The 72089-nt window shown below is 40.2% G+C and overlaps 3 protein-coding genes across 14 annotated transcripts in view; 1 reads left to right on the forward strand and 2 right to left on the reverse strand.

Annotated features, from left to right (window-relative positions):
* Nucleotides 1-11474: 11474 nt before the first annotated feature.
* On the reverse strand, nt 11475-24612 carry MTFR2 (mitochondrial fission regulator 2). Its single transcript, XM_083350189.1, has 10 exons — nt 24363-24612; nt 23300-23518; nt 20888-20967; nt 19943-20065; nt 18678-18782; nt 17296-17414; nt 16369-16565; nt 15370-15673; nt 14014-14197; nt 11475-11725 (listed from the first exon to the last, which is right to left on the reverse strand). Exons 3-10 carry the CDS (start codon nt 20948-20950, stop codon nt 11627-11629), a joined length of 1194 nt encoding a protein of 397 aa, XP_083206315.1. The 5' UTR covers nt 20951-20967; nt 23300-23518; nt 24363-24612; the 3' UTR covers nt 11475-11626.
* A 3286-nt stretch (nt 24613-27898) lies between these two features.
* Nucleotides 27899-49992, reverse strand: BCLAF1 (BCL2 associated transcription factor 1). 9 transcript variants are annotated; one of them, XR_014494439.1, is made up of 13 exons: nt 49921-49992; nt 47103-47227; nt 44903-45817; nt 42844-43512; nt 42572-42741; nt 38323-38428; nt 37700-37784; nt 36689-36864; nt 35430-35607; nt 33821-33967; nt 29062-29268; nt 28865-28949; nt 27899-28252 (listed from the first exon to the last, which is right to left on the reverse strand). XR_014494439.1 is itself a non-coding variant. In XM_083379537.1 (12 exons), exons 2-12 carry the CDS (start codon nt 47204-47206, stop codon nt 28944-28946), a joined length of 2697 nt encoding a protein of 898 aa, XP_083235663.1. In that variant the 5' UTR covers nt 47207-47227; nt 49921-49992; the 3' UTR covers nt 27899-28943. The 9 variants fall into 9 exon arrangements, 4 of the variants coding, with proteins under 4 accessions (XP_083235663.1, XP_083235662.1, XP_083235665.1 ...); XM_083379537.1 differs by having other exon boundaries at nt 27899-28949; nt 35430-35541; XM_083379536.1 differs by having other exon boundaries at nt 27899-28949.
* A 5986-nt stretch (nt 49993-55978) lies between these two features.
* LOC310643814 (uncharacterized protein) overlaps nt 55979-72089 on the forward strand; it is a 26131-nt gene continuing 10020 nt past the window's right edge. For 2 of the 4 annotated variants that reach the window (XM_083368401.1, XM_083368402.1), the window contains exons 1-8: nt 55979-56512; nt 60736-60855; nt 62282-62401; nt 63075-63194; nt 65085-65207; nt 66065-66147; nt 68267-68392; nt 70625-70670. In XM_083368401.1, coding sequence (XP_083224527.1) covers nt 56287-56512; nt 60736-60855; nt 62282-62401; nt 63075-63194; nt 65085-65207; nt 66065-66147; nt 68267-68392; nt 70625-70670 — 964 coding nt within the window. In that variant the 5' untranslated portion in view covers nt 55979-56286. The remainder of the gene's footprint in view (nt 56513-60735; nt 60856-62281; nt 62402-63074; nt 63195-65084; nt 65208-66064; nt 66148-68266; nt 68393-70624; nt 70671-72089) is intronic. The other 2 variants (XM_083368404.1, XM_083368403.1) reach the window with 2 other exon arrangements.

Below are 72089 nucleotides of genomic sequence, written 5' to 3' on the forward strand. Positions count from 1 at the left end.
ACCTGGTGCCCAGCTGTGTGGTAGCAGCCCTGCCCGGGCTGCTCGACACCCTCTCAGGGTTGGCGGTGGAGTTCCCCAGGCTTATAGTCCTGGGTGACTTCAACCTGCCTTCCCTGGGAGGGTCATTGGAGTTAGCGCGGGAGTTCATGGCTTCCATGATGGCCATGGACCTGACCCAAGTAATTCATGTGGGGGGTCACACTCTCGACCTGGTGTTTTTATCTGGACGGTGGTTGGATGATCTGGGAGGGGGTTCGCCAGCTATTGTCCCCGTCATGGTCCGATCATTCTCTCCTGCAGCTGGTCTTCTGTTATGCCAACCCCTGCCGCTGGGCTGAGGAACTGACCAGATGGTTTCGCCCCAGGAGCCTAATGGACCCAGAACAGTTCCAGATGGCGCTTGGGTCTATACCCATCGCCCTCACTCACAGCCCGGCCAATGCCTTGGTGGATGCCTGGGAAAGGACAGCCAATGAGGCACTCGACCGTGTTGTACCCTTGCGACCCCTGACCCGGCACAGATCCCGTTGGGCTCCATGGTTTTCTGTGGAGCTCCGGGAGATGAAGCGTCGGAGACGAGGTCTAGAGAGCAGTTGGAGGTCCAGCCGATCCGAATCTGACCGATTGCAGTTAAGAACCTTCATAAGGTCTTACCTTGCGGCAATGAGGACGGCGAAGGCTAATTACTTCGCTGCCCTCATCGCGTCCGCAGATAATTGCCCAGCCACCCTGTTTACGGTGACTCACTCCCTTCTTAACCAGGAGGTGAGGGAGGATCCCTTGCAGGGTCGGGCCGAGGAGTTTAGTCACCATCTGATGGACAAAATCGCTCAGATCCGGGCCGGTCTGGCCTCTGAATGGGCAGAGTCTGACGTGGAGGAATCAGACGGTCTTGAGCATGTTATCTGGACTGAGTTTGATCCTGTTTCTCCTGATGATGTGGACAGGATTATGGGGAGGCTGAGCTCCACCACCTGTTTATTTGACCCGTGTCCCTCCTGGCTGATTTATGCGGCTTGGGAGGAGACACGAAGCTGGTTCCAGGCAATAATAACTGCCTCTTTGAGAGGGTGTTTTCCCTGCCACCTTGAAAGAGGCGGTGGTGCGGCTCCTTCTCAAGAAGCCTGCCCTGGACCCAGCAATTTTGAATAACTATCGTCCGGTCTCCAACCTTCGTTTTTTGGGTTGTTGAGAGTGTGGTGGCACATCAGCTTCCTCTGTTCCTGGAGGAAGCGGATTATCTTGACCTGTACCAATCGGGCTTCAGACCCGGGCACAGCACGGAGATGGCATTGGTCGCGCTGGTGAATGATCTCTGGCGGGCTCAGGACAGGGGTTGTTCCTCTGTCCTAGTCCTATTAGATCTCTCAGTGGCTTTTAATACCATCGACCATGGTATCCTACTGTGGCATCTCAGGGGGTTGGGAGTGGGAGGCAGTTTTACAGTGGTTCTATCTCCTGGGCCGCTCGCAGTTGGTGTTGACAGGAGGGCAGAGATCCGCCCCGAGGCCTCTCATTTGTGGAGTTCCTCAGGGGTTGGTTCTCTCGCCCCTCCTGTTCAACATCTACATGAAGCCGCTGGGTGAGATCATTCGTGGTTTTGGGGTGGGGTATCATCAGTACGCTGATGATACCCAACTTTTTTTCTGCACCCCGAACCAACCCAGTGATGCCCTCGCCATGATGTCCCGTTGCCTGGAGGAGGTCCAGGTCTGGATGGGGAGAAACAGGCTTCATCTCAATCCCGCCAAGACTGAGTGGCTGTGCATACTGGCATCTCAGGTTAACCAATTTATTCCATCGTTAACGATGGGGGGGTGAGGTGTTACCCCCATTGATAGGGCTCGCAACTTGGGCATCCTCCTGGATTCACGGCTCAATTTTGAAGATCACATAGGAGCCATGACGAGGCTTTTGCCCAGGTTCGCCTGGTGCGCCAGTTGCGACCCTATCTGGACCAAGATGCCCTACTCAGTCACCCATGCACTTGTGACCTCCCAGTTAGACTACTGCAACACTCTCTACATGGGGCTGCCCTTGAGGACCACTCGGAGGCATCAGCTGGTGCAGAATGCGGCCGCGCGAGTTGTGATGGGGGTTTCCCAATACTCCCATGTAACACCTCTACTCCGCGAGCTGCATTGGCTTCCGGTTGCCCTCTGGGTGAGATTCAAGGTGCTGGTGATGACCTATAAAGCCCTAAATGGCTTGGGTCCGGGATATTTGAGGTAACACCTGCTGCCGGCATCAAGTTCCCTTCGTCCTGTGCGCTCCCACAGGGAGGGCCTTCTCAGGGTGCCGCCGGTAAAAGACTGCCGGCGGATAAAACCCAGGGGGAGGGCCTTCTCAGTGGGTGCGCCTGCCCTTTGGAACCAGCTGCCCGTGGAGCTTAGGACTGTCCCCGACCTTCGTTCATTCCGCCAGGACCTGAAGACCTGGCTCTTTGAGCTTTCCAGCCCAGGCTGAGAGTTTTTAATTGGAGTTTTATATTTTTCAGGGATCAAATTTAATTATTTTTAATTGTTTTTAACTTTTGTATTGTATTGATATTTTTAAATACCTTGGAAACCGCCCTGAGTCCTACAGGAAAAGGGCGGTATATAAATTCAATAAACTTAAACTTAAACAATAGGTAACATTTAGTTCTTGGGATTCACAGCCACTGCTGCCTAATGCTTCTGGAACCAGATCAGACAAAGCTGATTTAGCTATTTGTGGAGATGTGTGAACTAATTTTAAATGACTCCCCTATGTTTAGCATCTGGACATTACAAGACAAGGGATGTTCTGTCCCCCACCCCCCGCCCAGGGTACAAACAGACAGACAAGCAGGCATGACTAGCAAGGGTTAATTCCTCAGGCTTTAGTAATTGCCTTCTGATAAGGCCTTGGCAGCAAAATACAAACAGCCAGCCAAAATAGGCTCCTTACCTCAAGCGTCTGCTGGAATGAGATAACTTCCAAACAATTACTCAAAATGAGTCCAAGCAAACAAGCAAATAATCCAGAAACAAAAGTAGATTTAGATTAGATTTAGATTTAGATTTTATTTAATTTGTATACCGCCCTTCTCCCAAGGGACTCAGGGCGGTTCACAGGGCATATATAAATTACGATACAAACGTTAAAATAAGATTAAACCAATGCCCAGTTAAAAAAACAATAATACAATGCTAAAAACAACAATTTTAAAAGCCCATGTTCCCCCATCAGGCCAGACCAGCTAATTCAAATAAGTGGGTCTTCAGGCCGCGACGGAAGGTTCGGAGGTCTGATGTCATCCGGAGCTCCACCGGCAGTTGATTCCATAGTGCCGGAGCGCCCACAGAGAAGGCCCTCCCCCTGGGGGCCGCCAGTCGGCATTCCCTTACCGGAGGCACCCTGAGGAGGCCCTCTCTGTGGGAACGCACAGGGCGGAGGGGAGTTGACGCCGGCAGCAAGTGGTCCCTGAGGTAACCCGGACCCATGCCATGTAAGGACTTAAAGATCATAACCAAGACCTTGAACCTCACCCGGAAGACAACTGGTAACCAATGCAGCTCGCGGAGCAAAGGTGTAACATGGGAGTACCGGGAAACTCCCAAGACAACTCTCGCGGCCGCATTCTGTACCAGTTGGAGCCTCCGAGTGGTCTTCAAGGGAAGCCCCATGTAGAGAGCATTACAGTAGTCAAGGCGAGAGGTCACGAGCGCATGAGTGACCGTGCACAGGGCATCCCGGTCCAGATAGGGCCGCAACTGGCGCACCAGGCGAACCCGGGCGAAAGCCCCCCTAGTCACGGCCACTATATGATCTTCCAGGGTAAGCTGTGAATCTAGGAGGACCCCCAAGTTGCGAGCCCTATCCACGGGGGGTAAGAGCTCACCCCCCCATAAAAAGAAATGGAACATTTTGTATGTCCCGGGATGCCGGAATGCACAGCCACTCAGTCTTGTCAGGGTTGAGTTGAAGTCTGTTCCTCCCCATCCAGACCCGAACCGCCTCCAGGCAACGGGACATCACAGCGAGGGCATCACTGGGGTGGTTTGGGGTCGAAAAGTTGGGTATCATCGGCATATTGATGATACCCAACTCCAAAACCATGAATGATCTCACCCAGCGGTTTCATGTAGATGTTGAACAGGAGAGGCGAGAGAACCGACCCCTGAGGAACTCCACAAACGAGAGACCTAGGGGCCGATCTCTGCCCCCCTGCCAACACCGACTGCGAGCGTCCCAGGAGATAGGAGGAGAACCACTGAAGAACTGTGCCTCCCACTCCCAATCCCCTGAGACGCCGCAGCAAGATACCATGGTCGATGGTATCGAAAGCCGCCGAGAGGTCTAATAGGACTAGGACAGAGGAATATCCCCTGTCCCGCGCCCTCCAGAGATCATTCACCAGAGCAACCAATGCCGTCTCCGTGCTGTACCCGGGCCTGAAACCCGATTGGTAGGGGTCCAGATAATCCGCTTCATCCAGGACCAGAGGGAGCTGATGCGCCACCACACTCTCAACAACCTTCGCAAGAAAGCGAAGGTTGGAGACTGGACGAAAGTTGTTCAATACAGCTGGGTCCAAGGCAGGCTTCTTGAGGAGAGGTCTCACCACCGCCTCCTTCAAGACGGTGGGGAAATAACCCTCACTCAAGGAAGCAGATATAACCGCCTGGAGCCAGCCTCGTGTCCTCTCCCTAGCTGCATAAACCAGCCAGGAAGGGCACGGGTCCAACAAACATGTGGAGGAGCTCAGCCTCCCCATAATCCTGTCCACTTCATCAGGGGTCACAGAATCAAACTCTTCCCAGGTAACATTGACAAGACCGCCCGTGTCCTGATCGCCTGACTCTGCCCAGTTGGAGTCCAAACCGGTCCGAATCCGAGCGATTTTATCCGACAGATGTTGACTAAATTCCTCGGCACGACCCTGCAAGGGATCCTCCCTCACCTCCTGATTAAGAAGTGAGCGAGTCACCCTAAACAGGGCGGCCGGGCAATTATCTGCGGACGCGATGAGGGTGGAGAAGTAATTACACCTCACCACCCTCATTGCTGCGAGATAAGACCTAATGTAGGTTCTTAACCGCAACCGGTCGAGTTCGGATCGGCTAGACCTCCAACGGCTCTCTAGGCCCCGTTTCCGACGCTTCATCTCCCGGAGCTCCGCGGAGAACCATGGAGCTCGCTGGGATCTGCGCCGGGTCAGGGGCCGCAAGGGTACAACCCGGTCAAGTGCCTCAGTGGCTGCCCTTTCCCAGGCTTCCACTAAGGCATCCGCCGAGCTGTGAGCAATGGAGGCAGGTGGGGACCCCAGCGCCGCTTGGAATCTATCAGGATCCATTAGGCGTCTGGGGCGGTACCATCTAATTGGCTCCGTACCCCCACGGCAGGGGGTGGCAAAACGGAAGACCAGCCGCAGGAGATGATGATCGGTCCATGACAGGGGCATAATAAATGGAGAGCCCCCACCAAGATCATCCAACCACCGTCTAGATAAAAAAATCAGGTCAAGGGTGTGGCCTCCCTCATGAGTTGGTTCAGAAATTACTTGCGTCAGGTCCATGGCCGTCATGGAAGCCATGAACTCCCGAGCTAGCTCAGATGAACCTCCCAGGGATGGTAGATTGAAGTCTCCCAAAACTATACGTTTGGGAAACTCAACCACCAACCCCGAGAGGATATCGAGCAGCTCGGGCAGGGCTGCCGCTGCGCGACTAGGCGAAATGTACACCAGCAGCAAGCCCAACTGCGCCCCAGAACCAAATCTCACAAAGAGAGACTCACACCCGACTATCTGAGAAACGGTGGTCTCCCGCGGACATAAGGTCTCCCTAATAGTGACCGCCACTCCCCCACCCCTGCCATGAGCTCGTGGCCGGTGTAGCACCTGGAAGCCTGGTGGGCAGAGGTCAACCAAAGGGACCCCACCCTCTGGGCCCAACCAAGTCTCCGTGATGCAAGCCAGGTCCGCATGCTCACCCTCAACTAAATCCCTGACGAGGGGAGCTTTGTTAACCACGGACCTGGCATTCAGGTACACCAGCCGGAGCTCAGGAGGCTGCACATCCTCGCTCCCGGGACCTCGGGGAAGAAGCAGAGGGTCGGAGCGCCTCACCGCTTGCAAGTAGCGGAGACGGCCCTCCCTGTAGCGATACGGCCCCCTGTCTATCCACCTGCTGCCATTCCCCGTCGTGGGAATTGGTAGTCCCACGACCCGCTCATGAGCCCCGGAGTCAACGACACCCCGTTCTCCCCCCTCGCGGTCAGACCCAGGTCTGGCCTGAACTATGGTTGATTGGCCACCCCCCATAGCCAAACAACCCCCCTCTCCCACCCCTCTCCCCAACCCCATAAAAAATTTTGATAAAAAATTAATCAGGGGCCTCTTATTAAATTTGTGTTGACGGCCCCTGCCCCTGCCCAGCCATCTCTCAGGGTCCCAACACTCGGGCCCTTCATCGAGGTTAGGAGGATCTAAAAAGGCGGGTCGCACCCAGGCGAGGGGGGCACCCCTGAGGGCGAGCAAGTCCGTGCTAGTATATTGTCGCATGTTGGTCCAGCAAGTCCAGGATAGGCAGTCCCAAAGATGATCATGTCCATAGGAGGGTCGAAGGCCGGAAAAGAAAATATCTGGATCCACACCCAACTGCACTGCCACTCAGTTGGGTGCCCCGGTAAACAGGCCACCCCTGCCCTCTCACGGCAGGTTGCAACTCTGTTCCTGGGGGTGGTCAAAGATATACTCTGGGTAGGCCTGCCCCATAGAGCTCCCACCTCTATGGGGCTGCAGATGTAAAAGTCAGCCACTCTCCCACCGTGGCTGGTACCCAGGACCGACCAAATCCAAAGGGGAGAGGGGGAGGTAGGCAAAGAGTTAATAAATGTATATATTGAAGGCAGAAGGGTAGGCAGGCCAAGATAGAAAAGGTAGTCTGGAAGCGTCATCACCGCCGCTAAAACGGTCCAAAAGCGGTGTAAGGACCACCTATCGCCATTGCTCCATTGAAGCGGTCCGAAGACGCCGTTGCCAACACAAGCGGTCCGAGGCAGCACAGAAAACATCATCGCCGTTGGAATAACTCGCAGTCGCCCTCTCCGCCGCCAAAACGGCCCGAGGACGACAACGTCACTAGAAGCAGCCTGATGCGGTCTGGGGCAAGATGGAAACACCACCGCCGGCGAGAGGGGCCGAGAGCCCGAAAAACGCCGTAGCCAACCACCGGCCTCCACAAACGGCCCGAATAGGCCAGAAAACACTAGTGCCGCCGAAGTGGCCCAAAAACAAGTCAGATGTTGCCACTCGGGCCAGAAGGCCCCGGAAATGCCACCGCTTAGTGCTGGTCGCTGAGAAAGGCCAAAGCCCACTGCTACCGTCGCCGTCGTCGCCGGATGCAGGCCGTCTCCGCCGCCGAATGCGGCCCAAAGGACCGACGCCATCAGCGTCGACGCCCACGCCGTCGCTGCCATCGCCGCCGCCAAGCCGGACCCACAGGTGTCTCTCTCGCCGACCAAAGGGAGCCTGAGAATATCGAAGGCGGCCCAAAACGGCCCGGGGAAGCAGGAAGCGCCGCCGCCGAGCGCGGCCTGAGAAACTGCCGCCGCCGCCGCCAGCGCCCAGGCCGCCGCCCACGCCGCCGCCGCCATTCCCGCCGCCAGAACGAACCCGCAGGCGTCCTCCTCGTCGACCGGGAATAGCCCGAGAACGCCGAGGCAGCCCAAAACGGTCCGGAGCAGCAACAGGAAACGCCGGAGGCGGCCACAAACAGGTGAGGCCAGCCCGAAGAAAAGCGGCAAGCGGCAGAGGCAAACCGAAGGCAGACAGCAAAGGCGAACGGATGGAAAAGGCGACGGATGGAGAGGAGCAAGGCCAGCAAACAAACAAGTAGGACTTCAAGTGGTTCACTGCCAGCTTAGTCGACCACTAGCTGCCCCTGTGCCTATAAACCCCCAATCCCCATCCCAGAGAGCCTAAAGGCTCCTGAGGGGCTTCAAGGGGACGCCTAATAACTGGAATTCGTGGAGCTCAATCAAGCACGTCCGCCATCTTGGGCAGGTTAACTCATGAAAAAGTACAGAAGCGTTGTCAAGAATTCAGGCCAGGGTTTCAAACAGGTAGTAAATCCGACAGAATTCCGAAGATGTGACCAGAAATTGATTAAATTATTGTTTGTCACAAAGTCCTGAGAGCAGCCACACCCCCTTTTGTACCTTGTGGGTTGTGGCTGTGACTCAGCTAATCCCTGACCCTCCTACTCTTCCTACACTGCTGTAAATGCTTGGCTCTGCGCTGTTCTCAGGGATCTAGCCATGATTCATCTCCGCTACTCTCCATCTGCTACAGCTGCTCTGGCTCACTCCAGCCTGGCCAATCACAGGCTGCTCCTGTCGGCCTTCAGATGGAGATGGAGGCCTTGCCAGAGGGGAGGGTCCCAGAGAGGGAGGCCTTGCCAGTTCCTCCCCATCATCCTCAGTCCTCTTCCTCGGGTAGGACAGGCTCAGGGGTCGGGGCCACAACACGGGACTTTTTTTTTTAATCCCATTTATATCCCGCCCTTCTCCGAAGACTCAGGGCGGCTTACAATCTAAAGCACAAATCAATGTGCTTAGCAATAGCCTTCATTCTATGTATATGCCTGCTTATTAGGGATTTTGCCCCCCCCCCAAGCGGCATTATTACAAAGTCAGCTTATTGCCCCCAACAATCTGGGTCCTCATTTTACCTACCTCGGAAGGATGGAAGGCTGAGTCAACCTTCAGCCTGGTGGGACTCAAACCTGCACTAATTATTAATAAGAGCCCTCCACAAACATTGACAAACACACAAGAACTGTAAAACTTGATACAATTAAGCTATGAAAAAGTATAACAGTCTGCACATACATTAAAAAAGCTATTTTAGAAGATAAATTTACAGAGATGCTAAGAAGTCACATTAGTAACACATTTGTATCATAAATGTCAAATATCAATATAGATCCCATTGTTTCTTCATAATCGTCCACTACATTCAGAACAGCAGAAAGTTCACTTGTACACAAGAGGAAGCAAATGCTATAAGCATCAGTTAAAGGTAAAGGTTCCCCCGCACATCCGTGCTAGTCGTTTCCAACTCTAGAGGCCGGTGCTCATCTCCGTTTCAAAGCCGAAGAGCCAGCGTTTGTCCGAGGACGTCTCCGTGGTCATGTGGCTGGCATGACTAGATGCCAAAGGCACATGGAACACTGTTACCTTCCCACCGTAGTGGTCCCTATTTTTCTACTTGCATTTTTACATGCTTTCGAACTGCTAGGTTGGCAGAAGCTGGGACGAGTAACAGGCGCTCACTCTGCTATGCGGCACTCAGGATTCAACCCGCCAAACTGCCGACCTTCTGATCAACAAGCTCAGCATCCTGACCCACTGATCCACCGTGTCCCTATAAGCATCAGTTAGGGCAGGGGTCGGCAACCGGAAAAAGGAAAAGAGCCACTCAGAACCGGTTCCATCACACAAAAAAGTGGGAGCCGCAAAAAGTGCGCGCGCGTGCGTCCACTCACGCGCATGCGCAAAATGGGAGGCACCTGCATGGCAACGGGTCTCCCCTTTGGAGAGGTGTGCGCCGTCCTGTTCTGAGACCTGCCGCATTCGTCAAACATGGACGAACGCGGCAGCTGTGCAAACGGTATGGTGGCGGTTTGGAGAGTGCACGCGCACCTCTCCAAGCCGCCGCCGTCCCATTCGGAGACCTGCCGCGTTCGTCAAACATGGTCGAATGCGGCAGCTGTGCAAACGGGACGGCGGCAGTTTGGAGAGTGCGCACGCACCTCTCCGAAGCCGCCGCCGTCCCGTTCGGAGACCTGCCGCGTTCGTCAAACATGGACGAACGCGGCAGCCTTGCAAACGAGCCGGCGGCGGTTTGGAGAGTGTGCGCGCACCTCTCCCAAGCCACCGCCATCCCGTTCGGAGACCTGCCGCATTCGTCCATGTTTGACGAACACGGCAGGTCTCCGAATCACCATAAAAAAGCAATGCAATTTCTCCTCAAGAGAGAATGGTGCAGACACCTAAAGCCTGAAAGGTCAGTCTCACTGCATCACCAGAGTTCGAAAATACCCAGAGGGAGGTGATTTTGTTTGCCTGTTTGCCCCACACAGGCAGCCAGTTCTGCAGCCATCGAATCAATCAATCAAAGTCTATATGTAGGGTGGAAAGAAAAAACCCCTTTGGCCACACACTCCCCTCTCCTTCCACATCAGGGGACAGTGTTGTAGTCCAAACTCATTTCAGCCCAGATTCTTGTTAGAGGAAGACACACCTGCTCGTTGCGGGATGCAGCCCAGGCCAAGTGCAATGCCAGGAGGAATGGGATAACATTAGCAGCACTATTACTTAACAACAACGCTGCGACGATCGGAAGAAAGAAGGGGACAAGCACTTATGAAGCACACGTTCCCCACTAGTGCCAGCTACAGGACCCCCGACTGTCTCTCAGACGCGCCTTTATTCCTTACACGACGTCCAGACTGTGGCTCCCTCCTTTCCAGCCTCGATCCACCGGGAGCGGGGGACAGTCAGGGGGGGAGGAACGAGAGGGAAGATGCGGAAGGTCCGCCCGAGGCACGTCCTTGCTGCATTTCTTTTTTTTTACCAGGGAGGGAGGAGGGCTTACCTGCGTGGCTCTGCCCGGCTGGTCCTTAGAGTGGGAGGCACAGCGAGATCGTCCCCCGCCTCGAGAGAGAGCCCGAGAAGCCGGACCAGAGGTGGTGTCGGGTTTCTTCACCCCACCTCCCCGCACTCAAAGCTCGCCAAGCGCTTTAGCGGGCCCGTCGGTTTCTTCCGGCGAAGCTGCGGCTAAAGCTGCTACTTCGCAAAGACTGCAGGCAAATCGCTCCCCTCTCCCACCCCTCCTCCTTCTCCGACCGGCCAGGCCGCCAACCTCTTTTTTGCTGGTTTCTAGGGCAACTGGGTAATGCTCAGCGCAGCCTGCCTGCGGGGACCGTCGCCCCCGCGTGCGCGCGCACGGACATCCGAGCCCCATCTAGGCCTGGGGAGGGGGGGGAGCGCGCCAGGCAAACGCGGCAGGTCTCCGAACGGGACAGCGATGGTTTGGAGAGGTGCGCGCGCACCTCTGCCCTTCGGAAAGGTTCGTGCGCACCTCTCGGAACAGGCGGTGCCACTCTCCATTTGGAGAGGTGCGCGCGCACCACTGCCCATTCGAAGAGGTGCGAGCGCACCGGGCAACTGGCAGCCGCAGGAGACGGCTCAAAGAGCCGCATGCTGCTCCGGAGCCGCAGGTTGCCGACCTGTGAGTTAGGAAAACTTAAAATGACTCTTTCCATATATCAAGGAAGTAACATATCTTTTTAGGAAGGTGTCATTTTTTTAACAATATAGTATTTTTGTTTAAACTAGGTTAAAATGTAACTTTTCCCTCTATATTTTGTTTCCATAGTACTATCTTTTTACACATTTACTCACCTTTGCAACCAATATCATAAAACTGATAAAAAACCTGTAGATTTATAGCTGATAAAAAAATGCAATAAAAATTCATGTAAACACTCTGTTAGCACAATTCATAACAATTAGATTTATAAGTCTTTGTACAATGCAATCAAAGAAAAGAGTCCTAATAGTCATAGCTGGCTCCACAAGATCAACATCATGGCTACACATGAAGTTTTGATTTTGAAGATGATGAATTTATTAGTTCCTCGGTTTTGTTAAGTCTCCGCTCCATGCTTGGTTTCAAAATGCGATAGTCAACCTGTAATCAAAAACATTTTATTCTTAATTGTATTGCTTTTTCATTCAAGGTGACATACAAATTAAAATATATAAAATATAATAAATCTAAAGAATAAATAATTCATTTTTAAAAGTGGACAATATAATTAAAGTAAAAGAAAAACCTGTGCTAGCATTTTCAGCATGTATTGAAAAGAGAGTGGAAGCCAATGGAATTGGTGTGTGATTTATGTACTATTGTCAGCAATTGAGCTGTTATCTTATATTATTTACAGCTTCATTAGCAGAACCATGTAGGATCCACAATAGTGGTTTAAATGGGAGATGATTAAGGCAAAGATCATAGTAGAAAGATTTCCCTGAGTCTAGGAACAGTGCTACATGGGTACCAGCTAAAAGAGAGCAAAGGGTCACTTAACAGAGCATCAAATCTATAGCCTAAAAAGAACCATTGATGCAGAAGTTGTAAAACCATTTTTTTTTCAGAAGAGCTCAGTTCCTTTCAGAACAGGCAATATCTCTGGCCTATTAGTCTGTCTTCTGAGGAACACCTTCAATTGGCCTGACTGAATCTCAGCTTATTAAAGGTAAAGGTTCCCCTGCACATGTGTGCTAGTCGTTTCCAACTCTAGGGGCTGGTGCTCATCTCCGTTTCAAAGCCAAAGAGCCAGCGCTTGTCCGAGGACGTCTCCGTGGTCATGTGGCCGGCATGACTAGACGCCAGAGGCACACAGAACGCTGTTACCTTCCCACCGTAGTGGTCCCTATTTTTCTACTTGCATTTTTACGTGCTTTCGAACTGCTAGGTTGGCAGAAGCTGGGACGAGTAACAGGCACTCACTCTGCTATGCAGCACTCGGGATTATTACTTTACTTCAATTAATCACAGCTTTCATACAATGAGTGATAGCTGGTTATCACAAGCACTGTGATAGTGTCTAACCCTAGAAGTGTATATAATCTGAATGCCAAAAGGACAAAAGAAAGCTCTGAGGAACCACATGCCAACCACAATTATCAACAAAGAAATGGACTCAGCAGTGCCATCTTCTAAAAGTGCTCAGACAAATAGGATGAGAATCAATGCATAATATTGCTCTTAGATCCTGTATTGACCAAATGCCTTCCCATTCCAGCTCTCGTTTATCCACCAAAGCCAGTCATAAATTGAGTTGATGCAACTTATCACAGTAACAGTTGTCTATATTAAACAACCTGTGATAAAAAGCCTTTTAGAAAGGCATTTGTAATATGTATACAGGTAGTCCTCATTCAGCAACTATGGTGCTGTCACTCAATCATGTGATCACTATCAGTCAGCACTGGTGTCTACGCCTGACCTTCATTTTTCTTCCTTCCACCTCTTGCAGAACAGTGATTGGAGAGAAGAGATTACAAGAGACTAAGCAGGTACACAATGAGGATATACACTGAAAGCCAGGTGCTGATGCTGGCAGCCACTAACATGCTATGTAAATACCTCAGTGTATTCCGCTTTGTGTGTTTTATTCTCTTATAATCTCTTCCTTTCCAGTCTCTCCACTCTGCAAGGTATGGAAGGAAAGCAAGTGACTTCTATAGGCAACCTCTCCTGTGGCTGACCCATCCACTTACTCCCAACAGAGCAGAAAACACGGGGGACAGGATAAAAAGGCACGCAATTGGAAATACACCAAGCTGTTTGCACAGCACCCTTGGAGCTGCCAGCACAAGCGCATTGCTTTCAATATGTATTCTCCATTGTGTGCCTGCTTACTCAGTGCCAGGGTGAGCATTCCAAAGACCAGGGGAGTGGTTAGGAGCGAATAAAAGCTGAAGATGTGAAATGGAACAGTATTGTTACTTTGAGCTGGAAAGCACAGTTGAAGTTATGTGATTTTCCACATAGCAGCCACTTTGCTTAGCGAAAAAATTGGCGGTCCCAACTGTGGTCTCTAAATGAGGACTACCTGTATTAAACTTTAAAGAACATATGAAAAGCATCCATCATCAAGCATCACAGAAAAGACTAGAGACAGGGGAAAATACAAGTCTCCTATTCAGAGCACTGTGAGAAAGTAATACAATATTTACAATAATTCTAGATTCTGAACTACCATTCCAACTCATCTCTCAAGAGCTGTGAACCCTCCCATATATTCAATGTTTCATGGAATACAATAAGAATACAGTTCTAGCATTAAATCCTGTCTCTGGATATAATATTTATCTTGATTTTTTTCATCCCCGGAATATTTTTTCCTCTGTATGATTATGAATCTTATTCAAATGAAAAAAACTACTTTAAGAAAAGAATCATATCAATACCATTGGAGTATCTGGACTAGAAAATGGTGAAGCACCATAAGAACTGTTCTCTTTGTCAAATGAATCATCGTGACTGCTTTGTGATGCAAATTTCTCTTTAAGAGCTTCTGCTATTAAAGCTGCTGGATCCCACTGAGATTGCTTTATTTTATTTCTTTTGGGTAGAGGTGTACCTCCAGGAGATCTGGAGAAAGAAAAGCAGGACATTTGCAATTTCTAATGCAAGACATTGCTATTGAAAAAATCAAAACATGTATTCTATTTTCTAATCTGCTTTTGTTCTAATTTATTCAGCATCCTCCTTTCCAAAAGACCTTTGGTTGCCCTATGAACTGTAGCGATATTGTACATGTGGTTTTGCAGGCAGCTATACAGTAGTCACATTCTGATGTTTCAACTGTCCTCTGCTACTTTTTTTAACTCTATAGGTACTCCTAGTTTTACAACCCACAGCTGACCCCAGAATTTTGTTAATGAGTCATTGCAGTCGTGAGTTACTATGTGACTGGAGTTGATTTTACAATGGTTGTTAAGTGAATCACTTGTTTGTTCAACGAATCATGTGGCTGTTTATCCAAAACTAGCTTATCCAATAGGTGTTTTATGCTAGAAAATGGCAAAAGAAGTTACAAAAAGTGATTGTGTGATTGCAAGACACTGCCAGCAGTCATAAATGTAAGCTGGTTACCAAGTGCCCAATCCCGTGACCTCAAGGATGGTGCAGCAGTTGTAACTTCAAGGCCAGATTTTAAGTAACTTTTTTCAAGTCTGTAGTAACTTCAAACAACCATTAAGCAACCGGTCATAAATTAAGGACTATCTGTGCAGTTTAAAGGAAGAACTAAATTCCTAGCTCTTCCAAGTAAACCTATTCCGGAAAGGAATATTCTTTGCAAGACTGAAATTTATTGATTACTTTTATAAACTACGAAATCCCTAAGTAAGGGCTCTTGTCAATGTACAAGGACAATAGACAAGAACAAATTACAAAAATCAAAGGCATAAAAATGAAAGGCCCACAAACTAATGAAAGCATAGAACAGAATCAAGTTAAGCAAACCAAGCTGCAATGAAACCAGGGCAGAACTGTGGCCTAAACATCCTGGGGAAGCAGTCAGGGTGAGCACCAACTGCCATTCCTAAGGACCAGGACAGCTACTGAGAAGACAGTGGTGACACTGAGTTTCGGGCTCCATCACCCCTTTAAAGTGAAGCATTGTTTTTGTCTTGGTTAGACTGAAATATCTGGGCTGGTTCTCGTGGCAGAGTGCAGATAACTAAGAACCAAGCCATGTACAGTTTCATAAAGTGCAACAGCACTTTAAAAAAAAAGTACTTACATTTTCTTCAACTTACTTCTCAATAGCTCTGAGTTTAACATTATTTATATCCTTGAGAACATCCATCATATCAGGAATAACTTTAACCGTCTGATGTTCAACCTTGTCTTTAATCTTTTCAGTCTTTAACGCCCGACGTTGTTTAATAAGCTGAACTACCGAATTATGGGAATCAAGATCAGATTTTAACACAAACGAAGCTGGCAGCGGTGGAGGTGGAGGTATGACTAGGTTACAAAGAGAAGTAGGAGTTGGCGTAGAAAACATTCCCGGCTGCAGAAAACTATTAGGAGTGTTTGATAAAGTCCCAGTATCTGAACCTATTAAACAGTTGAAGAGAGAGGTAATATTAAAACAGGCAGCTGTAGCGTTGGTGGATAAATGAAAATACCAGATAGTGACCGCTTATTTTAGAACAGTACATCATTTGAAAACCAGAAAGCATAAGTAATCAGAAACAAGCTAATGAAATCAAAAGAGAGAAAAGCAAAACTACACGACACTGGTTCTGATACTAATTCATCACAAGGATCATTAGATCATTTTGATCTCATCTCTCACCCTGGGCTACATTTCTTTAACATTCTTATTAATAATAAAATACAAAATTTGAGAATTCTTTTTTTTTGCCATCTGTTTAAAAAAAATTTCCTCAGTTTCAAAAGAAATTTGTCAAGTGGCACATTGGACTCTTAAGAAACACATTCAAATCTTTCTTAAAAATAAGTAGAAATAAATGTGCATTTTTTTAGATTCAAGCTCAAAGTCCAATATCTCCCCTGCCCAGTAAGTTAATTAAATGTATTATGTTTAGAAAGAATCTGGGCTCATCTTCTCTTACTGTTGGTGGTAAAATGAGTAAATCTCAGGTGGAAACATAGCCTGAAGCAATTATAAGCAAAACAATTTTCTACATAAAAGTTGCCGTCAGATGGCAAATGAATGACTTAGTATCATTAGGAACAAGAGAAACACATAGAAACACATTCATTTGAGTCCGGATAGACAGACTTACGGGATTGATCATTTACTGCCCTGTCTGCCACCAAAATTGCAGCAATCTGTTTACGAAGATGTGCTAATTCATTTTCAAGAACGTGAATTTTTTGGAGTGCATCTTCACCCGCAACAGTTGTTTTTTCATTTTTTTCTTTGGGAGAAATTGGCAAAGCAAGTACAGATGGAGTGGCAACCCCTCTCCAGTTCTCAAATCTAGAAAATATCAGGATACCACTTGCGTAAATAAATGTAAGCATTCAAAAAGCCAAGACATTTGGGATAAAGTGAACTCACATGCCTAACAAGTGAACTGAAATGTTTACAACACAACCATATGTACAGAAGTAGCAATGAATTCAGAAGGGTTTACTCCGAACAACTGGCTAAAAATAGCACTCTGAACAGAAAAGTAAATGTATTTTTATAGCATCAGTGTTTATGTTATTTGCATTGCATTGGTTTTCCAAAATCCGCAAACTGATGACAATGTGCATAAAACAATTCCATTTAAAAATACTGATACTTAATCAATCAACAATAGGAGTTAATTATGATTTGCTATCTTATATTCCTTATAGCGCCGTAATTTTACAGGGTTAAGCTCTATGTCACTATTTTTAATTTCCTTAATTATAGCATATCGCTAGTCACTGACTGAATAAAGATAGTGATTCCATCAGAGAGAAACACAGATTAGGAGAATGTGCCGCTCTGAGTTGGATGGGGAAAGGGGGAAGATTGTTAGAGAAGCCACATCCTGGAATCCCTCAGGATAACTCTACGAGGGTAGAAGATCATAGTTTTAGCTTGGCAAGATTCTGTCCATTCGGTATAAGCAAATAAAATAAAATAAAATAAAATAATTGGAATTAACTGGATTAATTGGGTCACCTTTGGGCTTCCACCTGACAATACTTGAAAAAGTCTAGTTAGTTTTACTTGCCTGAATTTAGTGCATGGATTTCTGTCTTCCTCTACCATCCATAAGGCATCGGCAAGAGACGGTTGAACAGAATTAACGATGCTGTATTGTTCTTCTATAGATTTCACACTTTGGACCAGCTAAAGCATCATAAACACACTTTTTATATAAAACAATTCTTTTTCATTATTAGCTTTCTAGCAGTTGTCCAAAAGATGCATATTTGTTCTAATACCAACCCTTCTCAATAGAAAAGAAGCAATGAAGGAGCCTGCAGAATCCCAGTTTCATTAGAATGAACCATATTGGCTTGCACTGTGATATTGCAGTGCTTGCAGATACTAATTTAGGACTAGAATTACAGGGTAAGTAAAGCAGTTGTAAATCATGACATTACATGACAAGACCTCTTAGCGACAGAAACTCTGGCATCTCTGGTTACCATTGTTAAGCAAATCACCCCAAGTGCTTATGGAAAGGACATCATGTGGCCGCCATTTGTGACTTCCTGCCAGCTTTCCTTCTGAACTTGCCTGTAGAAATCTGGTAAATAAGGTCGCAAATGGGGAATCACATGACCACAGGACACTGCAATGTCATAATGGCAAGCTGGATGCTACAACCATTAGAAGTTCAAAAATGCATTCCAACGGCCACCAAATGAATGGTTGTTAAGCAAGAACCACCTGTTCTTTGTTATTTATACCCCTCCTCATTTCCCCTGCAAGTAGCTCTGATTAGTGTAAACAAAAGAATTAAGATATACTGTTTATTATTAGTATTATTTAATAATACTAATCCTTCAACAATTTTTAGATCTTTCAAAATTCTAATCATCCATTTTTAGGTAAGGAGCTAAAGTAAGTAAGATTTCCTATATAACTTTTAAAAATATTTAGGATACAATGACTAAAATCCTTATTAATCTCCCTCAGAATGAATACTAAGGTGATAATATATCGTTTTCCGATTCATTTTTAATAGTGACAGTTGCACCATTTTTCAGCTGAAGTATAAAAGCAGCAGCAGCACACAACAATATATATATTAGGTATTATAAATTTTAACAAATTGCATTCAAACATTATTCAAAGTAGCAAGGAGTTCATTCATTGTCTGAAATTCGGCTTTTGAAAGCTGCAATTAGTTATCTATTTTGATATTTGACTTATATATTCATAAGAAATCTAGGTGACTATGACATAGAAATTTAAATCTCTTTTACTTATTATTTTACAACGGCCACTGTTATTTAAAATGCATTTCTATTCATTCATGTGCAACTTTTTCCCAAATGATAAATGTATATGTTTTCTCTATTACTACATGCTATATGTAGCAATTTTGAAAAAATATAAATTAACAAGTTATTTAATTCTAAACTTTTCAAATAACTCATATACCTGAAAGTGAGGTCTTGAAAAAGGAATTGATGTAAGACATGCTCCCAATCTACGAACAAAACTTCGGGTAGGTCCGTATCTTTTTCCTTCTGAAACCCAGGATATCTATGGGTTGAAAAAAATGTTGAAGTTAAATGGAAACATTTTTAAATGAGAAAAAAAAAATCACATAAAAGTTAATTAACTATTTTAACTATATATCAACTAAACGTTGGTATATCTGATATGGCAGGGAAAATATGATTTACAATTATTTAATTAGTACAGGTAATTCTCAAACTTATAGCCACAATTGAGCTCAAAATTTATGTTGCTAAGTGAAACATTTGTTAAGTCAGCTTTGCCCCATTTTACGATCTTTCTTGCCACAGTTGTTAAGTGAATCACTGCAGCTGTTAAGTTAGAAACATGGTTAAGTGAATCTGCTTCTCCCCCCCCCCCTATTGACTTTGCTTGTGTCAACTCTACAACTAAACTGGCTGCAGCCATTTCCTTCATTCTAAGTTGCCACAGGATTGGAAAAGGGATGGAGGATTTCTACTAGCCTAAACATTTTATTGCCTGTGGGAACCAAGGTCATTTCTGTCAGTTAGACAGGGGCTAGAGCATTGTTAGAAAGCCCGCCAAACTCTTCTATTGGGGAATTGCACAGAACTGGGGTGGGAAGTTCAACTTTGTAATATTGTTGCTTTCTGAAGGGAATTTCAGGCTTGGTTTCACTTTTGACTGTGCCGATACTATGTAACCAATAAACTGTTCTTTGAGGAAATCTCAAGCCTTGGAATTCTGATTTATTTGGTCTTGTTTATCGGAACCTTGACAGCTTGTCAGGTCACAAAAGGTGATCACATGACCCCGGGATACTGCAACCATCATAAATGTAAGTCAATTGACAAGCATTTAAACTCTGATCACATGATCATGGGGATGCTACAATGGTATAAGTGTGAGAAAGTGGTCATAAGTCACCATTTTAGTGCCAATGTAACTTCAAACGGTCACTAAATGAACTGTTGTAAGTCAAGGGCTACCTGTATTTTTTTAAATTATTTAAAAAAATTAAATCTTGCTTTATAAAAGTTAGATTCAAGTTCTGCTTGCAAAAGACACTTTCATTCTGCGAAAGGTAACAGAAAGCCCTGCCAATGGAAAGGGATGGAAATTTATATATATGAAACAGAATGGATGCAATCAATACACAAATGTCTACATCTTTTAATATAACCTCTAGAAATAAAAGGGGGAAAAAGTATTGATGACCTCACCAAACAATTCCTGGAAATGATACATAATTCTTGGAAGTATCTTCTTGAAAAGGCATTTGAAGAAAGACGAGATCCAATCATACGAACAAGGCCATTGAGGTAAAATTTACACCTTTGCAAGGCCTGAATTGGGAGAAAAAAACAACAAAACAAGTGACTTAGCTCCAAATGGGAACTTCAGTTGGAACAATTTTTGTAACATTTGGGCTACCATATGCATGGGCTGCAAAAACACTTTAACAGATATATTATTTACAGTGGAGAGATATAAAAATTATAATTTGAAATTATTTATAGTAAAACACAGCAGGCAGCTGCTTCTAAGTAATGTAAATATATATATATATATATATACTAAAGGTTGTGATTTCTCACCACTTCTAGTTGTGTCATTTGCAGCATGATTAAAGTAAGTTTAGCTTCAGGAATATATGACACTCAGTTCAAGGCTATTAACAGCCAATCGACTTGAAAGGTAAACTTCAAATTCCATTCCATTTGCAGTACTAAACTATTGGGAATGGAACTTCTATCACTAAGCGAGGCAATTGTTAAGTGAAACATGCTGAATTTTAGCTTCTTTTTTTTTTGCTGCAGTCATTAAGGGAATTGGCTTCCCCCATTGACCTTGCCTTTCAAAAGCTAAAGAAAGTTGCAAATGGAGATCACATGAACTTGGGACACTGCAACCCTCATAAATACATGCCAAGCGCACGCATCCTTTTCATGGGGACACTTCGATGGTTAAGTGCAAGGAGTGGTTGTAAGTACTTTTCAACGCCGTTGGAACTTTGAACAAATGGTTTTAAGTCAAGAACTACCTGTATAGAGATAGGCTGAAATTCTCAGAAGACAAGAGAAAGAGAAGTGGTATGGAACTGTAGACCCTTTAATATAAAAAAAATCATGCAAAACCATATTTGTTTTTCAGATGTATCTGCTTACCAGTTCCGGGACCACGCCATAATATTCCAGCAATTGCCGTAAGAGATTCAATAGCAGAGACATTTTAAAAACAGTGTAATCTGTTAAGACAACCACAAATTAAAATTGATGAACATGCCAAAAGAGTCCAGTAACTATTTACTTTAGCTGCAAGAAAAAAAATACATTTAGATTCATGCCAGTACCCAATTTATAAACATAATGCAAATCAGCTTGTGATATTCAATTGTGAACAACAGAAAGTAATGCTAGGAAAAGAAGCCTGATTTAGTTACAAAAAATTAGCTTGCCTACATACTATATGTGTGCATTCTCCTATATAGTTTAACACATATAAACAAACAAACAAACAAACAAACCATATTTCTTAATCTTTTTCAAAATGTTTGTGACAGAATCATGAGATACTTACTTAGAGGGGAAAAAATCATGCAGTGGAAAAAATGGATGGGAACCAATGGGAAACGATTCTAGAAATCACAAGAATCTTTCTCTTGAATTTTCCAGTGCAATATATACATTTATTGGTCAGGACAAAGGTTGACTATGGTTTAAAGTGAAAACTCACTTTTCTCACACGAGGGAAAATCGCAAAACCTTCCTTGTCATTCTGCCTATGCTGAAATGAAACTTATGAATTATGTTTGGATTATTCAAGCTGTCCATCTCTGGATGCAAGATGGCTGGTTTGGAAAGATGCTTTGATCCAAGTACCAGTCTCTTAGGTTCATCTTCTCAATATTATAAACAGTAACAGCTTTAGGTATTCTTGCATGTGTACAAGCTACGATCTTGTATAAGTTCAGAGCGCCATTTACCTAAATGCCAGATATCAACATACCATTAAAATAATTTATAAATTATTTACATGGATGACTTTACCATATTAGTTTTTAATTCTAATCACCTTGTTGATATTTTGTATTTTATGCACAAAACAATGTCAGAATTTTACTTGTGAGGTTAACAAAGTAAAAATTCAGAGTCATTTAGTGAGCATTCAAAATTACAATGGCACTGAAAAAAGTGACATGACCATTTTTCAGTTACAACCTTTGTAGCATCCCCATGATCATGTGATCAAAATTCAGATGCTTTGGCAGCTGGTTCATATTTATGATGATCATGCTGTGTCCCTAGGTCACGTGATCACCTTCTGCCACCTTCTGACAAGCAAAGTCAATGGGAAAGCCATATTCATTTAACATTTAACAGGTTACTAACTTATCAACTGCAATGATTCACTTAATGACTGTAGTGAGAAAGGTCATAAAATGAGGCAAAACTTATCAGCTGAGGCAAGAAAGGCTGTAAAAATGGACAAAACACTTAAATGTCTCACTTAATAACAGAAATTTTGGGCTCAATTGTGATTGTAAGTCGAAGACTATCTGTATTACTAATTCTTTGCTGCTATTTGGAGGTTATTCAGATTTTTACATCCCAGATCTGATAGTACCAAACATATCTGAATTAGAAGTTTGGCATTTGATCCTTTCACAAACATACAATACCATTTTTGTTCTCTATATAACATTTATCGTTTTTCTTAAATTGATATGGAAAATATCAGGTTTACAAAATTAAAAAAACACACCATTTATTTAAAGTGTTTATATACTTCTTTAAATACGTCTAACGTTTATGCAAAAATGTTTTACAATAAACGTCTTCCGTCTCCTACCAAAACCGCACTACCTCACAAGGTCCCTTAGCAATCAAATTAGAAAAAAAGACTTAAACGTGACTCCAACAAGAGTTTTAAATTCCAGTTCTTAACTCGACATGGTAAACATCGAAATACATTGGTATATACTTCCGATGTGAACAAAAAAAAATGAGAAAGCGCATTCTGAAAAGGCAGACAAAATGTGAACATAGGCTGGTTTGGCATTACGCCGTTCGCAGTAATACGGCCACTCCCGAAGCAGTTTTGAACGGGGATTTAAGAACCGTTCTTCACATAAGGCTAACTGGTTCCTGGATTTGACCAGTGGGAGTGCTTTTTTTATATAATTCACTTTACAGCCACATGCGGATAAAACAGGGGTCTTCAAACTTGGCCCTTTTATGACTTGTGGACTTCAACTCCCAGAATTCCTCAGCCAGCAAAGCTGGCTGAGGAATTCTGGGAGTTGAAGTCCACAAGTCATAAAAGGGCCAAGTTTGAAGACCCCTGGGATAAAACAAACAGAAGCTGGGCGAGGGAGCAAGCGGGCCAAGACGCGAGCCATCCGGACCCACCGTGGACGGAAGCGGGGGAGGGGGGCTTCAGAGCTGCCAGCCGGTCGAAGAACTGCGGAACACTGACGAAGCCCACCAAGCAGCGGCGCGACCCCTTTCGCTAGGACCCCCTTCGCGAGCGCCTCGCGGGACTCCCCCTCTTCCCTTCCTTCCCCTCCAGCTCTTTACCAAATGTAACTACGGGAAAGCGGCGAGAGAAGGTACCGGGCGCGCGAAGCTTTCCCCTCCGCGACAATCAAAAGTTGGCACCCCTTTTCTTGATTGGTGCGATTGGGAGCGCGAGTGAATCAAGCGTAGCCAATCAGGCGGGAGCAGGGAAACAGCTGACGCTCAAACCAATGGCAGAGCTTGTTTTTTTTTCTTTTTTTTTGGTTCATAGATCTATGCCTGAGAGAGTTAAAATAAGAATGGATATTTGGAGGAAAAGGAAAGTATCTGGAATTAAGCACGCTCGCAGGAGTTCCCGTCATTTACGATGCAGAAGCGAAAGCTGAATTATTATTTTTCCCCCCAAAACTGGGGAGAAAGTCGGCTTCTAAATAAGAATGTGCCGCAGGGGTCTTCAAACTTGGCCCTTTTATGACTTGTGGACTTCAACTCCCAGAATTCCTCAGCCAGCGTGCCTGGCTGAGGAATTCTGGGAGTTGAAGTCCACAAGTCATAAAAGGGCCAAGTTTGAAGACCCCTGATGTGCCGTATCTATTGCTCCGGCTTTGCGGAAGGCACTGACTTTGAGATCAGTGCCGGCCACTTCTTCCGCTGCACCCGTTGAACCGCCTTTGCTCCCTCTCCCCAACTAACTTAAGCCAACCTCCTTCGAGGATCAAACGTTTTCTTGTTTTCCTGTTTCTGACGTCAACGAGGTCGTGAGCAAGGCCGACGTGCAACTGAATTCATTGATCCCCGGAAAGGAAAAGAAAAAAAAAAACCCGGCTTTGGTACGCGTGCGGGCTGCGACCTTTACTCACACGTTGCTTCTACTGCTAATAAGCTTATTGTCGGTTTATTTACCTTGACTGCAAGACTATACCAAGTTTAGATAAACTTTCTCACTGAACGTTTCGATATGCACCGCTAGCAATCGCACTGGTTGTCTTTTTCATCTGAAGTAAAATTTAGTCTATATTTTTTTGCCACTACAAAAATACATTTTAAGGTCCGTTATTGTTTATTGGCTGAACGAAGTTATTTGCTGATAGCACTCTTTAAATGAAGCCGAGCATTAACCTACCGAATTTTCTGGAAACATTACGAAAGTAGTCTTGCGCAAGTATTTTCTTCTGGGTATTTTTCTTCTGGGTATTTTTCCACGTTGTATGAGCTGCTCCGTTCATTGCTGTATTTATATTGTCCGTCCGTCCGTCCCCAGAGCACGGACCTTACACTTAGAATTAGAGCCGATTTGAACTCCCTAAATATGGCACTATAAAAAACACGCAATCTTTTTGTCGTCAAATACAGCATATTGTTCGCTGGCTTAATGTGCCTAACTCCCGCTTATGTGACTGCTTGGCAGACAGTACTAGTTCATCATTTCCCGTTTTTGCATTTTACCCAGCCCTTTATTTTAGGGTCAAAACAAATTTAAGACAACCCCTTTCCAGATACTAGTACTAACACAATTACTCTTCTGTATTTTTCGCTGTGGATTAGATTGGGTTTTACCTAACTTTGCTAGGCAATATAAGCCCATCTATTCTTCTATGTGTTTTTTACTATTTTGTGTAGTTTTCCCCCCTGCTCATTAAAACAAACTATAACAAATAAACAAAAACCTTTTACAGCACTTGCTCTGAAGGTTGGATGAAGAACAAACCAAGTCTCAACCCTAGCAAAACTGGTTGTGGATATTTGAGATTCCTAGTGCGAATTCTTCCATCTTTGTCCCTCAATGCTAGATAGGCAGCTGGCAGCTGTGTTCGGGAGGGTCTTTCACACTAATCTTGTTCACCAGTTGCGTCCTTTCTTCGACTGGGAGACCCTTCTTATTGCAATGCACTGTAAAAGGAGTTGCTTTGATAATCATTTGGAAGATACCAATGATTCCACAGCTGCATGAGAAGTAATGGGCAGGTTGTACCATACCCATGGACACCCCTGCTTCATGAACTACACAGTTCCACTTTGCTTCGGAGTACAATTTAAGAAACCATCACTGTTAAAGCCCTCTGTGGCATAGAGCAGGGGTGTCAAACTCGCAACGTCACATGACTTGTCACAACATATCACAACTTTTTTTCCATTGCCGGCAATGGGGGGGGGCGCAGTTTGGGCATGACGCATCTGGCCGGCAGTTTGGCACCCCTGGCATAGAGCATAGCTAATTAAGGGACATCTGTGCCTTATGGTTTCTGCCCACCCTATAACATCTGATACAGTTGGCTACTTCTAGATTCATCAGTTACAGGAGGTGGACCTTCTGTGTATCCCCCCACTTCAAGATTCATATGATTCCACCTTATCAGCCTTTAAAATAGTACATTTAAAAACATCTCAAGGTTCCCCCTTCCGTTATATATTTAAGATGGACAGTATTTAATATTTATTTGTTATGTACATATGTGTATATAGTATGGTTAGGTGTGCATCATGTATGTGTTCCACTTTGAGAGCAGGCAACTAATTTTCATTTTTGATGTGTGCTGTTGTGCCCACAGTAAAAAAAATGACAATAAATCTTATCTTATTACACTTCCTCAGGCTTTAGGGTTGCAGTTAGTCAGGGTAATGGGGGTGGTAGTTTATCCATTATTGGTGGAGAGAATTGGTTGTTGAACCATTTAAACTGCATTATCCTCTTTTTTAATATATATATATGTTAACCTGTACAAAATTGTTGGGGCTGGACAACCTAGAAATCTTTATTAAAAATAAATCAAATTGTAAAAAATTAACTGTTTTAACAGTAATGAAGATTGACTGAGTTTACATAGTGTAATAAACCAATTAGTTTCAGGTTATGTGTAAACCCAATTATGGTGTTCAGTAAAGTTTACTTTTTAGCTTAATGTTGTGAACCAGGTCACGATAAAAGAAATCATGGATTACCACCCAACCATCAATAACACACTCCTATTAACCTATGCCATTTATGAGAACTAAACTTTTTAGTAAATTTTAATCCCAAGGATTTTGATTTATGTTAGTAACCAAATAGCTAGAAAGGGATTCCAAGCTGAGGTATGGGGAAAAAATTGTTTCGAACCATTTTGAACACAAGATATTACAAAAAAAAATCTTATGATGAAACTCTTCCAAAAGGCTTGAGAAACGCTGTTTTATGTTTGAAGCAATTTAAACCCAAATGCTGCATGCATCCATAATCCAAAGACTTTAGTGGTGAACTAAAATTATTCAGGACAACAGAATACTTCATCAGCTAACTATTCTGTCACTTGATACAAATTAACTTATCTCTTAACACTCATGCATGCTAATAGCTACAAAGAAAAATCAAAAAGGAGGCAGCACCCTCAATGAGTGTGTTTGCAAAACAATTCCAATTAATTTATAAAAATGATTACACTTAAAAAAACCTTACAAACAAGCCAAATTTTGCAACATTACGTTGATAGTAATTTTTATCAAATATCTTTGTAGCACAAAATTGATAATTCTTTTCCCTAGTCTGTCGATTGTAAGTACATATGTATATTTAAAGTCACAAGGAGAGAAAACTTTGGGGGGCTTGGGAAACATCGGGAATTTGGATAACGTGAGGGGGGGGGAGAAAGAGGCCTAAAAGAATTGCAGTGGTAGGCCAATGACAAGCTATCTATTTCCAGGAAGACAAATTACCTCTCAGTTGCTCTTCACCAGCTTGATGGGACTTTTGGGAGGCTGAAAAGAATTGCTGCAAACAAATGTTACGCACTGAGCTCTACAAATATGCATCCACACACCAACTCATCCCTCCAACTGAGGTGGGGCAGAAAGTCCATTGGGCACCAAGGAAGTGATAAGACATTTTGACGTCTGCAAGTAACATTGCAATCCATTTAGCCCTGTCTAGTTTGCAATCTAGTTTCATTTGTGATTTCATGTGGCCATTACAGTGGCATGGGGGGAGCTACTAATCTATCATAATAGATCCAATTTGATGTAGATATTATAATTATCCATTTAGATGTACTACAGTCATAATAAGGGAAGTCTCAACTTGTAACTGACATTTCGTTTAACGTCTGATAGAAAGGCTTGATATTCTGCTTCAAGTTGCTTGAAAACCTGATGGCTGAAATGGTACACATTGGTAAGATAAAAGGGCAAGTATGATTTAGTGTAAACTAGCTTCTGTTTCTTACAGGTTATTAAAATGGCACCATGAGTACAGGAATTGTTCAGTTTTGTATTTCAAGACTTTAACAAAAGGTTAAAATAAGTGTGATTAGAAAAAAAGGTTAAATTGTATTTTTTAAAATTTATAGTTCATATGATTCTGGTTTTAAGATAGTTCTTTAACTTCATGGCTTTAGGTATAGTAAAGATATAAAACTTCTGTAATATTCAGCTGTAATAACAAGCTCATTTCCTTTTACATTTTCACATCTTTATTCCACCGAGGACTGAAAACACAACTGAGATATCCCATAGTTTAGGTTATTTTTCTAAAGAAAACCCACAGAAATATTATTTTACAAATTGGGGAAAATGTTGATGCAGTAATAGCTGAATCAGTATTGCCATAAATTTGTGGCCAATATTTTTCACCAGATGCCAATGAAACTTCATCTAATGCTCTTGCATAATAACTCCATTTCACATTCATTATATACAGTTTAAATTTTATAAATGAATAGCATCCTGTGTTTTACATAAGACTATGTCTATTAGGCATATAAACACCAAAACAATACACTCAAACATGCTTGTGTTAAAGGTAACTTTTCACTACAATTTACCTCTTTCTGCTGTACGCCTAAACGTTTGGAATGTAGGATAGGTCTTCTCACAAGAATAGAATATGCAGAAGGTCAAACTACTTTTAGTGCTGTTACACAAATAGTTGAAGCATTTCCCCATTAGAAGTAAGATTATGTGGACGGAGAAATGTAGCACCTGTTAAGCTACAGTTCTACTTGTCAGATCTAGATCTGTTCAGAAGAGAACGCCCATCGTTTTCTAGAAATGTGAATGTATGAGAAAATTAATAAGACCCCCCCAAATTACTTTTATAACCTCCTACTTACACTCATTTTACTGGGATACTCTAGTTCTCAAATCTATCCAAGAACAAGCCTTGTGAAAACTCATTACAAACTTTTAGCCTTGCAGTGCTGTTTACATGCTGCCACAATTACTTAGGTGGCTGAATTAAACAAAATATAAGCCCCCCCACTCCAGATTATACAATCTTGCAATTTAAATATAAGCCACAGAAACAAAAAGCTCCAGGAAATTATTAGCTCCAAAATTTAGTACAGATTTATTTTTAAATGCTGCCTCAATATCTAAATGCACAAACCTAAGTTTTATTTTGTAATGAAACACAGCTGTGGAGGGGATAATGAAGTACAACTCTGTTTAAAATCAGATCTTTTTGGACAAATCAAAGTTACACAGTGTATAACAGTAAACATTTTAAAAAGTTGATCATGACAAATAGTATCATACCTTTACTACTTGCTTTATATAATCTTCAACAATTACTAGTGAGATTACAAAAGAATTAAAAGAGAACCAAAACCAAAACTAAACTACTCTCCAACAGTAAAATTTAAGTAAAACGCTTACATTCATTTGACGACAAGTCATATTAAAAATGCTGCGCAGATAGCAAGTTTTTTTTCCAGCTGCAACTGATCTTCAGTTATTATTCCTGTATAAAAAAGATGTAAATATATGCACAATTACGGTACAGTATTTAGCCTATTTAAAATTCAACTAACAATACAAAAACCCAAACCTAACTGATACAGCACAGTACATACCTTTTCTTCTTTACGTCTCTCCTTGTCTTCATTTTCCATTGTTTCTTCTTCATCTTCTACAAGCCCATCGCCTTGGTATTTATCATGCGTCCATTTTGGACTGCTACCTGATTTCTTGAAGTTGAATCTTCCTCTGCCACGCTGGAAAATACCACGTCCTCTTCCTCTCTTAGCCCAGTAATCAACACCATCATCTCTGTCATCATGCTAGAGTAAATGGAATTCAGTTAAAGAAAATGTAGAACCAAAGCAGCACTAAAAAGTTATATTTATCATCAATTTAATTAATTACTGTGGTTGAATTCTTTGATCCTACTATTCTTAACAATAAAAGGGTAACATATATACCAAGCTCAAGCATTTAGTCAAGCTATTCCAATACATTATATTTGGTTAATCAGGATTCCAAGTTCAGGGACACATCTCTCCAACCTGAAGTTAGTGCAGAAATACACTTGCAAGAAAAAGTATGTGAACCCTTTGGGATTACGTGGAGTTTTGCATGAATTGGCCATAAAATGCGCTCTAAACGTCATGTAAGTCACAACAATAGAAAAACACAGTCTGCTTAAAATAATACTACACAAACATTAGCTGTTGTCATGTTTTAATTGAACATAAGATGGAAACATTCACAGTGCAGGGTGGAAAAAGTATGTGAACCTTTGGACTTAATAACTGGTTGACCCTCCTTTGGCAGCAATAACCTCAACCAAACGTTTCCTGTAGTTGCAGATCAGACCTGCACAATGATCTGGAGTAATTTTGGACCACTGCTCTTCACAAAACTCTTTCAGTGTAGCAATATTCTTGGGATGTCTGGTGTGAATCGCTCTCTTAAGGTCATGCCACAGCATTTCAATCGGGTTGAGGTCAGGACTCTGACTGGGCCACTCCAGAAGGTGTATTCTGTTCTGTTGAAGCCATTGTTTTGTTGAATTACTTGTAAGCTTTGGGTCATTGTCCTGTTGCATCACCCATCCTCTGTGGAGCTTCAGTTGGCGGACAGATGGTCGTACGTTTTCCTGCAAAATGTCCTGATAAACTCTGGAATTCATTTTCCCATCAATGACAACAATCCGTCCAGGCCCTGAGGCAGCAAAGCAGCCCCAAACCATGATGCTCCCTCCACCATGTTTTACAGTGGGGATGAGGTTTTGATGTTGGTGTGCTGTGCCTTTTTTTCTCCACACAGTGTTGTGTGTTTTTCCCAAACAACTCAATTTTGGTTTCATCTGTCCACAGTATATTTTGCCAGTAATGCTGTGGAACATCCAGGTGCTCTTTTGCAAACTTCAAACGTGCTGCAATTTTTTTTTTTTTTGGACAGCAATGGCTTCCTCCGTGGTGTCCTCCCATGTACTCCATTCTTGTTTAATGTTTTCCTTATTGTAGATGTGTCAAAAAAATGTTAGCATGTGCCAGAGATTTCTGTAGGTCTTTAGCTGACACGCTAGGATTCTTCTTTACCTCATTAAGCGTTATGCGCTGTGCTCTTGCAGTCATTTTTACAGGACGACCACGCCTAGGGAGAGTAGCAACAGTGCTAAACTTTCTCCATTCTGTCTTACCATGGACACATGAACATCAAGGCTTTTGGAGATACTTTTGTAACCCTTTCTAGTTTCATGCAAGTCAACAATTCTTGATCGTAGGTCTTCTGAGAGCTCTTTTCTGCAAGGCATGGTTCACATCAGACAGTGCTTCTTGAGACCAGTAAACCCAAAACAGGTGTGTGTTTTTAAAGGACAGGACAGCTGTCAGCAACACATCCAATATCATCACACTGATTGGAGTCAAGGTTGGCTCACTCCTGGCTCCAATTAGCTCTTGGAGAAGTCATTAGGCTAGGGGTTCACATACTTTTTCCACCCTGCACTGTGAACGTTTCCATCTTATGTTCAATTAAAACATGACAACAGCTAATGTTTGTGTAGTATTATTTTAAGCAGACTGTATTTTTCTATTGTTGTGACTTACATGACGTTTAGAGCGCATTTTATGGCCAATTCATGCAAAACTCCACGTAATTCCAAAGGGTTCACATACTTTTTCTTGCAACTGTATATATATGACACATGCTCTACCACTGAACTAAGAGTTACTTTTTAAAAAATGAATCAGTAAATTGGTAAGATACAAAAAAACATTAAACTTGCCCTGTCTATATTTAAAATTCTAAGCAAAGATATAAACTCTGGGAAGCATGGAGGGCAAGGGATACGGCCCCTGGAATTTCCCAGTTGGTGTCATGCTCTCCACCAAGCCGTGTCATCAAAGTCCCCCAAGGACTTGTTTGACAAAGTACATTCAATTTAGCTGAATCACCCCTAGGTTTCTATCTCCCAATTCTCTGCACACACACTATTTCTTTTCTCTTTCTTTCTCTTTTTGTATGTTTGCCAGCTGTATGAAAGGTTTTTAGACACCTATTATTTCACTGCAGTTCAGCCTACCCACCCAGTGGGAAACTTGACAACATTATGCCCATGAGTTTAAATGCAGCAAATTTAGTTTCTTAATCTTTCTTTATACACATTTCTAACAGCTTGAGTTATTTTATGTTCTGTAACATATTCTATGTTCTGTGCCTTAACTATCTGGTTTATAGTTTATGGAGTGCAAAAAAAAAGTCCACTGAAAAACCAATTTTAGAAATAACACATAACAAATTTAAAGAAAACTACACAAAAAATGAGTATCTCCAATTATTATTTTTCCTCTGTTCAATCATGTTTGATTCTCAGAGACAGCCTGGACTCCCTGCAGTTTTTTTTGGCAAGGTTCCCTTCACCCCCAAGTGATTTGCCTTTGCCTCCTTGCTAGGGCTGAGAGAAAGTGAGTACTCCAAGATCACCTAGCTGGCTTTATGCCTAAGGCAAGACTAGAACTCAAGTCTTCTGATCTGATGCCCTAACAACTACAGTAAACTGGCTCTCTCAATTATTATTAAAGCCAACCAAAATAACAATAATTTTTAAGTTACTCAGAATTCTTGATTAGATGAGATGGTTAAAAGGGGGGGGGGAGTAGAAAGAAAATGGCAAAATCCTAAATATCCCTACAGTTGAATTCCCTCATACATGAATAGAAAGAATTGCTGCGGTTTATTTTACCCAAAATATAACATGTATAAAGAGGGAAGTATTGGAAGATACAAGATACTAGAAGATATGGAGTCGCTTTGGATAGTGAGACAGGCAGCATATTAAATAATAAATAAATAAGCTGGCAGAATCTCAAACAATCTTAAAAGTACAATAGTGTTAAAAACAACTACTCCAAAAGAATCTACTACCCAAACTGATAACGACCAAATACATTCTGCAACCATGTAACATCGGCTGAAAAAGGAAATAGAATAAGTATCATGGAAGAGGACATGGCTGATTGATTCTAGAAGGATCACTTCACTTTTTTGCAATATCCATTTGTATTGTATATATTTCATTTGTTTTACATCTAAGATAATCATCTAAACAACTATTTTACATATTTATGTAAGTCCCAACATTTGTTAAATATTACACAAACCCATAAAAAGGAACTGTAGGCACGGAGAGCTGTATGGGTGACTGATGTTATTCTCAATTCTACTGTGAAACAGGAATACTTAATTCGCTCTTCAATAACTAGGAGCAACACTTTTCCAGGATAAGATGCCAATATTATTCTTGGGTTGTACCGTTTAAAACATCATATGGATGGTTATAACCCTTCATTACGGAAAAAGTATCGAACTGGAGAAAATATAAAGAAAGGAGGAAAAATCATCAGAGGGTCTTTGCTAATATAGAAACAGAAGTATCCCTTTTTTCATTATTGTCAAGACACCTCCAAGGTTATCAAGTCTATTTGATACTTCTTCTATTCAACCCAAGAAATCTATATCTGGCTTGGAGTAGCCCACAGAAGAAAGAGACACAATAGGCAGTAATATCTTTTTTAAATATTATAGCAAATGTTTCATTTCTGACCTGGATAGCATTTTATTTTCTAAAGGTGTTAAGTCTGTCTTTAATAAAATAAATAGAAAGTATTAGAATTATTTTTTTTTTAAATGTTTATCCTTGTAACAGTGCCTCCAGCGGGTGAAAAGTCACAGCCGATCAAAATCCTGTTTTTTTCTAAATACACATATTAGTTTAATACACATTGGAGCAATAGAAAATATAGTATCCACTGAAAGAGTGCTTGTGCACACACCTGCAATTCACTGAGAAATATTAGTTACGAAAGGGAAAATATGATGTGAAAATGAAGGAAAAAATTTAGTGAAAAAAATAAGCGTTAGAAAATGTCTTTGAAAAGCAGCTACGCACATTATTATTTAATAATTACTTTGGTATCACGATCACAAACACCGTTATCCAAAGTTACAGGATAGCATTATCTCAGTCAACGTCGAGCAACTGAGATATTATTATATTATCTGGCTTTTCCTTGGCTTTAAGGACGGCCTAGACTAGACCTTCACTTACAGATAACAGAATGCAATCTGCTGAAGAAAATCTATAATTGCACAATGTAGTCTGCATAGGCTAGATCTTTTCTCTCCTGTTGCTAACTGACTAGCTAGAAATGGTGCAGAAGAACTTCTTTCATTAGACTATGTAGACGGATGTAACAGCAAATACAAATACTGATGTTCACTGCAGACGACTCAGTGGAGATTCTTGAAATGACAGAAATAGTTTTAGATATTGCCGCTATAAAATAAGACTTTAGAAAAGATGCATGCATATAATATGACACCCACCAAGAAGTATTTCTTGCTTTTTGGAGTATATTCAGGATCCCATTCTTCCTCTTTTGGTCTCTTTTGAAAAGCAGTGTTTGAATTGCTAGGACCAGTATTTGTTCCAGCAAACACGCCTCTGGCTCTTCCTCTGCCTCTAATTCGAAACTGATTAACCAAAGCATGTATGTATTTAAATAATAAATATATGTAATTCATTTACACACAGCAATAAATGATTATTGCATTAACTAAAATGTCTGTTAATACCACATAAAATGAAATTATTTAAAAATTAATACAAAGCTACGTACATCTCCTTTAATATAAAGGTTCATTGTTGCACAATAGCATTTATGTGTAGTATTGATTTATGGAAACGTCCAGATTTTAAAAACTGGATTTGTGTGGATGATACTTAATAACCAGATGTAGCAACGGCTTCCCCACATATAGAGGAGCCTTTTTTTCCTGGTTGAATAAGAGAAGTGATTTCCAGTAATTCATTTTCACTTCACACTTTCCCCAAATTGCTGATTGCAACTGGAAAAACCCAGGTCTCTGCAGGCCGTTGCACAAGGGAAGCCTTTCCCAACACAGACATCCTCTAAATATATGGGACACCTCCCAGAATGCTCTAGCCAGCACTGTTAAATTCACAAAATTGGGAAAGGCAGTAGAGAAAACATTGAATCCGAAAATAACATCTCCCTCTTCTCTAACTGTCAGGGAAGGCTAAAGGGAAGACCATGTGGGGAGATTCCCACTGCAGGATTAAATGGTTTACCAATTCTGCCATGTTTGCCAGCCCTACCATTTTTTCCTAAAATACAGACAAAAGGTTCAGGTTTGAAAAATGAAGAAAATGAAGGTCACACTTTGGGAGTTACTGTGGAGTCATAAGTCACAATGTATAATATATAATATATAATAATAATAAAACAAAAAGGGAAAAAAGAAGCTAAAAGATCCAGTACATTGATACTTAATACTTTCCAAGAAACTATTTGAGAAAAATAATTAGTTCAAATAACAGTATTAGTTCAATTACTTTAAATGCAATTTTGATATCCATTGAACAGCTGTTAATTCTAATAATTAACTAACATGTTTCCAATTAACTAAAAATGTCTATAAAATTACATGTAGTTTTCAAAAACTGTCACCTAATTTCAGTAAATTGCATTTACCATTAGCTGTTCTGTTCTATATAAGGTAATACTACGGCCAACTCTCAATACAGAGATTTAATATTTAAAAAAGAAGGAAATCAGTATCAAACCTGAAGAACAAATTAGAGAAAATGCCTACAAATTAATTATTACAAATAGATGCAAGAAATCAGAAAGAAGAGAGAATAATTAATGATGCTTTGGCTTTAAGCAAACGCACAAATGTTTGTGAATATTTAAAGCAACAATTTACCTAGGTAGTATAATAATATAGGTACAATAAGACGCTTGCATATTTTTCATTTTATGCCAAACTAATGTAGTATTTTCCTATAATTTATATAAATACATCTTGCTGCAAGTTACATTTCTAATTGCATTCCCATATTTCAACCATACACTGGATATTTTAATTCAATGGTTATAAATTACAGTTAAAATGCAAAGAAGAAACTTACAAATGTGCCTCTAGGTCTTCCAACTCCGGTAAAACCTGGATATTCTTTCTGGTCATGATGGGGTTTAAGTTCTTCATCTCTTTCTTTCTTGCAGTCCTTTTCTTCTCGGGAACTGGATGAGGAAGATGGGGAGGAAGTTGAGGAAGATCGAGAATGGTCTTGTTCTCTTTTTTGCTTACTGAAAAATAAGAAACCATACTATTTGCTGTTGTGCCCTACGTATTGGATGTATTTTGTGTATTCTTAGAAGTTATCCTCTGTTCTTGTTTTGAAGCTAATGTGGAACATTATTACTCCATCCAGCTTCCATCTATAATTTTAACAGGTATGGCTCATTAGCATATTAATAAAAAATAGCTAATTAGCCAGTAAAAGCTACATTTAAATGCACGCTTTCACACAATCGCAGAAATAACGGGGGGGGGGGGGAATGACTATAAGTAAAGTTGCTAAGCTTTTGCCTAGTTCCTTTTATTTTAATACCTAAAATATCAATAAAAATTGATACTATCTTTTAACTACATTGCCACAAGATGCAGAACTAATCAGTAACTGACAACTATGTGGACATCAGTGAAAGAGAAGTAAATAGAAAGTACAAGTAAATCAGTGATTTAATAGTATTAACATATACTGTATACGAATGAGGACATAAAATATTCATATGCAATATTCCAATAGGAAATACATTTGGCATTGATTTGACCATAGATTTGTAATATTAATATCAAATTCAAAAGCATAAGAGTTATTTCCAGTATTATCACTGCAGCAAGTACTGTACACAGAATTAAGTTGCTCCTAAACTACTAACCTGTAAAATTTTCATATTACAAGTTTTGAGAAAAAGAAATTCCTCTTGCCAACCCTCCCCCTGCCCAAGTTAAATTTAAATTTCAGTAAAATTCTCATAATCTGGGTGTTATGAGTTGAAAAAGTGCGGAATCAAGCATAACGAACCAAAGTTCTTACACAAACTGTTTACAGAAATGTACTGCATTGAAGTCCAACTCCTGATGTAGCCTGGATAATAGGACAGATTAATTTGTCATTTTTTTTCAGTGTTAGCTTGCTATTCCAAAGTTTTTGTCCTCATCCACCATAAGCCATGTAAAAGACAAATAAATTTTTGCTGTAAAACAAATAATTTTAATTGTTTACATTTAGACGTGCCATTGTAAAGGGAAAACTGAAAGCAATTAAGCTTACAATTACATAATTAGACTTTAAACATTAATTACAAAATCATGCTTTTTTACCTATCGTCTTTGAAAGTTTTATAATCCTTGTAATCTTTTGGAACTTTCTCTTGCTTTCTTGACCCACTGGATTCCCTGGAACCTTTAGAGTCTCCTCGTTCTTTACTTCGTTCTTTTCTACGACGATCGATGTCATGTCGAAGATCAGCAGAATCGCACTTTAATTTTTTATCTCCCTAGATCAAAACCATTTCATTGAAATATTTTACAACTGCAAATGTTGGAATACACGTGATTTTTTTTGTGTTTATAGCCTTATGCATACTTTCTTAAAACTCCACTAAACACAGTAAATTTTGCTTATAACGAAATTATTCTACATAGAGGGCAACAGAGTGTAGAGGTTAAAGATGAAGGATTAGAAGTCAAGACGCTATGATTTTTAGTACTGTTTTACGCACAAAATCCATCTGAATGACTTTGGGCAGTCAGTTTTAGGAAGATGGCACTTCCAAGAAAATAATCACCGGAAATGAGACTTGATTCAAAAGACAATTATAATAAACTGTTAAACAGACTTGTTCAATTTAATCTTGCCATTTTCCTAGGTTAAACCTCCAAACAATACTTTTCTATATAGAACAGGATAGTTTTGCACAGAAATAAAAGTTCCCTCCCTTAGACTGTAAATAATTTGATTTTTTTTAAAAAAATTCTAAAAAATGAAGCAAAAAAACCATTTCCAAATGTTTCATGGGAATGAAATGCCGGCATAATTTATTAATGTTACTACTAAAACAGCCTTGTTTAATTCAGTTATTTCATGGGATATGTTCAAAAGTAATGGCCTTGATTTTGTGAGAACACTGATTAAAATTATCTTTTCATGTTCAGGGCTCATAATTCAAAACTGACCTATCCTTAAAAAATGATGAATAGGTCAAGCTTGGTATCACATAGAATAGTAAGCTATAAATGCAATTTTATCAAGAATGCTTTAGGATAGATACTTAGGTCTGGACTATAAAGGATGCTTTTACTTTAAAAAAAGTGTATCAATTTAGAACCTACTTTCTGAATTTCTTCTTTAAAGGTTCTCTCTTCTCCTGATAAACGGGTATGCTTCCTCAGGGCACTTGGAGAGATGTCAATCCTTCTAAATGCAAGATTTTCAAAAGTAATTATTATGACTACATCCAGAATTGGAAACACAAAAGAGTGACTAAAACCAAACCGTTAAAATGTTAATAATGCCCCTCTAAAAATGCCATACGTATCTATGTAAACAAGTCAAGGCCCACACAATTCAAGAATCCAACTGCAGTATTGAAAAACCACACAATACACAATATTCTTTGTATGCGAATACATCTGACCCATTTTTTTTCAGAAAATGTAAATAAATTTTTACATTAAAAATGTGCCCAACAATTCTTTAAATCCCAGACAGTTTAATACTTCCTTCGATTTTAAATGGGTTTCCATTTAAATGGAATGAAAAAAAGAACTGATGAATATACATTTCACAGATACTTACCTTATTATAAAATCTCATGTATCACAACAGATACAGCAGTTTTATTCAGGAACTTCTATTCATATTCTATATTCAAGAGACAGGATGCTTTTTATCAATGCAAGCATCATTTGAAAAGTGAGTATCGCTTACACTAAACAATAACACAATGCCTTACCTATGTATTTCAGGACTCTTTTGCCGGGTGCTATGTTCTTCAGTAGCCTTCTGATAAGCAGTGAATCTCTCACTTAGGGTCATTCCAGCTGATTTGAAATATTGTTCTGTAGAATTTCAGAGGATAAGTACTAATTTACCAAAAAATATCAACATAACACATCAAGTGAGAATGCAGAAGAGCCAGGGACTTGGCAATATAAGCAACAAACATTTGCCCCATCTGTTTGTAATAATAATAATCACGCTTAGAAATTCCTTGCACGTCTGTACTACTTGTGCCATTATAAACTGAATGTTCACTTTTTTATTTAAAAAAGCAGTCAAAGTTTATAGTGCGCATCTTGTTTACCCACAGGAGCCAAATACATTATGAGAGAAATATTACAGTATTAGACGGAGCATTGTCATATATTGCAATTTTTAAAATGTTGTCATCCTATGCATACTGCTGTAAGAATAAACCCTCTTGAACTCAGTTGGATTTATTCCCCAAAAGGCATACATAAAATGGAAGTTTCACAAGTCAATTTCTTTTAAAGATCACAATTTCTTTTAAAAAAAATTAATACCAAGGTAACACTTTTAGATTTTAACATCTGGCATTCTGGCAAACTTGAGAGCATAAAGTTTCTTGTCTTAACCAAGACCAATAAATTGATAACACACACACTACATTCTGAAAGACCAGTTCAACAGATGTGTTTAAATGTAAAATAGTACATGTGTAAATTAAAAAGGACTATGAAATGTTACAAATAAAGTAAACTATCTGCTTAACAGGTCAATGTACATCTGTATCAACTTACCGCCCAACATCCAGCACATCTCTCAAAACCAATCATTAAAACTTGATATGGCCACTACAAGGGTAGTGCCTCAATCATAATTCCATCAAACACAGGAATTTGAGCTAGCAATTCAGTTTTTGTGCCATTTTTGCCAGGAAGATAGAAGGTTCAACTTTGCCTGTTTGTGCATCTGTTATCTTTCAACAGCTATTTTACTTTTGTAATATGGATTTTGCCATTTCAAAACACATTCCAGGACCTAGTTGCAATGAAAAAGAAAACATCACTGGGCATTTTCAGCTCTATGTAAGAGAAGAGCTGTTCAGTGTAGCTGCATTGCACCAATAATGTAAAATTACTACATTTTTACCAAAATGTGATCCACAGATTCCTTTTACTGAGTGCAGAAAGATTTAAATAACCTTGGGAAGCAAACTGTGATGGAGACATATTAATACACTGGCCAAAAACCAGTAGTTAAAACAACAAGGCACGTGTAAATATTTGATATACTAACTGAAAACATTCAGCTTAAATGATCTCTTTGGCAAGCATTCTCACAGGATTTTATAACCTAAGTCTTTTTCACTCTTAATAAAATATGAAAATATAGCTTTTTTGAGTAATGTAAAGCATTTAGCTTTCCAATTTTTCTAGGTAAATATATTTCAGGGAGAAGTGTCTAAAATTTGGTATGAGATTCTAAAACAGGGGTGTCAAACTGCCAGCCCAAGGGTCGGATGTGTCACAACAAAACCGCATCCACCCCATTGCCGGCAATGGGAAAAAAGCTCCGATATGTCGCGTGACGTCATGTGATGTCGCACGTTTGACATGTCTGTTCTAAAACATTGTAAATCCTCCAAAGTTTTTCACAGCTTCTGAACATGCAGCTTCACAAGAAATGCTCCTGCCAACAATGGCAAAATCTGGATTCAAAATTATGTATTTGTTAAACAAAGCTTTCTAATAAGCCAATGTAATTTTTATGGTAAATAAGTTTTAAATAGTCGCCTACTATTTCTTTATTAAACAATTAATAGCTTTAAAGTCAGAACAGTAAAATATATTATGACATCTTTAAAAAGAAAATGTGTTTTCTTTTCAAAGATTGTAACTTTAGAAAAAAGAACTATAGGACTGTTGGGATTTTCATCAATAAATTTGTACACACTTCATAAGCATTTTCACATTTTCAAGATTTTTCTTTACCTGACAATATTACACGCTCCATCAAAATGAGCAATATAAAATACATGGAAAAAAATATATGACCATATTGTTACCTATGCAGAATTGAATGGCATAATCCAATTTCAAGATGAGTATTCAAATTATCAGATATAATTAATGAATGTGAATAAATATAGCATCTGTTTAAATTGGATTTCCTGCATTATGTTCAATTATTATGACTTCCCTACAGTATTCTGTTACATCTGAATAATGCTCATTTCTGAATTGGAATGCTACAATAAGGGGAAAAATGTAACAAGGCAGCAATCAATTTCCATGACACAGTTCCAGGTTCAGATAGTAATTTATATAAAAGATTGTGGGGTGGTAGTATCACAGTAAATGAAGCTAACATTGAGAAAGGTAGGCAAACAGTCCAACATAAGCCAGGTATATATGTTACTTCCTTGCATATTCTAAGGGAACTAAAACAATTTCTATAATTGAAAAACTGATGTATGTGTATGTATAAAATACATTTTGATATATTTTAGGTATATAATTATATGCTCCCAATTACTCCTGGAAATAAAGTTCCTTCAATCCTCTAATATGGAACAGAGTTATTAATGACTCTGCCTGTAAGGTCATGTTAATTTACAGGCTGGCACGCTGTATACAAGTTCTCCAGTGCTTTCTGCCACCTTCTCTATTTGAAATCAAAATTAAAGGCTTCCAGTTTTAGTCTAGTAGTTTGTTCTTGTTTTTACACAAAGTCAGCTTTTTCCACCAATGCCTATCCTCCAGTAAAGACTTATCTCTCAAATAATTGTACAGTAGTAGGCTAGGAAAGTCTACGATATGGAAATACATTGTTTTCTACATAATACTCTAGTTTTAGCTCGTTCTGTTAAATTTTAAAGGAACTCTTGGACTTGGATCATCAAATTGCAATATTTTAAATCCCATAGAAGGAATAATTTTAAGAAGAAAATTACAAATGATCTAGTTTCATTTTAGTGAATATTTTCTTTTTCTTTAATATTTTATTTTTTTTATAGTTACAAATCTTTAGTGCTTAGTAAACAACATGCTGTCTGGGTCCACCTATTTGACATTAATAACAATACAACTCCATTCCTACTCTCTACTCCATTTTTCTAGCCATTTGTAAAAATTACTCCATGTCTGAAAGTATTCTGTATCTTCTTTCCCTTTCATTTTCAATGTAAGTCTCCATTTTCGCAAAGTCCAAAATTTTCCTAATTATGCCCATGTTTTCTTAAATTAGGATGTAAATTCTTGGCAATATAAACAAAAACCACTTAGATATTTCTTTGAATCAAATAAACTGAAATGCAAATATTAGCTCATTATACTGTAAAATAAAATTAAAGTGCTTTTATCCAAAGACCAAGATGTCCACTGCTGTACTTGAAATTAACCACAACCTTGCATTTATATTGCCTAATTACCATTCTCTTTATTGTGTGTGATGATCCGGTAAGTAATCTATTAGTGATTTTTGGAATTCCAAAGTGGCATCTTATCTTTTAAGTATATGCCGTCCATTAAACCTTTCATGAGAAGCAAAAGGATTGTTTTATTTAAATAGTTTCGTTCATTTGGCACTTCCAAAAGGGCATTATTTGTATTTGCAAATGAGTGTCACACTACTTGTTCCTCGGATTTGTATGTTGCTGTTAGTCTTGTATTCTCAAACCTTCCTATTTTGAAGTGTAACTTTATACACGTTATCAGGTGAAATCCAAACTTGTCCCAATATCACTGCAAAGTTATTTAATTAACATACAGTACTATCCAATTTGATGGTATCATGACATAAAATCCAAGTCTTAATTTGACAATGTACATCTGTTTAGCGCTACAATCAGTAACTTGTTCAATGTTCTCTACTGTAGCTACTGTGTTTCCCCGAAAATAAGACCAGGTCTTTTTTTTTGCCTCCAACAGAGGCACCAGGTCTTATTTGGTGTGTGTGTGGGGTGTCTTTTCCACTCCCCTTTCTGTATTATATTCTTCTGCTTACACAATTCCTATGGCTCTTCTTTCTGAATCTATGAAGAAAAGGATCAAGTAATGTTTTATTACTCCTATAAAACTTTCTAATACTTACAAAACGTTGACATCCTTTTTCTAGAATGTTATTTTACAGGAAAGCGTGTACAAAAAAATCAAGCTGTAACAAACTAAAATCAATACCACTATTCTTTTTCTTAACAGCAAGTGATACTCGTCTCATGCAGTAAGCTCAAGATGTACCTTTTACATGATGGACTAAGGACACAATGTGCTGAATAAATGACTCCGATGTGCTTTTGCTGGCTTGTGGAAGCTTAATGTGGTCAAAGATGGATCGGAATTCTTGCTCCTTCTTGACCGAATGGACAAGTGTACTAGCGAGCAGCCTGTCTTTAGTCAAGGAAGCAGGTCTGAGATGCGTAATAAAAACAAAAACAAGGAAAATAAGTTTTACGAAAAATGAGTTCTTCTACGAATGTGAGAACCTATTAAAAATATGGATAATTAATTACCTGTTTGAATCATCAAGTGGCACAGGTGCCATTTTAAGTTTAACTTCAGGTCGATGGGAGTCACTGGCTATCATTTTGATCCTAAGTGGGCTCTCCTCTCTGAAGGTAGATTTCTCTCTCATGTCCAGATTCTTGTGTAGAGGAGGACTATAATCAAAGAGTTCTTTGAGCTTTTCGGACTTTACCTGTTCAGGTGATTGCATCTCTTTCTTCATCATTCTTTCAGAGATTTTTTCATCTTCCTTGTGCTTATCTTTTGCTAAAAGAGGTCTTTCAACTACGTAGCTGGTTGTCTCTTTAACCTTATACCCCTTATCTTCTCTAAATGCATCACCTTCTCTATTTGCCTTCAGAGAGATTTTAGACTTGTACTTGGAGCCTTCTTCCTCAACATTACGATGAGATGCAGCAAAGTTCTTACCCTGATCTGCCAGAACAGACTTTCTGAACTGTCTATAATCTTCAGTTTCTTCTGTGTCTTCCCCTTCTGAATCGTTAAATTTTTGTTTTCCAGGCTCTTTATCCATATAATATTCCAAAGCTTCCTGGTCTTCCCACTCTCTCTCTCCCTCTGTCCTCCCCTTTTCTGGTCCTCTATCTTTCTGGGCATCTTTCTCTCTAGTGTTATTCCTATCAAGCAGGTACACCCTAGATTCTTCATCTGTATACCTGTAAATAGCAAAGAAGAAGAAAATAGCACCTATTTTCATGGAAAAATAACAGAAAATCCAAAAACCAATGCAATTAAATGTTAGCTTAAGCACAGATTCTACATGCAAAAAGTTTTTCGAAAGTTAACTATTTCAAAATCTAAACATTGTTTCTGCACAAATTCCATTACTTCTGAGTCCTTTATAATTTTGAGAGAGAAGTTAAAACTGTACAGACAGAAGCAGTTTGAATTATATATTCAAGCTCACAGCTTTCAATACAAATGCAGCATCTGGAACACTATTCTTTTTCATAAGAATATGAGAATAGCTTGGTGGAAGTGGACTAATAAACCCATCTGATCAGCCTTTTATCTCACATGGTCTACCAAATGGATATAGAAAGTCCACAAATAGAAGACACTCCTCCTTCCCTGTTGCTGCTGCCATGACCTATTATAGGTTTTTTAAAATAAAAGTGTAACTTGTTTTCTGACTAATTTAGTAGCCGGACAAAGGAAGAGCTATGCATAGATATAGCTTACTGTTATATTTCATACATAAGATAAACAAATATTGTCATCTTCATAAATAAAAAAAATTTTTAAATCTCTCTTGCAAAGCAATCACAGTTAAATTTAATAGTCCAAAGTAAATAATGCATTGTCTATGGTATATCACTGTAAATTATAATGATTCTTTTAAGGATGAATATACAAACTTTGGCAATTCAGGAATGGAATATTCTGGAGAACTCCAAAACATCATTTCCCCTCCAGAACATATTATTTCAGGAGCACCATGAAAATTTCCAGAAGCAAATTCCCCAAGTTGGACAGCTGGAAAAATCAGTTCTCAAATCACTGGAGTTCACACAATCCTATTAAGGATTCTTCTCTATTTTACTACTCAACAAGGTATTAATGTATATGTGAAGTTAGAACAGGTATATTATATTTGCTAAAAATACAGAAATATTCTCACTTTTTCAAAATGATATAGCGCAGGGTTCCCCAACCCCTGGTTTGTGGACTGGCTCTGGGCCGCAGCATGCCAGAAACCAGGCCACCCAAACAAGCCAAGCCCCAGTCACGGGATGTAGGCAGCATGCAAAACCACGCTCCCTTGGGTCCTCGGAAACCAATTCCTGGTGCCCCAAAGATTGGGGGTCGCTGATATAGGTAGCGTACTTTTAAATGTTTTCAGATTTCCTATAAATTCATTATATTATTCTAAAAAAATACATTCATATTTCTGATTCAGTGAAACATAGACATCAAGTATTGTTTATATTCTAAAACCAAAATGTATTTTTGAATAAACATGCGGATACTTTTTATTGCGCGGTATAACAGAAATGTCTTAGGTTGACCAGTGAAGCACCATTCTTTTTTTTTTTAATCGCTCACCTCTTCAGAAACTTTCCTCCTTTTGCACTTTCCTGTTCCCCAGCCTCCGGATAAAAGGAACGCAGGCGGGTCTCTTCACGCGCAGCATTCTGTGATGCAACTGCTTTTGCAGGGCTTCTCCTTGAAGGAATGTGATGCAATGGGCTATTCTGAGAAGGGCTATAACGACTGGAACCATTTCCAAGGGAACCAGACCCAGATCTTTCAGGGCTATGCTGAATGGAATGTGAATGCTGAGGGGTGTCTTTTGCTGAGTGGACTGTGCTGAGTAAGTGAGCATCGGAGCAGGAAGAACTCTGGCTAGGTGGAGAGGCAACAGAAGGGCTATGAGGTGACCGTGGACTGTTATCGTAAGCAGAAAGACCAGGCCAAATATCAGCTGAAGCTGCTGCTGCTGCTGCTGATTTATTAAAATCATCTAGAGCCTCAGAAGGGTCGTGTTCAAAGGTATTTTTCTCTTCTTCTTGTGATTTACTTTTTAATGGGCTGTCCTGCAAAGCAGCTGCCTCCGTTTTCTTCGGCTGTTTTTCTGATGACCCACGTCTTCTGGAAGAGACTGGAGATTTGCTATATGGAGATGAAGACCGGGATGAAGAGGATCTTGGAGATCTAGAAGATTTGTAGGATCTACGTGATCTGCTTCGAGATCTTTGAGAAGAGACCGAACGTCTTTTGGGACTCCTGGAACGCGAGCGGCCTCGTCTGGGACTTCGAGAATGCCTTCTATTCCAGACAGGCCTATAACCTCCACGGTGGTATCTGCCTCCACCTCCTGGGTAATACCCTCTACCTCTTCCTCTATAGCCATAAGGACGTCTCATTCCTCTATTATTTCTGTAATCTCTGCGGTAGTCTCTATTATAAACCCGATCTCTACTGCGAGACCGTGAGTACGTTCTAGACCGAGACCTAGAACTAAGATAAAAAGCATGTTAGTATCTTCAAATTTCAAAATTTTCAAAAAAAACATTATATTGTCCAAGATCCACAGGAAATTATTTAGTAGTATGAACAATAATCTAAAATTTATATGGAAAAGCAAGAGATGTTTTGGAACAGCAAGTTCCAAGGATGTTAAAAATTACCACCAGAATATATCACCTGGCCCAGACTTGCAAACAGAAACATTTTATCTTTATTGACAGAGTGTGATGGAAATAATGAATTAACAGAGACCAATGACTATTTCTCTAGTATTATCTATAGACGATATAATACTATCCTATTTGTTGAGAGCAGAAGATTGGTATCCTGAACTGAGAATGATACATTTCAGAGATTAATAGGTAAAATGTTTACAACAGGAAAAAGACTCACGGGTATCTACAAACTGAACTATCTACAACTACTATACTTTTTTTTAAAAAAGCTTGCCTCCTTCCTGGCTGATTTCATCGAAGTTTATAAACTTAGTAGTCAAGCAAGACTTTCCAGGGTTGTTGGCTAAACTTCATGATGAGTCAAGCTCAACTTGAAAGAAAGTATCTTTCTCAACAAAAGAGAAACTGTGCTTTATTTTTCTCCCCTATCTCCTACATTAAGCAGACTATTTTATATTTTACTTCCTTGGCCTAAATATTCCGTATCTAACATTGTTTTAGACTCCTTTGCCTTTTCTCTCTCTCTTCCCTCCTCCCTATTCATCAGGACTATTTGCAACTTATTTGATTATTGTGTTTTCTCTCTTGCCTCCATAATCAACAGCAGTTCTCGCTGCTAACTTCACTAACCGTATAGTACTCTACATATTTTTAGATTCCTGATAGACATTCTGGGTTATTAATTAAAAAATACATAGAAAGAATCCGCTATTCTCTATCTGCTTGTTCAACAGGCAGGAACATCTTTCTACCTCACTTTTAGGAATATGGAACAAATATGGTTTGAGCCATGAACATTTAGTGAAAAGGTAGAACTGGGAAATTAATCTGAAAGAACTGGGTAGAAGGATAAGAAACTGAGAAAACACAAATTAACAGCAAGCAGAAGCCTGGAGTCAATGGGAAGACTTTAACATCCCATAGAAAATAATGAGCAACTAGGAGGGACAGGATTCACAGAAAAAGGGAAAGAAGGGTGGCTCATGTGAGATATTTGAATGCAACCAGAGGTGTGCAATTATAAGCAGCATTTTGAACTTTTACCAAAAATCAGCATGTAAAAATGAAGCAACTGAGTTAACATATAAAATGCAAAGTACCTGTAACGTTTTTTTCTAGAATGTGATCTGGATCTGGATCTTGAAGAGGAGTGAGATCTAGTCTTTGATCTTGAGGAATGGGATCTAGTATTAGAGCGACCCATATTTTCCACAACACTTTATACCTGTCCAATAGAAGATAACACGTGGTCCTAAGTGTGCCATAGCTTAAAACAGACTAAAAAGTGAAGTCCATCAACACAATTTTATCTTTTATCTTATCTCCTGCACAACTTAATCCAAGTCAACCATATTCTACGACCCTTGTTATATTGGGAGGGGGGGGAAGGCCTAGTACCGTGGTGGTGAACACATGGCATGCGTGCCACAGGTGGCACGCAGAGCCCTCTCTGTTGGCATGTGTCCCGTCGCCCCAGTCCTAGGCCTTCAGCTGGGTTTTATAAAACCTTTTCACTTTAGGCCTCTCCTACCTTGTGCAAAAAAGCCCAGTTTCAATCAATCAATTTCAACTTCTGGGGGGGGGGGAAAGATCTCGCAAAGTTGGAATTGATTGAACTTTTTAGTCCCACCCACTCTGCCGTTACCACTGCAGCCATACCCACCCAATGAGCTGCGCTCACCCAATTGGGCACACCCACCCAATGGGCCACGTCCCCCGGCACCCGACAATACATAAGTGGGTTTTGGGTTGCAGTTTGGGCACTCAGTCTCTAAAAGGTTCGCCATCACTGGCCTAGTATGAGGAGAGAGGTGCAAGCATCTTCTTCAGTTAACCAAACTGAACCTGTGTACATTTGGATCCAATCCAATGTTTCTTAATTAGGATTAAAGTTAACACTCTAACCCTACCCTAATACTACCCACACAAATGTTTCCTCAGCACATGCGTGCTAGTCATTTCCAACTCTAGGAGCCGGTGCTCATCTCCGTTACAAAGCCGAAGAGCCAGCGCTTGTCCGAGGACGTCTCCGTGGTCATGTGGCCGGCATGACTAGACGCCAAAGGCGCACGGAACGCTGTTACCTTCCCACCGTAGTGGTCCCTATTTTTCTACTTGCATTTTTACGTGCTTTCGAACTGCTAGGTTGGCAGAAGCTGGGATGAGTAACAGGCGCTCACTCTGCTACGTGGCACTCGGGATTCGACCCGCCAAATTGCCAACCTTCTGATCGACAAGCCCAGCGTCCTAACCCACTGAGCCATCACGTCCCTAATGTGGAGCTATAATGTTTCCTATAGCTCCACTCATCTCAAAAACGAAATGCCTAAAAATAATTGACAGCATGGGATTTTAAGCGTAAGGGGAGGGGGGAAATCAATAGCAAGAACCCCAGATAAGTAGCACAGATCGGCCTTTCTCAATATTTCACAGTGAATATATTTTCCTCAACGGCTTTTATCCGTCCGCCCTCTTATTTCCAACTGCTTACATGAAATTAAAACCGATTATTCGCCCACTATTCCCTACTACACATTTCAAGAGAAATTCGGAGATTTTACAGCTGTAGGGATTGACACGTTCTGTACTTTAAAAACGCCAATAAAAACACGCAGCTAGTTTTATGGCCGTTTGGTATACGATTCTCGAATTTACAAAAAAAAACAAAAAACCCCCGAATTCTTAAAAAAAAAGTTTTGAAACGGCACAACAAAGCAGAGAAATTGCTAAGCTTGTAAGCTGCCCTATGTCTTCGGAGAAGGGCGGGATATAAATGGATAGAAATGGAATTAAAAGAAATAAAAATAAATAAATCCTTTTTTTTTTTTTTTTTGCACATAGGGGGTTTCAAATGCCAAACCCCCGGACGGCTTTCTGATTTTTATCCCCTTTACTACCTCTTTCTCCTGATCCCGGTAGATAAGCCGCTGCAAAGTCACAAAGGCGACCAGGTCAGGGCTATCGCCGGCCCCATAATAATAATAATAATAATAATAATAATAATAATTATTATTATTATTATTATTATTATTATTATTATTATTATTATTATTATTATTAATTAAGTTTATATACCGCCCTTCTCCCGAGGGACTCAGGGTGGTGAACAGGGCACATATAAATAACAAATACAAAAATTAAAAAGAGAATTAAATAATCCGCCCAATAAAACAATACAGTATAAAAACCAATTAAAAACCCTAAAATCCCATCAGGCCAGGCCAGCTTGTTCGAATAAGTGAGAAACGCTGCAAAAGAGGCGGCTGTTTCTTTCCCCCCCCCCTTTCCTTGCCAGTCCCGAAATCCTGGCGAGCGACGGCGCCCAGGTTGCCTTGGCCGCGCCCAAACAAGCGGGAAGAAGACGTAACGGACGGGGGGGGGAGGGGAGAGAGAGGAGGAGGAGGAGGAGGAGATAAGGCAGCTGACCGGGCCTCGGCAAAGGCGTGGAAGAGCAACCGAAGCTCTTCGGCCTCTTTTATTTTTTTTTTCTTTTCCTTGCCCCTCCCCCCACGTCGGCTCACCGCGGCTCGCGCGAGAAAAAATGGGGGCGGCCATCCCCACAGGGGAAATGAAGAACGTTCTTAGCAAACGGAGGAGGGGGGGGAGGGGGAGAGAGAGAGAGAGAGAACCAAACAGCGGGTGGGGAAAGCAGCGTCGCGCGCGCCGAGAAAAGATTCGCGCGCCACGACCAGCGGAGGTTAGGGGGGGGGGAGGGGGAGGGGAAAGGAACGAGGTCGATAGCGTCGCGTGAAAGCGTAACGGCCGAATCTCCCTCCCCCCCCCGCCTCTGCCCCGCAAAAAAAATAATAATAAAAATAATAATAATAGCACGCTGATGGAACGCAACCGAGGTCTGAATCCTTCCCTGACTCGATCCTTTCATCGGATATTCGGATCCCGGGCCTAGTCTCGGCTCACCCTTTTCTGGGGCGACACCTCCCGTCCGGCTCTCACCACTCGGCGGCCATTTCCAGCCTCGATGCAGGAAAAGAAATGGGGCGGAGAGGACGGAAAGGAAGGGGGGAAAAAAAACCATAGAGCTTTCTGCGACGTTAGAATAAATGAATGCGTCACTTCCGCCGCCGGAAGGCGGCCGGAAAAGGATAGGGAAAGGCGCCATCCTGCTCTCGGCCGTTAGAAAGATCAGACTAGAGCTGGAAGGGACCTTGGAGGTCTTCTAGTCCGGCCCCTTGTTCAAGCAGGAGACCCTATAGCAGGGGTCTTCAAACTTGGCCCTTTTATGACTTGTGGACTTGAACTCCCAGAATTCCTCAGCCAGCAAAGCTGGCTGAGCAATTCTGGGAGTTGAAGTCCACAAGTCATAAAAGGGCCAAGTTTGAAGACCCCTGCCCTATAGTATACCATTTCAGACAAGTGGCTGCCCAGTCTCTTCTTAGTGATGAAGCAGCCACAAGGCCTGAAGGCAAGCTGTTCCACTGGTTAATTGTCTTCACTGTTAGGAAGTTGAGGACCCAGATGGTTGGGGGCAATTAAGCTGACTTGGTAATAATGCCACTTGGGGGGGGTGTGAAAGCCCTAATAAGCACGCATATACATAGAATGAAGGCTACTGCTAAGCTTGTAAGCCGCCCTGAGTCTTCGGAGAAGGGCGGGATATAAATGGAATTAAAATAAATAAATAAATAAATGATGCTTCTCTCCTTTATTAGTTTTCATCCGTTATTTCTTGTCTTGCCTTCTGGTGCTTTGCAAAATAAATTGACCCTCTCCTCCTTGTCGCAGCCTCTCAAATACTGGAATACTGCTATCATGTGTGTCCCCCCCCCAACAAGTCTTTCTTTTCTCTAGACTGGCCATTCCCAAATCCTGCAATCGTTCCTCATATGTTTTAGTCTCCAGGCCTTTAATCAACTTAGTTGCTCCTCTTTGCACTTTTCCCAAAGTCTCGACATTTTTTTTTGTAATGTGGTGACCAAAATTGGTTGCGGTATTCCAGGTGTGGTCTTCAGCTAGGGTTTTATAAAGCGATACTAATACTTCACGTGATTTTGATTCTGTGCCTCTGTTTATACAACCCAGGATTGCATTAGCTTTTTTGTCTGCTGTCGCACACTGCTGACTCATTTTTAAGTCATTGTCCACAAGGACTCCAAGGTCCCTCTCACAGTTACTGTTTTCGAGCCAGGTTTCCACTAATCTGTACTTGTACCTTTGGTTTTTCCTGCCCAGGTATAAAACCTTCCTTTTCTCCACATTAAAAATCACTTTGTTGGATAGGGCTCATTGTTCAAGTCTGTTAAGATCTGTCAAGATGGTGCTTATAACGGGAAATTACTTAAACTCCTAGAGGTGACTTTTTTCCAGAGTCACATGATAATTCCTTCCCTGAGTGCCATTTCTGGACTGCAAAACTCCAGTTGACTGCTAGATGGCAGCCAAGGGATGTTTCTGTGTCCTGGGGAAGAACGTGGCAGAGAGAAACAGATAACTAAACTCTGCTGAAGATGTTACCTAGCCTGGAAATGAAACATTCAGAAACCAACCCACAAGCTAGGAGAACCAATCTTCACCCTCATCCTACACCTGAGCTACAGATATTTGCCACTATTGCAGAGATAACTACTCCAGTGCAAATGCCGAGGTGAAGTCTTATCAAGAGTGCTTAATTTCAAAGAATGCCTGGGTTTTGAGATTTCTTCTCTTATTTCTCTGAATATACAGTATAACTTGTTATCATCTGCAGAGTGCAAGTTATCTTTGTGGTGTGGTTCCTAAAAGCTGGTTGTTCTAGCTGAAGCTGAAACAAGGAACTAGATGTAAAGGAATTAGGGTCATCCAATAAGTTATACTGTATATTGAACTTTTTACCAATTTTCGTGATCCCACTCAAGTGTACTACATTGGAACTTATTAGTGCTTCTCTCTTATTTTGAGATGAAATGTTCCCCTGGTTTACTGTTACATTTAAATTTTGTGGAACATTTTACTTCCCAACTGGCCCTTGTGTTTTGGTCTAGACAAAATAAGAACAATCAAATGATGTATGCATGAAAAAAGTAAGTTTTTCTTTGACATGGTAGTTCATTGGAATATATGTTACATTTAAAAAGTTGCAGGAATCGTCAAGCTATGTGTTAGAAGACTGATGGTTTGAGTAACCACAATACAGGTTTATTTTGTCAAATACAATGGAGGAATCATAAAACCAAGCCATACTGTCTGTATGACTTTTGCAGAGGTGATGAGTTGGGAAACCTAAAAGAATGGATTAGGGAATTTATTGTCTCAAAGAAGATCTATCTGAAAGCAACTTGATGGCACATAATGTGTCTGTATTTTTAATAGGAATATAAGTATCCTATGTAACTTTAACATAAGGTTGTATGTTGCTTATTTGGGTCTGAAACAACAAGAATCTGAACTTTTATTATTGGTCTATTATGCTTTTCTGAGGCTTTTAATTAGATAATACCCATGCAACACAGTGCTGCAAAAGAACAATCTAGCTAGGAAAGCATAGAACTTGTTAGGATGAATCTTTAGCTGAAACTGCTTTGATACAATCATCTCCTAATACAACTAATACAAATTAAATCTGTTAAAACAGTATGGATGATAACCTAGAGAAGCTTGAATATATGGAGCTGTTAATATATTTACGGTATAACATCAAGTGTCAATTTGTGTTTATTGTATATATATTAAAGGCAAGACTTACAAAAGACTGTGGGAACCATCAATCGTTAAAAAAGTGGAGGATGTCCAGTAGTCTCAGGAAATGCCTTATAAAACAATAGGTTGCATTTTCACTCATTCAATCAGAATAGAAAAATTATCAACCAGTGGTGTTCTTAATTCATATAACAAGATATCCTGGCAGAAGAACTAGTTTTAAAACATATATACATCCTGAAGTAATGTTTTAATAGGCTATAGCATCTGACCAATCTTTCTAGGCTCAGAAGGGAAGATTTGGCCTAGCTAATTTAGGATGGGAAACAATTACACGCTACAGCGTGCAATAGTGGTATCTGTAGCTCGGGTGTAGGATGAGGCTGAAGGTTCATTCTCCGAGCTTGTGGGTTGGTTTCCAAACATTTTGTTACCAGGCTAGGTAACATCTTCAGCAGAGTTTAGGGGATGTCTGTGTCAGTGTTCTACTTATATAAGGGCTTCAGGTGTGGGAATGCCAAGTGAGGCTCTTGTGATGGGCCAGGTGTGAGTCATCAGAGGCTCGTGATGGGGAGGTACTTCAGGGTCACTGGAGGGTGTAAATTAGTGGGTCAGGAGTGAATCATCAGTGGGAGGCTGCGTCTTGTGTTGCGATGGGGAGACTATGTCAGGTCAGGGTCATTGGAAGGTGAATTGCTGGGGGGGTGAGGCCACAGCCCACAGCCACACTCTGCCAGGAATTATCTAGAATCATAGAAGGTTGAAAGAAACAATATCGTCTACAAAATCAACTGTAACGATTGCAACCACTTCCACGTGGGACAAACATCATGTCAGTTAAAAACCAGGATCCACTAACACCGGCTAGCAGTCAAACACCCTGATCCCCAATCGCTACCTTCACTGACACCAAACAACACCAGCTCAATTGAAGCAACACTAAAATCATCGTCCATGCTGTCACCCGCTACACTGATGAGTTCATCGAAGGCTGGCACTCCACAAGCAATTCCATCAACAGACACACTGACCCACAACCAGCATACGAACCGCTCAGAGTACAAATCAATTGAACAGCCATCCAGAGACAGCACCAACCCTCAAGCCTCCCTCTTCCCCCCCACCTCAGCAATTCACCTTCCAATGACCCTGACCTGATACAATCTCCCCATCACAAGACCCATTACCAGCCTCCCGCTGATGACTCACTCCTGACCAATGGTGGGATTCAGCCAATTCACACCAGTTCGGCACAACCGGTAGCTAATTTTTTGTTGCCCAGGCCCAGAATGGACTTCCGGAAACGGCATCCACAGAGAACCAGTTGTTCACATATTTGAATCCCACCACTGCTCCTGACCCACTAATTCACACCCTCCAACGACCCCTATCTGAAGTACCTCCCCATCACAAGCCTTTCTCTGATGACTCACACCTGGCCCATCACAAGACCCTCACTTGACACACCCACACCTGAAGCCCTTATATAAGTAGAACACTGACACAGGCATCCACTAAACACCACTGAAGATGTTACCTAGCCTGGTAATGAAACGTTCAGAAACCAACCCTCAAGCTGGGGGAATACAGTGTGTATAGGCTACACTGGGATTTAAAAAAAAAATGTACAAGGCAATGGCAAACTGTTCCTGTACTGTTTACAATAAAGCTACGTTAACCTATCTACGAGTCACCAGGAGTCAAACTTGATTTAAATGAGATTACCTTTTTAGAGCTTAAAGATCGCGTTAAATGAGCTATATGACAATATCCTATAAATGGGTATTCAACATGATCATTAACTTTCCTACCCAGAGGCAATATATTCCTAAATACTAGTAGGATTTTGGGCAGTGGGGGGTTGAAACCTTTGACTTAGTGTTGATTCCTGACAACTACTTGGACAAGTCTCAGCAATTTTGACCATGTTTTTGGAAGTGGTTTGCCATTGCTCCCTTCTCAGGGCTGAGAGAGAGAGAATGAATGGTCCAGGTCACAGCTAGCTTTGTGCTTAAGTTGAGACTAGAATTCACAGTCTCCCAGTTTCTAGCCTGGTGCCTTAACCACTACATCAGACTAACTGGCTCTTAAACTACTAGTTATTAGAGAGGACTTTAGTATGATTTCCTACTTGTGTCCCTTAAGTATCTGTTTCTCTGCTGGTGGAAAGAGGAAGTAGGGCTAGATGATCATGTGGTTAGATTCGACAGGATTTTTAAAATAGTCTTTTAACAGGAATCCTATATGACTGAATTTGCACAATACATATTCAGAACATTAATCATAATGGACTCAACCCAATATTCCTAGGTTCACGTGACAGGCTGAATCATAAATTAGTAAAAGGGCTGGATTTGCACAATATGCTTGGTCAAAAAAGAATGAAATCTACAGTTCATTGTGTTACATGAACATAGGCAATATGTTTGCTTGGAGGTAGATGAGAATAGTGCTTACTCCACTGAAGTAAATGGGAAAAGGGATAGGGTTGCAAGGAGAGTACAAGTGAAAGTAAATATGGAGGAATTAGGGAAAATAAAATATAGATAAGGATATGCAAGGGTATCATAAGAAGGACAAATAGCAAATGTATATCTTCTTCATATCCATCCTTTGCCACTTTGATATTTTATTATTTTTTAAACCATATGATAATTAACAATTAGAGTTACAGTGGTTACACATTGTAGTTGCGTGGCACAAATTTCATAGCAACTTTATAATGAGAGAACAAAGAAAGCAAGATACACCAAATTTTAATTTCTGTCATGCATTCACTACTAAACTTATCATACTATTAATCTTTTTTGTTCGGTCCAATAAGGAGGAAGCTTACATACGTATATATTTTGTGTTTATGTATTTATATCCACCTTTATTGTTTTTATAAATAACTCAAAGCAGCGAACATATCCACATAACACAACTTTCTCTGCCTATTTTCCCCACAACAACCCTGCTTAGCAATACTTTTGCCTAGAATCTGGACCTCAACATTTGGTTTATTTGTTTCCTATGTTCATTCTAATTCTTGGTCTTTGAATGGTAAATCTAGAACGTGGGAAATTAAAAGGGTGTATGTAAGTATTTTTCCGTTTTTTGCAGACACAAGGTATTCAGGGCTGTCTTGGGCTTGTGCCAGTCAAAAGGCACCATTGCTTTGTCTGGAAGAAACTGGAACAACCTGTTTAAGTTTTTGTTTTCTTCTCTACCGATTGGCTGATCAATTGAGTGGGTGGGGACCAGTATATTTGTTGCCCTCACATGTGATGTCATTCTATATAAGCATCACCTTTCTTTGTTATCTTGGGTGTTGTTGCTAGCTTTCTAGGACTGTTGTGCTTTCTTTTAATATCCTTTGTTTGACACAGAACTTAGGTTGATTCTGAATGCTTCATTTTTATTTATTGTTCTCCCATGGAAAAGAAAAGAAAAGGATTAATTTGGAGTAGTTAGATGCAGAGTTAGATTTTCTGTCTGTACTCAGGGAACAATTTGAACTTTTAAATAACTCATGCACATCGTATTTGGCATTATCTAGATAAAAAATTTCCAGTACGGGGAATATATGAGCAATAAAATAAACAATAAAAGTATAAACACTCCCTTCCTTTTTGCTCTCGGGTGTTCTGTTCGATTAGGAAAATAAAAATGGGCCAGCTGTGTACCAAGTGTGTTCAATTGCTTTACGACTTTGCCGTCTCAGTGAAAACACTGTTGTCAGGTTTGTTGCGGGACATTAGAGAGTGTTTGGCTCAGATCGCTGACTGCCCTTGCCTAAAACGAAAAAATGTTGAAATGAGGCAGCTTTACAAACCTGTTCTTCATCCCTATGAGGAGGAAACTGCCCAAGACTTTCTGCAACACATTGAAAGAGGTGAGAGATTTCTGCTTTTGAATGTGTGTCAGCCAAGTGTGTTGAATTGTTTGCTAGAGTTTTGTCGCTTTGCTTAAGTCTGTGCAATTTACAGTGAGGTCAGGAGTTGTGTTATTTTGTTCCTGGCTGTTTTGTTTTTGTGAATAATGGTGGAACAGAGAAAAAGCTGAAATTTAAAGTATCCCAAACAATAATTGGGCAGCTGATTCTCAATCTTAGACTTATTGACCGAATCCCTGCAATTAAATGTGCAGTGGTTTACTTATATGTCAGTTACCTTGATTTTTCTTGCCAAATCAGCCACAATGCACTTTTATATTTCTTTTTAAGCATTCTCATCCCTTGGCTGGGTAAGAAACACAACACCTCTGGGTTCAGTGGTGTACCATGATGGCACATAATAACTGCTGTACAATAATAAGGGTAAAAGCAACTATAGACTATCAAGCACTATTATCTTAAAACAAATCTTCACTTTGAGATAATAGTCTTCTCTAGTCTTCTTCTAATAGATGAACAAAAAGAATGTTTACTTTTCCAATTTCATTACCACATACTCCACACTCATTACTAAAAGAAGAAAATCCTAATGTTAGGATCTGGGATATCTAAAGTTTTAGTAGCAAATGAAAGAGAGAGAGAGAGAGAGAGAGAGAGAGAGAGAGAGAGAGAGAGAGAGAGAGAGAGAGAGAGAGAGAGAGAGAGAGAGAGAGAGAGAGAGAGAGAGAGATATTTTTAAAAAAATTATTAATTTTCCAATTTTACATTTAAATATTTAAAAAGCAATGTGGTGACTGGGTTAATAGTTCAATAACAAAATCTTTAGCACAAATCTCAGGTTACAACATCAGATATTTCTTCTCTTTTTCCCTTAACATTTACTGTCTCGAATTCAAGCTAGTACAGTTCTAATTATATCAACTCAATAAAAACATTATTACCTTTATCAATAATTTTTTAGCTTATACGTATCTTAATTACATTCAATCTTCATAAACAATCCATATCCTGTTATTAATCTTTACCCAATTTTTAGTTTCTCATCAGTATTCCAATTTAACCTTTAATATTTATAATTTTCAGGCTTTGGGTAACCAAGATTTACCTTTTCTCAATTCATAACAAAATATAATATTCAAAATACACAGTTTATCTATTTGAATGTAATCTTCTATTTCCTAAAAGTTACCTATTTTCCACCATACTAAATCATCTACTTAATAATACAATATCCCCTTCAATAAATCAAAACCATTATGTATATTACCTGGGTTAATCAATAAATCAAACATATTCATAATAATTAATTTTACCTTTTAGGTCTAATTTTTAAAAATTAAACTGGTAAAATCCTTATTTTGAACTAATTTCCAAGTATTTTAAATCTAATGACCAAAATTCCCCTTATCTTGACATCTCCCTTTAACCCTCTAGTTAATAATATAAAATCCCCTTTAATAAGTCAAAACCCCAATTTTCTTCAACCTTATTCTTGCTTTCTTCCTTTGCCAACTAGGCTTCCATATGAATGCTTTTAGATTGTCAAATAGATCTCCCTCTATTATTATATATGTTATTTAAAATAAAGGAGACCATTTAATTGCCAGTTTTCTGGAAGGACTAGCCCATTTGTATTTGTTAAATTGTCTCCCTGTTATTCCAGTTCCCCATTCTTGCCCTGATATGTTTGTCTTCCATTCAATCTGTTCTTTTTTCCCCCTCAAATTTCTTCTGATTTATATAGAAAGTCATTTCTATTTTCAGTGTTGTCACTTCTTTTTCTGGATTTTCCATCGCCGCTGTTTTTAGAGGGTGGGATAGAATCTCCCCTCACAGGGGAAAAACTACTTTGGGCAGCTTATACAGGTGGGGAAAAAATAGGATTGAAGAGAGGTAGATCTCACCCAGTCTCATCTGCGCTGCTTTATAGGTGCCTGGTAGTAAGTTTGACTTCGGCTGTCTGCAGGCTAGTGATGGGCCATATTTCTGTGGCCGGTCTTTCGTCTGCCAGTTTGGAGGGCTGTCCCAGTTTGAGCGGAAGGGCTGCCGCCCTCCCATGATCAAGCGGGGATACCTTCCTTGCTGGTCACCCCTACAGGGTGACTTTTGACCCTTTCCAGGGTTCCCCAGTGATGTGAAAATGGATGTGGAAGATGGAGCTCACCTTCCAAATGGCTGCGAGGGCCGCGGCAGCAAACCAGAAGTCCTTTTTCTGGATTTCCCATCAGCTGTATTTGTTGGTCAATTGAGTCCTCTGTCTTAATATTTGATTGTCCCACTTCTGTTATCTTCTGCATTGTTAGTTCTTTGGTTGTAGTCAAAGTTTGGGTTTGTGTATCTAAGCTGGTGTCTTGATCTTTTATGTTAGGTCTTATTTTAACACAAGCTGAAAGAATGTTTTCATGTATTGCTTTCAACATGGATAGGATCTTTTCCTGGTCTTCATCCATCTATTTCACGTGTTTATAAATAGTCTTTCTAGTAAAAGTTGTTTGTCAAGCAAGATTTTATAGTCCAAGGTATTTCAACATCTCATATAGTGACCAATATTCCTCAAGTAAAGAGATAGGAAAGCAATTTCCCACATATAACTCTAAAAGTCAGTAAAGGTTTACATTCACAGTTCAAGTCGGCCAGTTATGCCACCCAGCTGTTCTCTTACAGCTTAGTCTCTCACAGGTGGTGCCCAGGTCAAAAAAGTCTTATCTAATGTCTGGGCTTTGAGCCAAGTCTCTTTTAGGAAATAACAAGTTGTAATACCAAACATCACCACAAGATGTCACCAATGCCATTTAAGGTTTTTTTAAGTCCAATTTTTTTTTAATCCTTTTTCCAATTTTATTTCTTTTTTGTAGATAAAAACAAGAGTTTGCAGTAAAAATAGAAAAAAATTGGTCCCCAAGTTTCAGGAACATATAAATCCAATTAGATTAAAATTGTTCTTTTAATGCTTTGATTCCCCTGAGTAGTCAGACGCCGCTATTCTCAAAGGGTGGGATAGAAATTCCCTTCCCTCTCTCCTCACAGGGTTTCATCCGCATTGCTTTTGAATTGCTTGGTAGTGAGTTTGACTTCAGCTGTCTGCAGCCTAATGATGGGCCATATTGCTATGGCTGGTCTTTCCTCTGCCAGTTTGGAGGGCTGCCCTGGATCAAGCGGAAGGGCTACCGCCCTCCCGCGATCAAGCAGGTTCCCCTTCTTCTTGTTGCCCCTACAGGGTGACTTTCAACCCTTTCCAGGGTCCCCAGCAAAGAGAAATTGGACGTGGAAGATGGAGCTCGACTTGCAGAGGCCGCAGCAGCAGCAGTGGCAAACCAAAAGTCAGAGAGATAATTTTTATACATAACTAGAAAACTCATAGCTTTTTTTAATAAAGAAATACATAATGATGAATTTTATCCTTTTAAATTTATACTTACTTTTTCTTTATAAATTAAGTTCAAAGTAGTTTATAGGAAACTTTAAAAAACATACAGGGTTGTAATCTATCATCAATTTTCCCTGCAGTCACTCAGCATTTTATACTTTCTGAACACATAAAATCCTCACTGAATTATTTGGAGAACTTTGCTGCCTTCCAGATTATTTTTCCCATTAAACATATTGGGTTGTTCTTGAGCATGCACTTGACCCAAAGATGCTTTGTCAAAAGGCAACTGGACTTTTTTTTTCTGCCAAAAGTCCAGTTGCCTTTTGAAAAAGCACCTTTGGGACAACTATGACTTGGATGCCTGAGAATCTCCATAAACATTAAGCATGTACTTATTTCCCTTTTTGGCTATTTGATTCCCATGTGCAGCATCACAAATTCACAATTTCATCAGAGTAAATTTGGCAATCTACATGATTTCATTAATGAGATTATGATAACTCCTGTAGGAATGAAATCTTAGATATTGCAAATCTAAATTCATTTAGATAGATTTAGATAGTAAAGACAATCTGAACCCAAAATCAATGACAAATGAAGATGAAAAGAAATTATATCAAGAAGGAAAGGTAACTAAGGGAAGGAAAGGATGCTAAGCTATTTTTAAAAAAGAATTAAGAACAAAGTGAGCAACTTTTCAATTGCTCTATCCACCATGTTTTCAAAACATGCACAGAGAGTATTTTCATATTGAAAAGGTTTTTTTTCCCGTTCACTTACTTCTTTATGGATTCTTCAATATTTTCACTACTTCTGACACAATTCAGAATCTGTTTTTATATTTTTCTTTAAGGTTTTGAAATGTCATCACTTGGCAAGATCTCTTTAGAGGCCTTGAAAACCTTGGCATTTTCAGATCACCCGGGCTTGCAAATGCTTGCTGCTCTCTATTATCTACATATAAGCCAAGACTGTAAGTAATAGGTTATAACAAAGCACATCCTCTCTAGATGAACATGGATGAACAAGGTTTTTTTAAAAAATTAAAACATAGACTAATTTAACATTAGAATTTCATTCATGCACAATTATATGGATTATTAGGATTCACAGGGGTTCAAGAGTGTGCTAAGTAAGGAGAGTTAAGGTGGATGTAGTAAGATAATACAGGTGTACGTTAAGTCAAAGCAAGAAGGAATGAGTCATCAGTGCAAATACAAAAGATTTTAGTCAAAGCAGTGGTGGGATTCAGCCAGTTCGCACCAGTTCGGCAGAACTGGTAGCTAATTTTTTGTTGCCCAGGCCCAGAATGGATTTCCGGAAGAGGCATCCACACAGAGAAACGGTTGGTCACATATTTGAATCCCACCACTGAGTCAAAGTGAAAATTATAGCAGAGAGCAGCAGTCCAACAGACAGATGTCTCGTTTGATAGAAACTAGAGAGCTGAAGAAAACAAGGCATAAAGAAGAGAATCCTGACTGATGACAGAGGCCTTTAGATGACCTGACAACATCACCCTGACCAAATGCTTAAAGTATTTTCTTTGACTTGCATATTGAGAAGTATCAGGGAAAGGGGAGCCTTTGGGTCATAGGTCTCTGGGAAGTTTGGAGTATAAAAAGAAGAAAAAAATCATATATGTACAGTGGATATACTAATCCAATTTAACTGTACCATTTTTCTATAGATGTACTTAATTTCATTCTCAGATTAAATCCCACCTTCCTCTCAAGAACTTGAATGTGAGTTCTTCTCACCTCTGCTCTTAAGGAATGGCAAGTTGGTTGTTCAGCTGCCTTGCAGCTTCATTTGGAGGGATCGAAATGTATCACTGATGCGGAATGTTATATCTTGGGACATAATCTTGCTAGTCAGCAGCTGTTTACTAGGGTAGCAAACATTTAGTTAAATAGGACTTATACTTGCAGAGAGGGGCTTCTTTGTAACATTAAGTCCTTCACTTTCAGGTGGAAGTTAAGATTACAGACATTCTCAACCTGGGATGACGGAGTCACATTGCTCTTATTTCTGTGCTATACTTTCCACCATAGAATCAGATGCTTAAGGGATGGAGGGCACACTTTGGCTGGCTGTTTCTTTGGCAATGGAAAGCATGAAATGATAATCCAATATACTGTGAGCCTTGCCTTAGAATTGTAGGAGCTGCTATATTAGAAATGTATGTGTATGAAAGGCTGGTGTGTGGTAGAATGCATTGCTAGCTGCACTGTGTATAAATCAGGAGGGTTTACGTAGGATAGATTGGCGGAGGGCATCTTCTGAAAGAGGATTAACATATCTCCTAGTTGTGACTGCTTCTGTGCTTGAACGCCCACGGTTCCAAGACAAAAGCACCAGTGTTCTGAATGTTCAAATATTTCTTCTCATTTTAACAGTAAACATTCAACTGTCCCAAGAGCATTTGGAAACCTATTATGCTTTGCTGAAGTCTAATGACTTGGAGGTTCAGCAGATTTCATCTTTATCCCTGCTCAGTTTTTTATTAGAAGGAAATGGTGAGTGGATAACCAAGAATTCTCTTTCTGAGAAAGTTGAATACAACACCTGCCTAAAACGTGAGTCCTTTTCAGCTCTGCCCCTAAAGATAAGACAAGTAGATTGAACTGCCCTGCGGAATCAGTTGAAGAGAGGAAAAGGCATCAGTAAAGCAGAATATTTTTCTGATTATGGACTAGATTAAAATATACATATTTACAAATTCATTTGATTTTATTTCATTTACATATAATTAAAATGAATATAGTAAAACTTCTGATTGTGTTGAATAATTTTCCTTGTCCTATTCAAATTGCACTTTGATCACAGTTGATGGAAATTTGGGGACAGTAAAACTCAAGATTAACGGGCACTCAGTTTTTGGTTGTTTTTTTTTTGCATCTGAAGTGTGTGGCTGATAATAAATTTGTTACATTCTTGTCCCGATGAAATGATTTATTTCATAGGAATTTTGAAAGTAGATTTTACTTCCTTGTCAAGTAGAACACGTTTCTCTAATACTGAATAATGACAGTGTCTTTTTGCTATCTTCAGTATTACTAAATATTAAATTTCTTCAGTACTGCATTTTTAAACTTTGTACTTAAGATTAATTATTACTGAATTTATTTAGTATTGAATTTATAATAAAGTTTAAGATTATTTACTACTATCACCTTTGTTTTCAAACAGTAACCAAGGAGCATGTCATAGAAATGGATTTACTTGAGCCAATCCTAGAGCTACTTGAATCAGATGATATCAATATCCAGGGTAATTCCTGTGCCTGCTTAATGATGCTGGCTGACTCAGGTGAGCAGGGTTCCCAAAAGTCAAGCCTGTGGTAATGCTTAAGTTCAGCAACAGTTCCATTTCCTGCAGTTCCATATAGCATCAAGGGGGGGGGGGCATGTGTGTGTGTGTTATGTACAGTAGTGTCCAAAATTGTGGAAACCTTTTGGGAAAAGTGTACAGTAGAAATGCCACCTTTGGTTAAGTTTCCACCAATTTTTCTTCTAATTTCTTTATAACTGTAGCCTTGTTCACTTAATAATAGTATTTTACATTGCTTTCTGGACAACCAGTCAACTCTTTGCACCATTACTTTAATTTTATTACGTTTTACAAGCTCACTAAATGAAAGGGGAAAAAACCAACCAACTTGATAGCGATCACATAACACACTGACAAATGTCTTCCTCTCAGCTTCAATACATGACATCATTAACTGAATCCTACTGTGATCTGATTAGCTCATTGCCAAAACAAGATGACACCTGATTGGCTCTCTAAAAATTCATGCTCATTGGCTGCAATCAGATGAAGGAAAGTTACCTGATATCAACCTAAGCAAGTTGTGTTTCCTTTTTCTGGTTATTTGGCTATAACTTTTCATAGAATTGAAACAGATAATTGAACAAACTACAGTATGTTGCATTACATTCTTGATTAAATTATCTTTCCATTGATATATAATTTTATGGTACTACTCCAAAAACAAAGTGGTGTTATTAACCATCAAATCTCAAAAATACACTTTTCCCAAAAGGTTTCCACAATTTTGGCCACTACTATATGTGTATGGGTAGATATGTATTTTCTTTTGAGAGCAGGCAACAGAACTGAATCTGTAATGTGGGCCAGTGTGCTCACAGTAAAAAAAAGACAATTTTATATTATTTTATATTATATCCTTGCTTTTCTTTTTGAGCTCTAATCTACATCCATTTAAGTTCCCCTAATTTTATCCTGCAAAAACAATTCTATAAAAGAGAAGATGGGTTGAAAAACAGTGGCTGCCGCAAAGTCAGTAAGGTGGTTAAGTGGTGAATCAAAACTAGCTCTCTCTAGCCAAGTTCAACATCATAATTTTTATACTGCACCGATTACAGCTATAAATACTTATATGTTCCCCCCACATAAACACACCTCAATTTGTCTGAAGAACTGTTGAATTACGCAGATATGTACATTTGTATTATATGGACAGGAATATTGTTTGCTTCATTTATCTTTAGTTCCTCTTGGAGCGCAGAGCAAGATCTAGAGAGATCTTCAGAAAAGAAGAGGGCGGCAGGTGCCCATTAGGATGAGGTAGCCATGGGCCCCTCAAGATTCTCCGGAGTATTCTTTCTCTCTCCCAAGTAGGCATTGCAATAAATGCCCAGCCATTTTTATTGCAACAGTTGCTGTAAAATCCATCCTACAGAATCCTGCTGTGCCCAAACAAATGTCACGGTGTCAGATGACTAGAGTCTTAAACCTATAAAGAGAAAAGAAGATGGCAGCCTCAAAAGGTTGTTCAGCTTTCAACGCTTGGTACTCAAGCCCAAGTTGATCTGACTAACTGGTGTTTGAAAGGAGCTTTAAACCAGGCAGCCAAACTGTCTTCTCCTTATTGCTTGCTTCTTCTGCTGCCATACCCCTTTCCAGAGGGCACTTCAACTGCTCTCCTCAAGCTTAGCACTTAGGATATACAGTATATTTGATAAGCTCTGCTTGATTAAAACTTCTGGCCAGTTGTTATCCTAAGGCAACTGGTAGCAATACTTCTCGTTGCAGGCTTGTAACGTTATTCATTGCACACAAAACCACGGCTTTAGAGTTTAGGACAGTGTTCGGTCTCTAATCTTGAATGATTGCTTCCAAGCTAACGTAGCTAAACTTCCCTTAATTTCTCTTTTACTCTTCTGCTTCCTTCAGAGGCTTGTCGGAATGCAATTGCAGCAGCAGGTGGAACTGTACCCTTGATTTCCCTTTCTAAATCTCCTGATATTGGCGTTCAACAAAATGCCGTTCAAGCTATTTTCAACCTCACGCGATCAGGTAATGCGGCAGCGGTGATTTATTTTGACCACGGCTAATACCGTACCACAATAGTAAGAAAAGGAGAATTGAAGCTAGGTTCCATTGAGGACTTGCTGGTAATATTTGTATTTGAATAATTTTTATAGAACAATTTAGAAAACAAAGAAAATCCATGCAGCAAAGAGTGAATTTGTGAAGCTGGTTGCTGACTATTAAAGCTTTATTCCATGTATGGGATCGTGGGGAAGACTTTTATGAACAATGTATTGTTTTGAGGATGTGTTGAATTAATAACGTTGTATTGCCATTTTGCATTTTAATAAATACAGCATTTATATTTATATATATACAGATACAGATACAGATATAGATATAGATGTAGATCATTTCCAGCCACTTCTTAAATAAATCCATCTCTCTCTCTCTCTCTCTCTCTCTCTCTCTCTCTCTCTCTCTCTCTCTCTCTCTCTCTCTCTCTCTCTCTCTCTCTCTCTCTCTCTCTCACACACACACACACACACACACACACACATATAGTGTGATCATTTCCAGCCACTTCTTAAATAAATTCATATCACATACAAATGCTACCTCATCAGGACACGTTTTTCTAGGTCATGCAATCTGGATTTTGTTGTCACGCTGAACAAGATAGCCACATTCTTTTAATTCTATTTGCAGCCTTTGTTAACAAAGTATTTACCCGGCAGTGTTATTGTTTGTGTACATGATAGCAAGGAAATAAACTGGCTTTGTTGCAGATACGTTTTTTGGAAACTGCAGTTTCTTTCATTTTAAGTATATCCTTACACAGCAGTGATAAGATCCAAGCAACTGATTACAGATGTCATTTGATCGTTGTCTATTCCTTACAGAATGGATCCAAAGGGTTTTGGTTCGTCAAAGTGCTATCCCAATTCTCACCCGTTTATTAGAGTCTCCTGACACAGAAGTACAGGTAAGCTTAGTATCCATTCATCCAGTGAAACTTTTGAAACTGAACAAACTAAACAATAAATACTAGTCTGATGATTCTGGAAACATAATGGGTAATGTTAAATTCAAAACTGCCGGACAGAACCTGAATCCTCAACTGAGCTGAAAAGACACAACAAAAGACAACAGTTTCTGATACCTTAGGTCAGTGGTAGGCAGCCTTGGCTTTTTTATGACTTGGGAACTTCAGCTCCCAGAATTCCTGAGCCAGCCATGCTGAGGAGAAAGGGAGAGGTTTCCAAGCTGAGCCATGCTGGCTCAGGAATTCTGGGAGCTGAAGTCCACTAGTCATAAAAGACCCAAGGTTGCCTACCCCTGCCTTAGGTAAAGCTAAAGATTTTTTCCTCCTGTTCAGTCATATCTGACTCTGGGGGGCTGTGCTCATCTCCGTTTCTTAGCCGAGGGAGCCACCGTTGTTCCAAGACATTTCCTTGGTCATATGGCCAGCATGGACTATACGCTGAGGCACATGGAACATTGTTACTTTCCCCATTGACACGGTACCTATTTAGATGCTCGTATTTGCATGCTTTCGAACAGCTAGGTGGGCAGGAGCCTGACACCTTATAGATGGTGTTTAGTAACCAACTGATATTTAAAATAAAGTTTTATGGATGAGTGAGTCTTTGTGACATCTGAGAACCAAGTGTGCATATTTTGAAAGCAATTGTGAGAGAGGCCATAGCAGCTTAAGCAACTGTGGTCTTGTTTCCTCTGCTGCATTTGTTCCGAGGTTCGAAAAAAGTACTGTGGAACAATTCTAGCACTACTTTTTGTTCTTGACTTTTTGTCTGAAATAATCACAGATGGCCATTGCCCTATTTAAGTTTTAAGTTTCGAACCCCTGTTTGATTTTCTTTCCATCAATATTGCAGTAAGGGAGAATTGTGAAAAAAGTGATGTGCTCCTCCTTTCCCTTCAAAAGGCTTCCTGGCTGTGTGTGTGTCTCTCTCTCTGTGTTGTATGTTTTATGTGCAAAATAGATGTTTTAAATCCCAGGAATATCTTTAAATCCTTTTACCATATAGAAAAATGGGCCTGAACATTTTGTCCTCATCTACTGCAAACCTTTGCCTATAGCTGTGGGATAACATGGGAGTGGAAGGTATTTGCAAACAAAAAAAAGTTGCTGCATTACTGTCTGAGGAAGGCACCCCAAAGTTTCTTTGCAAAATCTTCCTTTTTGCTCACAATCAAGTAAAGAAATTGGATTTACTGTATTGCGTTTAAGAGTAATATTAATAGGAATTCATTTGGGACAACATCAAGGGTCTTCAGGTGGAAAATAAAAGTAATTGAGGCAGACAATAATTTTCATGCTTGTAAGCCTCACAGAATAGATATATGAATTTCCGTTAATCAGCTAATCTTAAGTCCCAATTTATACAAGATCAGCTCCATCTCAATGGACTGTAGTCACTTTTCCTTTTTCAGAAAGTTGCTACAGTGCCCAACCAGAAACATAGGAGGGAAAATTTTATATAGAATTGTCCCCAGATAATATTTCTGAAGCTTTGGGAGCCATTTTCTTTTCCAGTTCACTGTGCTTTTCTGTACTTTTTCCAGTTTTCTGCAAAGAGGCAAAAGAATATATTTCTACGCAGTGGCATGCATTCCCTAAGAATCTATTGAAAACTGAGTTTAAATATTATATTAGCATAACATATGGTCTTTTCTCTCAAACCTAAGCTCTGGTATTAGAATCCTCACATCTATTACAGTCATTTATTTGCTCAAGAGCTGAGCAATTCCATTTATATTCACTGCTTACAGATTTCTCACTTGACATCCCAGAGCTTTGGATAGGATCCTCAGCTTTTAACTTCAACCATTTATGGTGCTTCATAGGCGGGTGATGGGTTGTTAATACAGTTTTAGAACTTTAGGCCACAAGTGTCTCCATCTCAAACTCCTTATATATTTTTCATTTCTTGTGTGATGAGTCAAATATTCTTACTAAGTTACATGTTATTCAGAAGTAGACCAGACAACCTGATCTTTATTTTTCTCACACATCGTAGAATCCACCAACTCTTGTCTCTTTACTCTATCTATGCCTATTTTGTCTACTGTCCTTACAGTACTACAGCTGTGCTGCTCTCAGCAATGTGGCTACAAATTCACAGCACCACAAAGCCATACTTCACGTTGGTGACGGGTTTCTTCTGCAGACTCTCCTTTCTCTCCTGTCTTCAGGTGTGGACAAGGTAAAGCTTGGGATTGTTGGATACCACTCAAGAGTATTATCTGCCATTTTTCTAGAAGTTGAGTCATATAGGGTTTTTGTCTCCCAAAGGATATCTTGATTTCAGTGGAATATAACTATGCTTTTACAATTATATACTTGAATGTCCTTATGTGTATTTTATTTTAAAATACATATTTCCCAATGTGGAAATATGAAAAAGTCATAGATGTTGAATGTGGCATCCTTCATGAATTCCTTGGAGCAGCTTTTCCTATCTTAGTATCTTCTGCATGTGCCGAAAGTATCCATGTTGCTTTGGGATCATGGATCTTACAATTCATCTGGAAGGTGCATGGTTGAAGGAAGACTAGCCTAAGAGATCAAACTTTTAAGTTGGGGGTCAGACATTGAAAAAAGAATGGAATAAGAATGGAATAAGAATGGAATAGAATAGAATAGAATAGAATAGAATAGAATAGAATAGAATAGAATAGAATAGAATAGAATAGAATAGAATAGAATAGAATAGAATAGAAGAATAGAAGAATAGAATAGAATTGAATAGAAGAATAGAATAGAAATAGAATAATGGAATGGAATGGAATGGAATAGAATATGATAGAATAAATAGAATAGAATAGAATAGAATAGAATAGAATAGAATAGAATAGAATAGAATAGAATAGAATAGAAGAATAGAATAGAATAGAATAGAATAGAATAGAATAGAATAGAATAGAATAGAATAGAAGAATAGAAGAATAGAATAGAATTGAATAGAAGAATAGAATAGAAATAGAATAATGGAATGGAATGGAATGGAATAGAATATGATAGAATAAATAGAATAGAATAGAAGAATAGAATAGAATAGAATAGAATAGAATAGAATAGAATAGAATAGAATAGAATAGAATAGAATAGAATAGAATAGAATAGAATAGAATCTTGGAGGAGCTCATGGACGAGACTCAAGTGACTGTCTAGCCTCTTCTTAAAAACCTCCAATGATGGAGCACCCACAATTTCTGAAGTCAAGCTGTTACACTGGTTAATTGTCCTCACTGTTAGGAACGTTCTCCATAATTCCAGGTTGCTTCTCTCTTTGATCAGTTTCCAACCATTGTTTCTTGTCCTGCCCTCTGGTGCTTTGGAGAATAAATGACCCCCTCTTTGTGGTAGCCTTTCAAATACTGAGAGCCTCCATGAATTTGTTCACAATTTAATGCTGTAGTCTGAAAGTTTACAAACAAGATGCTGTTTTCACATGTAATCATACGGACACACTGCCAGCAGTAACTTTTTTTCATCTGGGTATTATAGCAATAGCACTTAGACTTATATTCCGCTTCACAGTGCTTTACAGCCCTTTCTAAGCGAGTTACATAGTCAGCATATTGCCAACAATTGCCAACAATCATTTACCGACATCCGAAGGATGGAAGGCTGAGTCAACCTTGAGCCGGTGAGAATTTAACTGCCGCACTGCTGGCAACTGGCAATCAGCAGAAGTAGACTGAAGTACAGGCTCCATATAACTTTGTCTTTGCAGCCTTCCTGCAAAGCTATAAAACAGTGGTGGCGAACCTATGGCACAGGTGCCAGAGGCGGCACACAGAGCCCTCCCTGTGGGCACCCGCACCATGCCTCGGAGGTGGCAACTGTCTCTCTTCAACCAGCCGCCCCCCACAGGTGTCCCTCCCCATGAGCAACATTGAGGTGACCACACCCACCTTGGCCACACCCATCCAATCTTCCATGATCACTACAGCCACACCCACCCAGTAGGCCATGCTCACCTGGCACCCAGCGATAAATAAGTGGGTTTTGGGTTGCAGTTTGGGCACTCTGTCTCTAAAAGGTTCGCCATCACTGCTATAAGACATGGACAGTGATTTTATGACTGGAGTTGGTGAAAGAGATGATTTGGTTTTTGGAGAGGTATTGGGAAGATTGTGGGGAAGATTTCAGGATTTTTAAGGACTTTAAGGATTTATTTAATCTACCTACAAAAGATACTCTCTCACACATGTAAAACACTGATGGTATAGCTTCAAAATTTCAAAGCTGCGACAGAGAATCTTTTTACCTTAAATATTTCTTACATTTGAACCCTATTCCATCAAGTATCCTAGTGATTAAGTGTTTCAATAAAAGTAACATGAACTTGTTAGCTTGAAAACATTTAGATTATTTTTGCATACAAGAGTCCTTTTTCTCACCTCCTGATTTGCTTGTTTCCTTCAACTAGATTTCAAACCAAGCTTGTATTTGTCTCAGGAATTTAGCCACAAATGGTAAGTAGAGACCTAACATGGGAGTAAAAGAAAAATTGCCAGCAGGCAACCAACACACCAGTACCCCAGTCATACAGAACAGGGAATGTTTTTCCCCATGTTATTTTGTACTGGGCCTTGTCTTTAGAAAGAATGTCCATAGCTTTTTGTTTACTCTGTGAAGTAGGAAGAACATTATATTTTGATTTCATGCACACCTGTTGTGTTGGAGCTATTTGTGGTTTAATAAAGCTTGCTGTAATGTACCAGACCAGTCAGGCAGGTTTAGAGAAGAGCAGCCCACTTATTCTAAGTCCACCTGTAAGAACTTCTAGATGATCTATTCTAGGGTGATTTTTCTCAGAAGTAAATATTAAATGAATAGAGGACTAGAATAGATCATCTAGAAGTTCTTATAGGTGGACTTAGAATAAGTGGGCTGTTATTATGTTATAATAACAAAATGGTAAGATTGGCTTGGTACATGACATGCATTTCTAGCACTGATGAATTGGAAAAATATTTTATCAGACTAGAGTTTCATACTAAAAATTAGAAGAAGCTGACAAAAAAACGTTTGGTGATAAACTGTCCCTGACCTTGCAACTACTCTATGTTATTATAACGCAATTATTTCTCTGGGTTTGTTTAAATCCAAATTGCTCTAGCTAGAGCACGCAAGGTCATTAATACAGATTACAGCTGCTGAGTCACACTCTTTATCATCCTAAACTCCCCCAGCTGTATGCATTTAAAAATTAGTTACAATGCTACTTTTTCTAACAAGAAGCTGCAGTTAGTCACATACACTATTAGATAATTCCTGAGCAAAAAAGTCACTTGTCAGATCATTTGGGTGAGGAAAAAAAGCAGCGATCCCATCAAAAATATATAACTTTGACAGAAATTTGAGAAAAAATTATTTCCTGTAATAACAGCTCTGCAAATCTTTTAGAAGAGATGCCTTGTAATGCATGGAAATGTGAACAAAGCACCTCTTCTCCCATCAGCAAAACATACATATGGGGAAAAAGCAAAATAGGTTTCTTTGTTTGGTGCCCTCAAGTCAGTCTTGACTCCTGGCAGCTGCCTGGAGAAATCCCCGCAGTATTCTTGGCAAGATTTCAGTGGTGGTTTGCCACTGCCGTCTTCCTGGAACTGAGGACTGGCCCCAAGGCGCACAGCTGACTTTGTGCCTCATGCGGAACTAGAAGTCATGGTCTCATGGTTTACAAGTTGGTGCCTCAACCCCCACACCGAACTGGCTCTGCTTAGTAGGTTTATTATCTCAGGGGTCTTCAAACTTGGCCCTTTTATGACTTGTGGACTTCAACTCCCAGAATTCCTCAGCCAGCGTGCCAGGCTGAGGAATTCTGGGAGTTGAAGTCCACAAGTCATAAAGGGGCCGAGTTTGAAGACCCCTGGTTTATCTGATGATAA

This window comes from Vipera ursinii (assembly GCF_947247035.1).
Source record: "Vipera ursinii genome assembly, chromosome: 1".
Taxonomy (NCBI): domain Eukaryota; kingdom Metazoa; phylum Chordata; class Lepidosauria; order Squamata; family Viperidae; genus Vipera; species Vipera ursinii.

What these genes read in the sequence shown, in the direction of transcription:
- BCLAF1 (XM_083379536.1), bottom strand. Translation starts at nt 47,206, where the DNA reads ATGGGTCGCTCTAATACTAGATCCCATTCCTCAAGATCAAAGACTAGA. An exon ending in GGAGGAAAGTTTCTGAAGAG is followed by an intron (nt 43,513 to 44,902) that starts GTGAGCGATTAA and finishes TGCTATTTACAG; the next exon opens with GTATACAGATGAAGAATCTA. An exon ending in CTTAGTCCATCATGTAAAAG is followed by an intron (nt 38,429 to 42,571) that starts GTACATCTTGAG and finishes GAAATTCTACAG; the next exon opens with AACAATATTTCAAATCAGCT.
- MTFR2 (XM_083350189.1), bottom strand. Translation starts at nt 20,950, where the DNA reads ATGTCTCTGCTATTGAATCTCTTACGGCAATTGCTGGAATATTATGGC. An exon ending in ATGGCGTGGTCCCGGAACTG is followed by an intron (nt 20,066 to 20,887) that starts GTAAGCAGATAC and finishes CTCCCAATTCAG; the next exon opens with GCCTTGCAAAGGTGTAAATT. An exon ending in CTAGTCCAGATACTCCAATG is followed by an intron (nt 11,726 to 14,013) that starts GTATTGATATGA and finishes TTTTGATTACAG; the next exon opens with GTTGACTATCGCATTTTGAA.